The following is a 60948-nucleotide window of genomic DNA, read 5'->3' on the forward strand; positions in this document are numbered from 1 at the left end:
CCCCATCAACACGGATTTACGCCAGTGGAGATATACATAACACCAATTAAAATGCAAGCGAGCAGCGATTTCTTATACCATTTAACAATCAGACCTAAATAGGGATATTTTGAGAACTTTATAGAATACACGAAAATAATTGGTACCTGACAAATCAAAATTTCCGAGCGCGCGGCGCGAGCAGAATATATTAATATTCAGACCAGAAAACTGACATTTTGCAAAGCACTTTTTAAAAATTAATTTGTAAATCAAACATAATAATGAAAGTTCGATTTCTGAGCTGATATATGTTTTGTATACTGACTTCAAAACTCGATGTTTTAAGCTCCATATTGTGCAAGATATGTAAATCACCTAATAGGCAATGCGAGAACGAAGTGCGAGCGATCCCCCCCCCTGTTTCCCCCTCATCTTATTTCTTTCACTCGTCTTCCTCCCCTTATTTTTCCTCTTCTTTTTTCTCCTCTCTTTTCCTTTCTTTTCTTCAACTTTCTTTCCCCTTAAAAAAATCTCCGGCAATAAAGGGGGGGGGGGGTCCTGGATGCGCCTTTGCGGTGCCACTGACAGACCATAATAAAAAACAACATTGGAGCGTCTGTGCCGCTGAAAACTGCCTCCTTTTTATCATATTTTCCCCCCCTCTATTTTGTTTTGTTTTGTTTCTGTATTGCTTGTTGGTCTTTACTTGTTTGTTAAATTTACTCATGTATATTATATTTGTCTATATGTTTTTGATCAAGTCAAAATAATATTGAAACAGTTATATTAGTATTATGTTCCTCGAAAAATAATGATATTGTATTTTATGTTGAATGAATTCAGTAAAACAACTTAAAAAAAAATTCAAAATAATTCTATTGAATTCCATACGTAGCTAGTTTATTATGATTTTACATAATAATCATAAATATGTACATGCTATTAACACATGCATTATGCTTAATTATCTGTTCAGCAATTTCTATCCTTTCATTTTCGGAAAAGCGAACCTCATTTCATTTCGGACTAAAGAACCTTCGGAAAAACAAACCTTATTTCATTTCGGACTAACGAACCATCGGATTAATGAATGTAACCCGATCAAGTCTATGAAACTTAAAATCAATGTATAAGTTTGCAAAGAAGTATACATGTAAAAGTAAAGAAAACACCACTCGGCATGATACTAGTGAGTATGAGGGGGGGGGGGGGTAGCAACTATATCCAGCAGCATATACATGTAGAGACAATTTGATATGCGCCATTACAAGGATAGTATGTTGTTATCATTATTGCTGTGTTATAATAAATATTGATAAAATCAAAGGTCTTTTGGAATTCTCATAAGAATAGACTGTCTTATTCCGAAGGTTCATTATTCCGATGGTTCGTTATTCCGAAGGTTCATTATTCCAAAGGTTCGTTTGGCCGAAGGTTCGTTATTCCGAAAACGAAATAGGTTCGTGAGTGCGAAAACGAAATAAGGTTCATTAATCCGAAGGTTCGTTAGTCCAAAAATGAATTAAGGTTCTTATCGGAAAATGAAATAATTGAGGTTCGTATTTCCGAAAAGGAAAGGGTAGATATTACTGAACAGATAATTAAATCAAAGTTAATGCATGTCTTAATTGCATGTAAATATTCATTAAGCATTATGTAACATCATAATAAACTAGCTACGTATGTAAAACAAAAACATGTAGAATTAAAATATATTCGCCGTTTTTTCTAGATACGCCGCTGTCTCTCCGCATTTTCATCTTGGAAATTACTAACATTTCTCATTTTGACAAAGAATACTCTTAAATAGCATTTTTAGTCCAAAGTAAACTAGGATTCCATAATTATGATACAATTCTGATCTGGGAGACATTCCGTGGGCTATAAATGACTAAGACTTTCTTCGATGTGAACGGAGAGAAAATATAAAAATTTACCCAAAATTTTTATTTTAGCAAAATTATTTAATTCACCCACCTTTGCATCATGATCCGTTAGTTACAGATATATTAAATTTGATAACGTTTAATGCAGGGGCGGATCCAGCTTCCGCCAATAAGGGGGGGGGGGGGATTTTTTTCACCCATATTTTCCCAATCGGCCCCTCGACATGTCGTATCGTGTACAATTAATAAAAAGTTGTGAGTGAGCGAAGCAAGCGAGCAAAAGTTTTAACATATTTATACAAAAATCCAAGTTCGTGATAGATTTTTACATAATATTTGGAAAATAATATTATATCTCACCCTTATCTCTTTTCTTTTCTATTTATTTTCTTGGTCGTGAAAATATTTTTGGGGGAGGGGGGGGGGGGGCAAAACGCCCATGTCCTTAATAGTAATTTCTCAGCTTTATTCTTATAAACAGCATAAATTTGTAATAATCTCACAAGCCCTATTTGAATAGTGTGAGCGCAAAGTGCGAGCTAAAAACATGAAACCTTCGGAATAACGAATGTAACCCGATAAAATATATCGCCATCTTGTCAAGTCCATGAAACTTAAAATCAATGTATAATTTTGCAAAGAAGTATATATGTAAAAGTATATAAAACACAACTCGGCATGATACCAGTGATGAGAATGAGGGGGTGGCTGCCCGGGGTTGCTGTATGAAAATTAGGGCGTATCCATATCCAGCTATCTGCAGCATATACAGTCATGTAGAGACAATTTTATATGCGCCATTACAAGGATAGAATGTTGTTATCTTTATTGCTGTGTTATAATAAATATTGATAAAATCAAAGGTCTTTTGGAATGCTAATAAGAATAGATATTATTTGTACACGATGATAATGATCAGTTTACCACTATCTTTAAGAGAACCCAGGCCATTAATATTCAGTGCACATTAAACGATATCACCTTTAAAGGGATAGTCCAGGCTAAAAATATTTATCTCTTAATACATAGAGTAAAATTCACTGAGCAAAATGCTGAAAATTTCATCAAAATCGGATAACAAAAAATAAAGTTATTGAAGTTATTTAGCAATATTTTGTGAAAACAGTCGTCATTAATATTCATTTGGTTGGCTGATGATGTCACATCCCCACTTTCCGTTTTTTATGTTATTACATAAAATCATGTTTTTTCATTATTTCATACTTGTGTGAATAATATGTCTCCCTAATAATGAAATAAGTTGCAGCAATAAATATCTAATGCACTAAATCCGTTGTCAATCCAATTTTCTAGTTCTTAGAGAATTTTTTTAAAGTAAACCTAATTTCATATGATAAAATACCAAAGAAAAAGTGGGATGTGACATCATCAGCCTAACGAATGGATATTCATGACAACTGTTTTCACAAACTATTGCTAAACTTTAAAATTCAATAACTTTGTTATTTGTTATCCAATTTTGGATAAAATGCCGAAATTTTGTTCAATGAAGTCTACTCTGTTTATTAAGCTATAAATACTTTCAGCCCGGACCATCCGTTTAATATATCTGCAACTGACGGATCATCATGCAAAGGTGACTGAATTCATAACTTTGCTCAAATCAAAAACTTGTGCAAATTTTTATTCACATCGATGAAAGTCTTAGCCATTTAGCCTACGGAATGTCTCCCGAAGTCACAGTGAGGCGCAATTCCAAAGATGGAAAAAGTATTACATAATTATGTATGAAATAAAAAAAAATGATCAGTAATTTATAGAAGGATTGGCTTGCAATACCCAGCGAAAATAAGTTGATTTGTGAAAACTATAGAAACATTTAGATGAATAATTGAGAATAATAAAAATTATCTTATTAAAGAAACATTGATATACAGAATATGATTATTCGAATTCCGTACTTTTATGGTGAGCTCAATAAAGTGATGTTAAGCTTCATATTCAAGCGATGCATATAGTTTAAATGTGGTAGCTTTATATAAATTTATCAAATTTTGATAACATTTTCACTTTTCTGCTTACTTTATATTCACAGCAAAATTTCAGTGATTAGAAAGTGAAAATTAATTTACATGTAAGAACGTATATTCCGGAAAGATGAAAAGATAACAAATCACAAAGGAAGTACGTTGTGCCTTTCTTTTAAAGAAAATGTTAAACTTAATATACATGCATATATACATTTTTACTCTTTTTCTACTTATCATTAACATTATTGTCATTATCATTTCTTAGAATAAACATCACTGGAGCTTTATTTCAGATGGGTATATGCCTGTTCAATCAAGGCTAAAGAATGAATAAATCTAGGAATAAAGGACGTATCGTTCTTTTGTTCCTTTCAAAATCGTGTGTGTGTGTTTAATGGAGGGGTGGCAGTTAATTCCTCCTACTTCATAGAGGCAGAGGCCGCGGAAGGGTTTTGAAAGGGGGAGGGGGCTAACCATGCCAAATATCATAATCAGATGGTCATTTTTACGTGTTTGTACACAGTTTTGAGGTAAAGTACGGTAGCTGAACCCCCCTGCTGCCCCACCCCCGTTTCCGCGGCCTCTGAGAGGTACGCTCCAGAGACGAAAGAAGGTCATTGTTTTTCCTTCTCATGAATTCGTTTTTTTTTTATTCTGTAGAGTTCAATCATGGCTGTGGAATTAAAAGACACGATCGCTCAGAGTCTGGAGTGTCCCGTTTGTCTGACTACCTTTACTGATCCAAAGATCCTGTCTTGTTCCCACACCTACTGCAAGGTCTGTCTGGAAAAGCTCTTGGAATGCCATGGTGATGATCAGATGATCCGATGTCCTGTCTGCAAAGCTGATACCCAGGTCCCAGACCAGGATGTTGACAAACTACCGGCAAGCCTAGCTTTGAGGAAGCTCATAGACGACGTGAAAAATCAACATCAAATTTGCACAAATTGTGACTCCGAGGATAAGCCCAAAGCTGTTGTCTACTGCCAAGATTGTGGCAACTATCTATGTCTTACTTGCCACAATATGCACTCTAAGTGGAAAAACTTTGTCGATCATGAGATCATAGCCATGAGTGAGATCTCATCAGGAAAGGTGTCAATACGTAGATACCGGAAATGCAGGAAACATCCGAAAGAAGATGAAGAATGTTTCTGTTCTAATTGTAAGAGATTCACATGCTTCAGGTGTGTTGTTATGGAACATAAGGATCAAGGACACCAGGTCATCGAGTCAGCTGCTTATGAAAGTCATCACACGAAGACTATCGAAGAGCTTAAATCCAAGGTGGAGAAGAAACAATCTAGCTTTCAGAATTACATTGATCTCATCGATAAAGAGAAGAAGTGTGTGGATGATGCTATGAAGCATTGCGCACATGACATCGTCAAAGCATATGATGAAGCAGTTCAGCAGTTGACAGAGAAGAGAGAAATCCTACTTGGTGAAGTCAAGGGAAAGACTGAAAGAGCAGAGGAAGCCCTAGGAGAAATGAAGAAATCAGCTCAGCAGCGCATCAATCAGTTGACGACCATTGCTGAGATGGTAACCAATAGGAGAAATGCACCAGTAGACATGGATACTTTGGCTGTGTATGACACTTTATGCGAAGACCTTCAAGAGGCCTTAAATCAGGAAAATCCTGATAACCAGCAGCCGAATAAAGCTAGCGGGGAGGCGAAAAGATCCAGTTTTGAGAGAAATATCGGAAAGGACGAGTTAGATCTTGGTAAAATTGTGACCGTAGCTATAAAGAGCATTGCTTTGCCTACTAAAGATAGCATGAATGTAATGATAAACACACCAGATGGTAGGATGGCAGTAGGATGTGGGAAAGCACGTGGCGTGAACATCTTCTCTGCTGATGGCCGTCTCCAGCAGACAGTCCTCAAGGATGTTAAGATTCATGCATTAGGTTTCCTCTCTGATGGTCGATGTGTTGTAAATGATAATTCAAACACTGTAGCACTGTACACACCAGAGTTCATGAAGTTGGATGTGATGTTTGAGACTCTGAATTACGATGAAGGTGGGTTTTCTCAACTCACTGTTGATAGTGATGATCTGATCTATGTTAGCTACAGGAAACCTGAGAAGATCCTGGTGTTCTCATCAGCAGGTGGGAAGGCAATCAAGGAGATACCATGCCACGGATATGTGCCTTGGCAAATTACTTCCTACAATGATTCCCTAATTATTACCTCAGGTAATACTGTACGATTGATAGACAAAGAAGGTGATGTTAAACATACATTAACCAGTACAAGTAATACTTGCCCATACGCTGCAGTGTCTCAAAGCAATACAATCCTGATAGCCATGGTGAAGTACGATGAAGGTTTGGTGAGCATTGAGGAGTACACTAACGAGCTGAAGTACGTTCGGAACTTCGTTAAAGAGTACAAGATTGAGAAGCCTACGAGAAATTGGTATTATCTCCAGCAGTACCGATCGGGAGAGATCGCCTTCTGCACTTCTGATAACCTCTATTATTATGATCACATAAAAATCGTGGATGAAACCGCAAGAAATACGTCGTATAATAACATTGTATACAGCGTTAAAAATTGACTTTCTAGATGACATAAATTTCTTCATATAGTTCTTCAACTTTCCTAGAAAAAAATCCAAAATTATCAGTAACCGGCACTTTCGCTGTGTCTTTATTTTACGATGCTGTCTTAAGCTGATCAGAAGTGAATAGAATGTGGATATAAACTTTGACATAATAGTTAAAAGTAGTCCAAGACATTTCAAAATTATTCAATTTTCAGATGTCTCGGTATTTTCTTATCCAATCCCGATCAAATTGAATTTATCCAACTGATTTGTGGAAAATGTTATAAATAAAATGAATCAAGAGATTGTATCATGTATTCATTTACTTGTAGCAGTTATAATCATATAAAAAACACAAATATTTGATCTTGCATTTGCCTGCATATAGTTACATAAGTGGACTATGCATTCTCCACACCTAAAATAGTATGTACATTATCATGATTATGCAAGACAATAGAATTTTATCAAAACCAGAAATGAAATAACGAAGTTATGGCTTTTCAAATTTTTCATGTTTTTATCACTTTCTGGAAATTAATCTGTAAAGAAAATTGTCTTTTAAAAAATGAAAGTTAGTCCATACTCTTATAAGCAATGAAATAATGAACAATTCATATTAAAAAAAAAGAAAGGGAGAACATCAGCTTACTTGCTGTATCATGACTTGGCATGCATAAATGATGAAAGTAAAATTTCAAATTCTATCAACCATGTTAACTTTTTTATTTTTCATGAGGTTTTGAAGTAAATGTTTAGTGACTTGCTTGCTCAATTGAGGCCATTAAATTCATGTTATCATCAGCCTGAGCCTTAATATAGTTGAAAGATAAAGGATTCATTGAACTTTGATTTATTATAGGTACATATGTTTACCTGTATCCTTTGATATACATGAAAATTGTAGAATCTTGACTTGTTGGAAAGACTAAATTAATTCATCATCTTTTGTAGATAACTCTCTTATGTCTCTAATTTCATTTATATGGCTGTTTTTGCCAAATCACATTACTTGAATATATATACATCAACAATAAAACTTATACTAACATGAAAAGAGAATGCAAGATATAAATGTATGTATATATATATATATATATATATATATATATATATATATATATATATATATATATATATATATATATATATATACACATTTTCATTTTGTTTACGATGCTACATTTATTTAGTGAATAACAATACTGCAGAGGTGAAATAGAATAGAAGTCAAAATGAGTGTTTAATAGTACTGCATTTATATTTAAAATATTTGTATCACTTTCTAGTAATCAATAAGTTAAGTTTATTGTCTTATTTAAAAAATGAAAATTAAAGTAGCTCATGCACCTGAAAATTTGATTACTCAAAATAAATTTAAGTATGCATTTTTGTCATTTACTGAACATCCCTACAAGTATTCCTACTAGTTTTCTTTCCCCTGCCCCTCCCTCTCTCTCTCTATTTTACTCTCTCCCTTTCTCTCTTCCATCTTTCAATAAGATCTAGATATAACTTGCACACTACATGATTATGTTACTTGTGTAGTCAGAAACATAGGTCTAATTCTTTATGATGATACAAAATAAAGGTCATGATAATTAATGTACGAGAATTATTGAGCTTTCGTCTTTTGTGAGTTCAAGAGTTAAATCACTAATAAGGGTGACGGAGAGAGAAAGAAAGAAAGAAAGAAGGGGGGTATATCGAGAGCAAGAGGGTGGGACATGATATATAGAGAGAGAGAGGGAGGGGGATAGAGAGAAAAGTTGGATTGAAAAACACGAGTTGAGAAGGGGGGGGGGGGGTTAAAAAAGGATTCCTCTTTGGAAAGAAATCAACTACAAAGAACTCTTAGGTATTGATAAAACAGTTTTAGATATTTCACTATCAAATAGAATTAGTAGCTAGAAGTTTTCAATCAGTGAAAATGATATAAACTTTAAATCAAAATACAACAGAATTCTCATTAGAAACATACTTTTTATCAAATATAATTCATTTGTTCCCCTCCCCCAAGAACTGCAGCTTGAAATAAACCCAATGGACCAGATTGTACATTTGAAAAGTCTTGAATATTACTATCAAGTTGTAGTGGAGTCGGACAACTTTCCAATTCTATCAGCATTTGAGATTACTAAGATGAAAATACTGTCCAAAGACACAATGTCAGTGGGTGATGATGTGAGTGAATGTAAAATTAATATTCAATCATTAAGATACTCTTCATCGACATCGACTAACCAATTTTATTGCACTTTTTGAATATCAATAACTCCGAAACCTTCAAGGTGTTTACTCGCTTTAATAAACTTTACAACATCGATAGGCAACAGACTTTCAAATTATTTACTCTTCCATTACGAATCACTATTGACACCAGACTTCGAATCACACAATATAACATTTTAAATAACTTAATACCTACAAATGTACGGTGCACAAAAATAGGAAAGAAAACCAATGCATTATGTTCCTTTTTGCAATGCGACACCCGAGACATTGGATAATTTGCTTTTTGCATGCCCTAAAATAGCATCCTTTCGGAATGCGTTGCGTATGAGAGTGACTGATTTTAATCCTAATTATTTCCTTTCACGAGATAATATTTTATTTGGATTACAAGAACAATTAAGTCAATCCACCTTACCATTTAATTTTCTAATTTTACTTGGGAAACAATTTATTTTGCGATTTAAATACCAGGAGACTCTCCCTTGTTTCTTATAAAGTTACTGAGAAAATTATTGCAAAACTCAATAAACACAATGTAAAATGGCAAAACATAAACAATTATTTTCCATTGCATAAACTGTAACCACTGTAGATTAGTATTTTATGTTAATCGTCTTTTTGTGAGTTTGTTTTATCTTCTGTTCATGATGTAGTGGTGTTTCTTATGTCATACTTTCGGTCATGTTAATACATTAAAATGTCATATTTGATGGGGTTGCGCTATATACCCCGGCGATGCCGCCAGGACGACGGTGGACCGACGCATTGGCGGCGGAAGCCAAAAATTTTAGGAGGGGACAACCCAAGAAAAAAATTTGACAAGCAAAAAAAAAAAAAAAAAAAGTTCATCAACTTCAAATTTAGGGGGGATCGTCCCCCCCCTCCTCAAATTTAGGGGGGGGGACACGTCCCCCCCCCCGCTTCCGCCGCCTATGGACCGACGGGTATTACCATACCCCTTTCCTTTGTCGGTTAATGGATTGTCCTGTCGGCAGGACTATGGCACAAGTTGCTATTCTGAGTACACAATTTATTTACGATATGTTGTACGTACTTATACATAGTTTGTATCAATGTTCTGATTGAACTGCAACGATATGTTTTGTATACTTTGCATGTTTTTGTGACGAATAAAAAATGCAAATATATAAAAAAGATACTCTTCATGATATATTGATTGGTACCTCTGGAGAGAAATCATGAAAGAAAAATTGTTTAAACTGTATACACAATCATAACACTAAATAATCTGGGAGTCTTTTATCACTATATTATTCCTCTCAATATTATTCCATGACAGCTGTGATAATATTTATTCCTTCCTAATATACCTGTCGATCATCATTCTGAATATATCAAATTAACTGCCAAGTCCCAAATAACTTCTCACCTGCAAAACCCAGTCCCTCTTGCCTTCGCCGAAAACAACTCTCTCTTGAAGAGAGCTTTTTTGAAGGACATCTGCCCTATAGGCCCGAATTCACAAAGGTGGTTTCGTTTGAAACCATGGTTTCTGCAGAAATCACCTTTGTGACTTCGGGCCATAGAGTCTGTGAGAATACTAGACCCTGGCTTTGTGAATGGGAGGAAGATCAGGAATCACCAAATGGTCTGCCATCTCCTATCCTGTACCAGAACTACACACTGCAAGTGATCTTAAAGGTTTTCATCACCAAAGATGAATCACTGGACACAAAGAGCAAGTTGAGAGGCATATGGTGGCTCACTGGTAAAGCGACAGACTGATGCAGGATCGTGCAATCGAGTCTGGCCTAAGATGTAAATATAACCTTCGGCTAATGTCAGGCAATCATTTTACGAGTTATGCTAGAATCAAGGATTATTATCATTATTATTATTATTATCATCATATTCATAAATGGATGAAAATCCCTCCAGTTCAAAGATGAGTTATCCTCTGGGAGAGGTGTTGTATGATCTTTTAAATAGATCATACAACACCTCTCCCAGAGGATAACTCATCTTTAAACTGGAGGGATTTTCATCCATTTATGAATATAATGATGATGATAATAATAATGCTAATATTAAGAGACACCTTTATAAAGCTGTCTCTCGTTATCTTCCTATGCAAAATATATAAACAAAAATTTAGTTTTGAAAACTATCGGAGTGCTTCCATCTGGTTGGAGGGGAGGGGGGGGGGGGGCATTTTATCGTATGATCCTCCTCAGCGCTGCAGAAAGACCTACGTGGGAAGCTATCTGCTAGTGCTACATTGCTATATCCTATACCCCAAACAGACTGAACCAGAGCTCTTATCTTGCAGAATCTTGACAACTTAGTAACAATTAAAAGACATAGCTGATATCTGCAGAGATTCATCTGATTGGTAGAATTCAATTCGAACAAATTTTCCTCTTTTCACAATCAATTAGGTATTTTTTACCTGTGAGCCTTAGCCTACTCGTTTCAGTCATCGAATTGTTAACTAATTGTGTATTGTATTTCTGTGGTTTCAGTCACTGATGATGACTGATCTCTCCCCTACCTGGATGGGAACAATAACGCTGATTGGCCTATTCCGTGTTGAAGCACCGGAAGTTGGTACCTCCGCACGCCGAGTTCCCCCCAAAAGCCAAAATCGGAGTAGAGTCTGGTACACGGCAATAGTGTCAATTCTTAATTATACTTACCAAATCAACTCTTATAACAGCACTTTTCAATGTGAATTTATACCTGATACAAAGTTTAAGATGTCGTCCTGTGCCACGTATAATTGCACTTATTGTGGCGACCTTGGAAAGAGAGAAAATGGGATTACTTTTCACAGATAAGACAAGCTGGTGAACTGCAAAGTTGTAGACTTTATGTAGTCCCATGTGCTCAAATACATGTGTGGTAATTCTAAATTACCAGAGCAAGTTTCCAAAACTTTAAAACTCCGGGGGGGGGGGGGGGGGGGTTATCGATTGTTGTGATTTCTCTGGAAGCGTGATGAATTCAAACCATGATTCAAATGAATATTCAGTTTATTAATATTCACAAATGTCACCAAGTTTTATGAGTTTATCAATCATGTTTGGACAGAAGAATATCACGACTGAGACACGAAAATACTGACCGTGTATAGCATGTATTGTGAAACTTAAGTTAAGACTGAAAATCTGCCGTTTCGGAGGAGTTAAAAAAATGTTTTTGCAAGCATAGATCCTGACCAAAATAGACTGATTTTTGGGACAAGGACTGGATCTACAAGGTATTCTGAAAATTATTTATCTTTTATTTGTGAAAGGACAATAAAATTTACAAGCTATAGGTACATGTACGGTATAGGACTAGGACTTTAGGGGGCTTATGTAACTTGTGGCATGTGAATTTGTGATATTTCTCTGTCAACAATAGATCGAATTATTTTTTCCAAGAACTCTTTTTTTTTAAGTACGTAAAAAAGACATTAAGCTACAGAGACGGATTTACAGACTTCAGAAATTTCACAGAACTTATTTTGAGATGCCGAATGTCTTCAAAGAAAAAATGTCTCGGTGGAGCAAAAAAAAGGGGGGGTTATCAACCAGAAATTTAGGGGGTGACGCAATAAAAATAATCTGACAAGCAAAAAAAGGTTATCAACCCAAAATTTAGGAAGGCGGATGCAAAACAAAAGAAATAATCTGACAAGCATCACTGAAAAGGGTTATCAACCAGAATTTCAGGGCGGACCACAACGATTTTAGGGGGGTCCACCTGAATTTAGGGATGATGCAGGAAAAAATTGACTAGCAAAAATAACAAAAAAAAAGTTTTCAACATAAATTTTGGGGAGGTTCCGCTGCCTACAGTGTATATGAACAAACTGGGTAGAGGATAATTGAAGAGGGTCGATCGATGTGACAGAAGGAAAGAGAGAGAGAGAAGGTCAAGTCCACCTCAGAAAAATGTTGATTTGAATCAATAGAGAAAAATCAGACAAGCACAATGCTGAAAATTTTATTAAAATCTGATGTAAAATAAAAAGCTATGACATTTCAAAGTTTCGCTTATTAAAAAAAAAAATGATATGAACGAGCCAGTTACATCCGAGAGTCAATGATTTTACTCACTATTTCTTTTGTGTTTTATAGTTTGAATTATACAATATTTCAATTTTTACGAATTTGACGTTTAGGACCTCCTTGCCGTAAGCACAAAGTGTTAAAATAATGAAATACCAACCGAGATGTGCATATAACTGTTTTGTGAAATGAAGCGAAACTTTAAACTGCCATAACTTTCATATTACATCCGATTTTGATGAAATTTTCAGGGTTATGCTTGTTGATTTTTTTTCTTTTTATTCAAATCAAGTTTTTATTGGGTGAACTTGTTCTTTAAAGAGCGAGTCCACCTCATGAAAATGATTATTTGAATAGAGAGAAAACACACAATAATGCTCAAAATTTAATCAAAATCAGAAATAAAATATGAAAGTTATATTTTCAACGTTTGAAAACGATGAATTTTTCGGTGTTACACTTGTTTGATTTTTTTTTTGGGGGGTGGGGTACACTTAAATTAAAGGGGGGTTCAAGCCCAGTGTTATAAGCCTTCATAACCTAGAAAGTCCTCGCCATATCGATCCTAAGATGGTTATTTGGAAAACCTCCAAAATACCCCTAGGCAAGTCAAGGATTTCGTCCATTCTTCCGTAGGTGAGAAAAACACCAACCCCTTCAAAATTATGTTTCCGAATTGTATACTGGGAAAGTACCATGGTTTCAAGAAAATTGCGAATTCTGACACCATAAATATATGAAGTTTTGTTTAAAAATCAATGAGTGCTTCAGTGTGCAGACAGCTAGCGTATCGCTCACAATGCACATGCTAATGGAGCGATCGCGTTCCTTTGGGGAAACTGGTATGGCGGACAATAGAACTCGCGGGCTTCAAACAAAGGACCCTCCCCGCATATCCAGTTAGGGGAGAGATCAGTGCTTTCAGTAGGCTTATTCACACTAACGCTGACTCGACGTAGATGGGGCAGTATCGGTTGCGCCAGAGTTATCAATAGACAATGTCTATTGATAACTCTGGGTTGCGCGAAAGTCCCATGAGGGGCACACACCATAGACTCATGTTTTAATGAGATTTGAAAAAATCGCCCAAAATAAGTCTTAATAATGAAAACATTCATCCAAGCCTTTATCATTTGGTAGTTCATCTAATCTCCTTCCAATGCTAAAAATATGAAAAGGGATTTTTTTAGCATTTTCTCGCGCTATAGAGGGGCTCAAAAGCAGACTACGTGCAAAATTGGTTGCAGTCACAGTGCTAACAGTGTTTCTTGGGCAACTAATTAAGGTCCCATAAAATCCAGCATTGACAAATTACTGCTCTCCAATGGGACTGAACAGATCCAGTAGTAATCCCTCTCTATGGCCATATGAAAATATTGTTCAGATATGTACCATTGATTTTATATGAATATTTTTCTAACCATTACGTCATTTCGGGTCTAAAGGGGATTCCCGAAATTGCCGGATCCCATTAGTGGTGTCCGTCCTGAGAATGATGTGCCTGGTTCTCCTGGATGTGAATGGCCCCTGCAATCCATCTTGTGTATTTATTGTCATCTCTGGCTGCGATCTTGCATTGGCGGTGGAAGCCAAAAAATTAAGGGAAGGGGGTCCACCTGAAATTTCGGGATGGACACATGTAAAAAACTGGACAAGCAAAAAAAAAAGGTCATCAACAAAACTTTTAGGGGGGTGACCACAAAAATGTTAGGGGGTCCATCTGAATTTAGAGGACGACGCAGGAAATAAAATCGACAAGCAAACAAAAAAGGCTATCAACAGAAATCTGAGGTGGGGGCAGGCCCCCTTCGTCCCCCGCTTCCGCCGTCTATGGTATGCTCTTATTCCAATAAGTGGTTCCTTTGGGCTACATGGTCACTGGTATCAGCCGACTTAGAAAAGGTTGACTCAGCCTCCTTCTCTCTTAAACTTACAAGCCCACTACACAGTTGTGATGTATCTCTTTCTGCAACAAACACTTTATAAAAACACTGGTTTCAGAAAGCAAAGGTGTCTGATCCTATTGAAGAGAAGTGACAGATCACGATGCCTTCAAAGATCTTTTCCAGCATTTCAGACTAGTTCATCACTCATGAACAGTAATGTAGTCTTGTCTGGAAGATGTTGGAATGTTTTTACAATCTCTTGGATTTACCAAGAAATTGACACCAAGTCTTCTTCAATCATTGATGCATTTCAAAGGTCTAATTCAACAATCCAGGCTAGTTCATCAATCATGAAAGGTGATAAAGTCATTCAGGAAGATGATAGAATGTCCTAACAGTCCCGTGCATTAACAAATCAAGCAATGTCAAGACTTCATTAACATTCTGATGGTGTTCTATATTATTGAATCCTGAGTGCATTGCAGCAATATTTACTTGTGATAGTCTTACATTCGAACAGTTCATTAGAAATCGTTTCGCTCCCATTGGAAGAAAATGTTTCTGAAATAACTATGGATGTAAATACAACTTTATGGTTTTAGCATTGATACTTTCTGGTTTTAATAGAAACGTGACTTCATATAACAACGTGATGATAACAATGAAGAGATGTGCTAAATGCCAAAAAGAAATAGAGCGAACTTAGAAGAATGTCTAAATCATTAATCACACACAGGCCTCTGAGTCAAAAAGTGATATTATTACTACTTGCCAGTGATTTCTCGAACGATTATGTTGATTAATAAGGACAGTCTTGTCACATATACACGCGCAACGTTCTTGAAAAATGAAATTATACGATGATTGGGCTCTCACTCGCGTCATTCGCGCATATAAATTTCTATAAATAAATGTCTATGAAAGGATATTGCTTGATAAATTTGACCGATGTTTTTAGTCAATAAAAGCGTAATTCAGAATTTAATTGATCTGGGGCCCGTTGCAGAAAGAGCTACAATCAATCGCAACTCTAAAAATCAGGCGCAACTTGATTTTCAACCAATCAACTGTGCGCATTTGGGACTTGCGATTGATTTTTTGACTTGCGTTTAAACGCAACTCTTTCTGCAACGGGCCCCAGACTTGAAAACGCAGTGGCGTATAAAATAAAAGTAATAAAAAGTTGCGAGCGAGCAATGATTTCGACATTTTTATTAGAAAAATCCAAGTTTGTGATAGATTTTGACATAATATTAAAAAAATAATATCACATTTCACCTTTATCTCTTTCCTTATCCCTTTTTGTCTTAGGTCGTGAAAAATGGGGGGGGGGGGGGGGTTAAGAGCCCTGCATCTGTACGCCAGTGCGAAAACCTGCATTAATACTGAAGCATTCGATCGCTCGCATTGAAAGTACTAAGTCATGATTAGCTTTCAGACATTATTAAATTCATTCACAGTAAATTCCAACTATAAGGTTTACTTCCCAAGAAATTTGTATTAAAATGCTTTAAAATTGTGACTTTATACTCCATTTTAGTCCCTACCTTTGCTGAGGATCTCACACTGTCACTTAATTGTGCCCCTTCGAGATTTGCCCCCCCCCCCCTAAAAATAAAGAGACCGTTCATCCATCCTTGTTTTGTTTTCTAATTCTATTTGGCTTATTACATCACCACTGCCCCTCCCTTGCGCATGTTTAATCCTGGATCCATCCCAGGGGAACGTTTCATACCGATGTTTTTATCCTACAATATTACCCTATCAGTGCTTTTTATTGTCAGCCAATCAAAATCGTGGAAAGTTGTTAGATCTGACAAGTTGTCAGATGTGACAGCTTGTCAGACATGATGGTGATGAAATGCTAGCATACGATCAGGGCCGTAGCCAGAAGCATTTTGTTGGGGGGGGGGGGTGTACCAGCTAAATTTGTCAACTAAATTTGGTGTGACAGCGCCAACGTGAGCACAGGGGGAGTCTGATGGGGGATGTGCCCCCCTTACAATAATCACATGTAAAAAGATTTTGAATTATTAGAATTGAATTAGTGGCATTTGGTGAATACTTTAAGGTAAATTATACAAAGATATAAAAAGATATTTGCACTGTAAAAATAAACATTTTGGATCAAAATAGAAAGGCTAGTGTGCCGTAGTTGCTAACTTGCAGTATAATGATTTACCCTGATGTGGCATACCGTGGGTCACGGAATGGGGGGGGGGGCACTGGTAATTTTTTTGAGTCACTCGGTGAGCGCGCAAAGCATGCTCAATTGCCACGTATAGGCTTATTGACCTTATAGAGACATTTTAATGAAACGGATATGTAATGTACCTCACTGAGCAAATGATGCGAGCGCGAAGCGCGAGCTGAAAATTTTTGATAATCAGACCTAAAAAGGGACATAATAGCAATTCTTAAAAAATAAAAATACTTATCTGTCTCGCTAAACAAACAATGCGAGCGTGAAGTGCGAGATGAAATTTTTGTATTTATTGACCCCAAACAAAGAAAGTTTACGGACTATTTTTAGGAACCAAAAAAAAGAATACTCATCTCATCTCATCTTGCTGATTTTGTTAGAAAACATAAAACAATTTTTGTAGTCATTGTAATCATGAATAAAATACGTATCTCACTAACCAAATATTGCGAGCGCGAAGTGCGAGCTGAAAATTTAGGAAATTCAGACCTGAAGAGAAGCATTTTAAAGACTATTTTTTTTTAGAATCCATTGAGAGTATACATATATCACCATAGTCATCTAATGAATGCGAGTGCTAAGCGATTGCTGATTTTGTTAGAATCACATCCAAACACATGAAGAGTTTTTGTAGTCATAGTCATAGTATACAAATAGTATCCAAGTCCTTTGGAAGTGCATATAGAGACATTATTCATAATTGTGATATGCGCTATACAAGTACTGTTTACTAATCATGATTATCATACGCATCTCACTAGCGCAAAGTGCGAGCTGAAGATATAAGAAATTCAGATCTAAAAAGGGGCATTCTTAGGCTGGTTTGCAGAATCTACTAAGACTATACGTATTTCACTTTTAAAGAGCTGAAAATTTTGATATTTAGATTAGAAAAAGAGACATTTTAAGGACTGATTTTAGGAATTCATGAAGTTATAGGGTTAGGGTCAAATTTATGAAAAAATAATGTAATATAATATTTTAATGTACAATAATTTCTTCTTTCCCACTACGTTTCTTTCTTCTCCCTCTTCCCCCCTTTTTTTTTGGGGGGGGGGCAGCCGATGGAGGAGAGGAGTAGACAAGTCTACAAGTTGTAGACTTGTCTTCATGAATTTGCCAACTGCAGAGTTACCAGTTTTTTAAGTCTTGTGTTCGGCTCTTTTCAGATCTGAAACGGGGCAGTATTTGTACATCACTTTGCTACCTGATAGATTGCAAAGTGTTCTGTCACTTTAATAGGCCCCTTTATAATTTGCCAACTATACTTTGGCTTTGATTATTCAAATGAAACCTTGGAAATTCATCCCACCCAATATTTCTCTACAGGTCTAGTCTTGCCTCTAACTTTACAAAACTAATGTGTTCGTTAATTCGTCAATAATTGTGGTATAATTTGCAAACTTACAAGCTTGTTTATATTGGGCGAGGACCGGGGGCTTACTTTGTGTGTTATTATAGCTCAATCTGATTTGTCCTTTGTATTTTGATGACTAGTAGGGCTCTAAGCCTGGCTACATGGACTTGGATTTGCCAACTGGTTGTCTTTACTCTATAAGTCGTAACCTTCTTCGAAGTTACCCCTATTTTTCTTTCGTCTTTCTTTCTTTCCTTTCTTTCTTTCTTTCTTTCTTTCCTTTCTTTCTTTCCTTTATTTATTTATTTCTTTCTTTCTCTCTCTCCCCCTCTCTCCTTCTTTTTGTTTTCTCTCCTTTCTTTCCCTCTTTCTTTTTCTCCCCTATCCTCCTTTTTGCCGACTGGTACATTATTTTACTGACTGCCATACCCCCATACCCCCCTCTAGCTACGGCCCTGATACGATAAAGATTTGGCTTTTTTAAATTATATTTCTCGTGTTCATTTTGTCAAATCTCCTTTTCTACACATTAAGTCATTAGCCGATATGAAAAAAAAACAATAAGGTCTAGAGGCATGTGATCATAAGTATTATAGGACAGAACACCACCATCTTCACGTTCATTATTTTAATTTGATATGTCAGAGAACTATTTGATATAGCAAAGGTCGGTGGAAATTCCCCGTCACTTGAACGGAGTGCATGGTAAAATTTAAAATTCGTTCACGATCATAGATCATAATTTTGATATGCATAACTGTGTGTGGACATGATGGAGGACTGAGACCAATAATCTTGCCTTTTTACAGACCGAAATCAACTTCTGGAATTAACGGATATAGACAAAGGTGAGTAAATTGAACTATTCTTGTATTTTTTGTAAGTGAAGGCATATTTTACGCACATTGAAATGGTAAGATTAAGGTGGGGCATAATGGAATACTCAATTTCAAACTTGCATTATGACGTCATCAACGACAAAAAAAATAAGACAATGACACTGGCAATTTCCGATAGATTTCGTTTGTACTTTTTTTATGTCATCGACAATTTATGCATTACCAGGTGTAAATTCCAGAGAAATTCGAATTTATTTTACCAAAAGAAAAATCCCTTTTGCCCCACTACTGGTGCAAAAATGAATCTTCCCCTTTTATGGCACTCTTCATTGGGTCTTCATCCCATGTCTGTCTGGTAGTTTTCCGCTTGTAGTTCCTGATCATCTTTACGACGACTTGCAAACAATACACCCACTGGCGGATCCAGCCGGGGGGGGGGGCACAGCCGGCCCATGCCCCCCCCCTTTTTAGAAGCAGAACTAAAATTTGTAATGTAAAAATGCCATTACAACAGAAGTGTGCCTCCCCTTTTGAAAGTGAAGCTCTCTCTTTTTTTTTGCTTGTTCGGGGACGAAATATCAGTCATTTTTGGCTTAAACCCTTTTTCCGGGGGGGGGGTCTTGTCAAATTTTTTAGGGGACGAAATATCATTCATTTTTGGTTAAAGGTTTCTTTTTTTTGCTTGTCTTAATTTTCCTCGGAAAAACGTGCCCCCCTTGGAAAATCCTTGATCCGCCACTGAATACACCTGGAAAATATTGAGGTTATCCAACTACCGCAAACAATCAAATTGATCTTAAAGCTCGTGATACAAAATGGTTTTCACCTGGGGCAAAATAGAACATACTTATAGCAAAATGGTTCCATTTTGCCCCTTACTTTTAATAATCAATTTTGCCCTAATGGTGTATTTTCTTATCAAAGGTTTACATGCTAAATCCCTGAAGCAAAGAAGGCATGTAAAAACATGTGTATAATGTTGATATCTTTTAAGTTGATTAATCTATATAGTTGCATGTATCAATTTTATCAAAATTGATACATGCAACTAGAAAATTTACAGTTCTATAATCACCACTTATCTTAGATCACGAGGGTGCATTTTTTAAAGAGACGTTACTCGGATGTGTACAGGGGGCGTTTCATCAATATTTTCGTCCGACAAGTTGTCAGATCTGACAACTTTCCTGAATTCTGATTGGTTGAGAAGCACTGTTACTATAGTAACTGTCGGATAAAACAGGACTTGTCGGATAAAACGTCCGACAAGTCCTTTCATGAAACGCTCCCAAGATGTAGCTGGATGAAAGTTTATGGTTGATGTTATGCCGCCATCCCGTCTGCTTCAAAGAATTTGTAAAGAGGGCGTACTTTATTTCCTTATGCACATTTATTTACTTATGTGTGGGTGTACGTGTGTAGATGGATGTGTGAGTTCTGTGACGGGGAAGGGGGGGGGGAGCTGTGGGTGGTGGTGAGTTGAAGTGAGCTTGTGTGAGTGTCTGGGGAAAGAGATGAGGGGGAGGGGGTATGGGGGTTAGGTGAGTGTGTAGGGATGTTTTATGATAATAATCTTCCTCTAATTAACCTTTGAAATAATCTTTTATTCCTTTTAAATTCTATTTCTTGTACAATTATTATGTGCAACAGAGATTATTTCTATTCTATTCAGGGAAAAAAGTCATCCTTTACAAAGTTTTTTGTTGTTGTTATTTTGTCGATTGATATGGGGTTTTTTCTCTGCTTTCACATTCTTATAGAAGAGAAATTTGGCAGTTTAATTTCATTTGTAATCATTAAAAAAAAAATATTTGTAATCTCATTGATATGGATATATTTATTTGTTTGATTGTTTATTGATTGTATACGTGCAAAGAATCTTTATTTATATGAATTGTGATTGTAAACTTATTGATTTGAAAGAGGAAGAAAATAAAATATTAAACAATTCCGTTTTGCTCCTAGTGTCGGTTATGCCCCCATATTCCCCAGTGAAAATATTGAAGAAGGAATTCTGCTAGCTTTTGTCAACCCGGAAGTAAGATAAAAAATAAAATGGAATGTAACCCGAAGTGGACTTTTTGAATATCAGTATAATGTTCGTTTATCCTATATAGGCCTATATAAAAGTTGTGACATTAATCTCATAAGCCTTATTCAATAGTGCGAGCGAGAAGCGTGAGCTATTTTTTTTACAATTTCAATTTTCATGTATTTTGTGATAAAATTCTGGGCAGTGTTTGTGATCTTGAACAAATGTGTATGCAGCTAAATAATTACTGCGAGCGCAAAGCGCGAGCAGAAATTTTTTATATAGGCCTCCTGTTTAATCTGATTAAAGTGACCTGTTAAGGACCTGCTTGCAGTTAGAGGCAACGTTACACATTTCAACAATCAAATAATCCGAACGCAAACGCGAGCTAAAATTGTTTGACGTTCCTACCAAAAATATAGAAATTCCAAGCACGTTTTGTAATCGTGAAACGGATAAAACTAAAACGTATAAAACTAAACAAATTGATGCGAGCGCGAAGCGCGAGTGGAAAAATTCAAGATTTAGACTTTACAATAATAAAAAACGGGACACTCTGTTTATGTTTTTTAAATCATGAAAAGAATATTTAATTGGGGATTTTCCTAAATTGATAAAGCGAGCGCGAAGCGCTCATAATTATAAATAATTACAATCTCATAAGCCATATTTAAATAGTGTGAGCGCAAAGCGTGAGCTATTTTTTTTAAATTACATGTATTTTGTCATCATTCTGGGAAATGTTTGTGATCCTGAATAGATGTATATGCAACTAAATAATTACTGCGAGCGCGAAGCGCAAGCAGAAATCTTTTATCTACGTTTTGATCTGATTAAAGTGACCTGTTAGGGACGTGCATGTAGTTAGACATGAAGACGTTACATATTCAGCAAATCAAATAACTCGAGCGCAAAGCGCGAGCTGAATAGTTTTGACATTTCTACCAAAATAATGGAAATTGCAAGCACTTTTTGTAATCGTGAACCGGATATGTATATAACTAAATAATTGGTGCGAGCGCGAAGCGTGTACGGAAAATTTGAGATTTAGACCTAAAAAAACCAGGGACATCACTATCCATGTTTTGTAAATCATAGAAAGGATAAGTAATTGGGGAGCTACCTACATTAATAAAAAAATGTGACATTTCTTCTAAAAGAATAAAATTCCAATCACTTTTTGTAATTGTGAACAGGATACACTCTAAAACAAATTAGTCAAATTGACAAGACCAGTAGTTAGCTGTGTAACTGATATGACAATCACTGAGAGTCACACTTCTGACATATATTCTAGTCGGAAATAACTCTGTTGTAGCAAAATACGACTAGAAAATAGTCACATATGACTAGAATAACAGTTGCACCCAGCTGACCCTATCAACCAATCATTTTTGACTGATTTTGTATTTATAATTTAGGTATATGACTAATTCACGCGGGCGCGAAGCGCGAGCAGAAAAATAGATTAATGGGGCTTTGCAAGGAACTTGCGATGAATGGCAAGTCTATTTTCGTTCCCGGCATCAAGCATATGTCGTGCAATTAATTGCAAATTTGCGATTGATTGCTAATCTGCTCCATGAAAAAAAGGAGTGTAATCTGATTTGCTGTAGTTAAAAGTGATCAATCAATTGTAAAATTGCTACAGAATATTTGCGATTGACCTACAAACGGAACACATATTCATGTTTTGTAAATCAAGAAAAGGATGAGTAATTGGGGATCTTCCTACATTAATAATGCGAGCGCAAAGCACGAGCAAAAAATCTTTTCTGATCTGAAACTGGATAATGATTTAATAAATAGAGAACAAGTTACTTATCAAATGAAGATAGCCAAGGTAATTCTTTTATTAAAAAAAGGTGATAAGTTGGATGTCGGTAATTACCGACCTATCTCTCTTTTGTCCACATTTTCTAAGATCCTTGAAAGAATAGTATACGTTTTTCAATGTATAACATTTATTCTGATGTTCAATTTGGGTTTCGCGAAAAGCACAACACCACTCAAGCCCTGATGAATTTTGTCAACAAAGTGGTCAATGCTCTAGACAAATCTAGTCACCTTGTGGGTATTTTCCTGGACTACTCCAAGGCCTTCGATACCATTAATCATGAAATCATACTTTAAAAAAATGTCTCACTATGGTGTGCGAGGGAAGGCATTGGAGTGGTTAAGGAGCTACTTATTCAACAGACAACAATACGTGTTTGTTTAAGATCACAACTCCAATTTGAAATATGTTAACTGTGAAGTCCCCCAGTGTAGCTTATTGGGCCCACTTCTTTTCACAATTTTTATAAATGATTTCTGTAGATCATCCAAAATATTGTCCCTTATCTTGTTTGCAGATGATCCGACCTTATTTTTTTCTCATCAGAATCCACAAACTTTAGTTGTGATGTTTTCAATTCTGAACTTATTAATGATACTGAATGGATAAGAGCCAATCGATTATCTTTGAACTTTAAAAAAATAAAATACGTCTTATTTAGTAATTCCGTAGACAAGTTACCGATGAACATTATGTTTGATAATACCCCATTAGAAATGGTACCATACACCAAATTTCTTGGAATAACAGTTGACAGTTATATAACTTTCTTTGAAAAGTCATATTGAAAATATATCCAAAATAATTTCACGAAATATAGGTATTATTAATAGGCTAAAATTTTGCATTCCTCCACATCATTAATCATTCTCTACTCATCCTTAATCTTGCCTTATTTAAACTACAAGATTCTTATTTGGGGCGATACCCATCAATATTTATTAGATGAATTGTTGCTTTTGCAAAAGAAAGCACTTCGTATTATTTAAAGTACATGTTTCCGTTCTCATACGGACCCACTTTTTTCTCGAAAGTAAACTGTTGAAAGTAAAAGACCTGTATTTACTACAGTTAGGGTACTTCATGTATAGTTATAATGATAATGCACTTCCCCATATTTTTGATGCCATGTTCCCTAAAAATCAATTTTATCATAACTACCCCAAGAGACACTCTGACGAACTTCACATTCCACTTTACAGAACTTTACTGGCCAAAAATACATTCCTATTCAACGGTCCTAAATTCTGGAACTCACTAGCTAATAATGTTAAAGACAGTGTCTCCTTAAATTCATTCAAACGTAACTTCAAACTTATCCTGCTTGAAATTTGAACTAGACAAATCAGCACTCCGAAGTGCAGTCACTATACACGCTCTTTAAGAGCTAAATTAGCACTTCACTTTTTTAGAGTGTGGACATTCTGAATGCATTTTATTATGAAAATAAATAAAGCGAGCGCGAAGCGCGAGCTTAAAATATATTTGATATTACGATCTGAAAAAGGGTCACTTTAAGCTCTATATTTCAAGCACTTTGTAGGCAAATTATGAGGTGGATATGGATTTATTTTTTGGAAAAAAAGAGCTGATACTTTTAACTATAATTGCTTTGAGTTTTGACATAGGGCCGGGACATTCTAAGGACAGTTTGTCATCATATGAAAATTAAGAATATCTTCCTCTTCCTAAGTACAAGATGAAACTTGTCGATATTCCATTCTGAAAAAAGGATGATTTAATTATTGAATTCATATCTTATTGATTGATTTGATAAGCCTATGAGAGCGCCAATTCTGTTAATATTATGGCCTGAAAACTGGACATTTTATTTTTAAGCACTTTTTAAAACTATTGATAGGATGTATGATTTGATATAAATTTTTAACAATTAATGCTAACGCAAATCTCGAGCCGAATTTTTTTTATAAATGTCATGAAATGGGTATTTTGATTTATCAAATAATATTGAGATATACACTGGCTAAATCCCGGGGGATGGGGGGATATATCCCACCCCACTTTTCGAGGAGGGGGGATGGCCTGTACAAACATCCTCCCACTTTTTACGAAAGAAATGAAAAAAAATCACAAGAGATAATTGTTTTATTGGTGAAATTTTTTCCTGAAATACCGCTTAACAAATAAAAACAATATTAGTGAATCATAAAATGCAAATTAAGAGCCAGTTCACCATTCCATACGAGATACTTTTGTCCTTATTATAACATTGAAGGGAAACCCCCCGTTTCTTCCAATTTTATCAATGTTGGGGTCTTTGGGAAGGGATTAAGATGGAATGTCAAAATTAAAAAAGCGGGGAAAAGGAGAAAAGAGGGGGGAAAGGAAGAGAAACGTAATGGGAAAGAAGAAAATATTATTCATTCTAATGTTATATTATATTATAATTATGGTATGTGTCAGATCTTGGGACTGAAATTCCCAGTCTGGTAATAGATTTGGTTCTGTTTGAAATGAAAGTAGTTACCACTTGCAATAATCACACAATCATTCAATATCTATATGTAACATAAATTTAATTCAGAGCGACCAGCTCTATAAATGTACATATAATTAAAGAAATTGAATAATCAGAATTAAATCATGAATCACATGCATATCAACATAACATCAAACTGTATTCAGCAGTTAACATCAGCATGAATTAACCTATACTGAATATGTTGCAATATGTATCTAATGAGAGTGATTTATTTATATTTAATCAAGGCCTAATAATTTGGCATCCAAACGTGACAATATTTTTGGTTATTAATTCCACCAATTAAGTTTCATCAAAAGAGGGTTTATACTTGGATGAATACATACACTGGACCGTAGTATATCTAATCTGGTTATAATTTATATTGTTCAGAATAAGGACCCCTTCGACATCGTCAATGACTATCGTTGGTCCGATGAATATAGTCGTCTAAGAGCGATCAGCGAGCTGCGGTGGCTTCGACGACGACGCGAAGTAAAGCGAGCGAACTCTCGACGAAAAGCCAGTCCAGAACACTGATCTCTCCCCTAACTGGATATGCGGGGAGGGTCCTTTGTGTGAAGCCCGCGAGTTCTATTGTCCGCCATACCAGTTCCCCCAAAAGGAACGCGATCGCTCCATTAGCATGTGCATTGTGAGCGATACGCTATAGCTGTCTGCCCCTGTCTGCACACTGAAGCACTCATTGCTTTTATAAAAAACTTCATATATTTAAGGTGCCAGAATTCGCAATTTTCTTGAAACCATGGTACTTTCCCAGTATACAATTCGGAAACATAATTTTGAAGGGATGGTGTTTTTCTCACCTACGGAAGAATGGATGAAATCCTTGACTTGTCTAGGGGTATTTTGGAGGTTTTCCAAATAACCATCTTAGGATCGATATGGCGAGGACTTTCTAGGTTATGAAGGCTTATAACACTGGGCTTGACCCCCCCTTAATTTAAGTCTACCCCACCCCCAAAAAAGAAAAAAAATCAAACAAGTGTAACACCGAAAAATTCATCCCTAAGTGAAACTTTAAAAATATAACTTTCATATTTTATTTCTGATTTTGATTAAATTTTGAGCATTATTGTGTGTTTTTCTCTCTATTCAAATAATCATTTTCATGAGGTGGACTCGCCCTTTAAAGAATAAGTCCACCCAACAAAAACTTGATTTGAATAAAAAGAAAAAAATTCAACAAGCATAACCCTGAAAATTTCATCAAAATTGGATGTAATATGAAAGTTATGGCATTTTAAAGTTTCGCTTCATTTCACAAAACAGTTATATGCACATCTCGGTTGCTATTCCATTATTTTAACATTTTGTGCTTCCGGCATGGAGGTCCTAAACGTAAAATTCGTAAAAATTGAAATATTGTATAATTCAAACTATAATTAAAACACAAAAGAAATAGTGAGTAAAATCATTGACTCTCTCATTTGGATGTAACTGGCTCGTTTATATCATTATTTTTTTTAAATAAGCGAAACTTTGAAATGTCATAACTTTTTATTTTACATCCGATTTTAATGAAATGTTCAGCATTGTGCTTGTCTGATTTTTTCTATTCACTCAAATCAACATTTTTCTGAGGTGGACTTGACCTTCTCTCTCTCTTTCCTTCTGTCACAAAGATCGACCCTCTTCAATTATCCTCTACCCAGTTTGTTCATATACACTGTAGGCAGCGGAAGCGGGGGGGGGGGGGTCCTGTACCCCTAAATTTTAGGTGGGGGACAGACCCCCCAAAATTTATGTTGACAACTTTTTTTTGGTTCTTTTTGCTTGTCAATTTTTTTCCTGCATCCCCCCTAAATTCAGGTGGAACCCCCTAAAATCGTTGTGGTCCGACCTGAAATTCTGGTTGATAACCCTGTTCATGCTTGTCAGATTATTTCTTTTGTTTTGCTTCCCTTCCTAAATTTTGGGTTGATAACCTTTTTTTGCTTGTCAGATTATTTTTATTGCGTCAACCCCTAAATTTCTGGTTGATAACCCCCCCCCCCCTTTTTTTTTGCTCCACCGAGACATTTTTTCTTTGAAGACATTCGGCATCTCAAAATAAGTTCTGTGAAATTTCTGAAGTCTGTAAATCCGTCTCTGTAGCTTAATGTCTTTTTTACGTACTTAAAAAAAAAAGAGTTCTCGGAAAAAATAATTTGATCTATTTTTGACAGAGAATTATCACAAATTTACATGCCACAAGTTATATAAGCCCCCTAAAGTCCTAGTCCTATACCGGGGGTCCTATACCGTACATGTACCTATAGCTTGTAAATTTTATTGTGCTTTCACAAATAAAAGATAAATAATTTTCAAAATAAATTGTAGATCCAGTCCTTGTCCCAAAAATCAGTCTATTTCGGTCAGGATCTATGCTTTGCAAAAAATAATTTTTTTAACTCCTCCGAAACGGCAGATTTTCATTCTTTACTTAAGTTTCACAATACATGCTATACACGAGTATTTTCGTGTCTCAGTCGTGATATTCTTCTGTCCAAACATGATTGATAAACTCATAAAACATGGTGACATTTGTGAATATTAATAAACTGAATATTTATTTGAATCATGGTTTGAATTCATCACGCTTCCAGAGAAATCACAACAATCGATAACCCCCCCCCCCCGGAGTTTTAAAGTTTTGGAAACTTGCTCTGGTAATTTAGAATTACCACACATGTATTTGAGCACATGGGACTACATAAAGTCTACACCTATGCAGTTCACCAGCTTGTCTTATCTGTAAAAAGTAATCCCGTTTTCTCTGTTTCTACGGTCGTCACAATAAGTGCAATTATACGTGGCACAGGACGACATCTTAAACTTTGTATCAGGCATAAATTCACATTGAAAAGTGCTGTTATAAGAGTTGATTTGGTAAGTATAATTAAGAATTGACACTATTGCCGTGTACCAGACTCTACTCCAATTTTGGCTTTTTTGGGGGAACTCGGCGTGCGGAGGTACCAACTTCCGGTGCTTCAACACGGAATAGGCCAATCAGCGTTATTGTTCCCATCCAGGTAGCGCGTTTCCGTTTTACACCCTGGCGAAGGCATTTTCCGGAAAAGTAGCCAAAAAGCGACTAGTGAAGAGTCTACGTCTACATTTGTCTACATTATCAGCTGGGCGCGCGATCTAAAGTCCGCCGCAGAACAGTATACCGTACTTGCTAATGCAGCTGAGATTATACTTTCCAGGTTCAATACGAATGTTTGCCTTGATCATTTGCCTTGCCGAGTTGCAGATGTCTGTCTTTCTCTCTATCTGTCTATATATCTATCTCTTAAATTCTATCTCTATCTATGTAACTGCAGTATCTATCTAATAATCTTCTCTGTCTCTCTCATTCTTTATCTAACATCTATCTATCTCAAATTCTCTATCTCTATCTATCCATCCATCTGTCTGTCTTTCTCTATTTCTCTCTCTCTACCTACCTATGTAACTACATGTTAATTTGTCGCTCTTCTCTCTGATTCTTGATCTATCTGATATCTATCTATCTCTCTATCCATCTATCTATCCATCTGTCTGTCTTTCTCTATTTCTCTCTATCTATTTATCTATTTTTAACTAGAGTATCTATCTTTCTGTTAATTTGTTAATATTCTTTGTCTCTCTCCCTCTTTATCTATCTAACATCTATCTATCTCTTAGTCATCTATCTATCTCTATCTATCCATCTGTCTGTCTTTCTCTATTTCTCTCTATCTATATATCTATCTATCTATGTATCTATCTATCTGTTAATTTGTCTATCTTCTGTCTCTCTCATTCTTTATCTTTCTATCTATCTAACATCTATCTATCTGTCTCTCAAATTCTCTATCTCTCTCCTTCTCTAGCATCTGTCTGTCTTTTTTCTCTCTTTCTCTTTGTCCGTCCATATTTCTATCTACAACATATATATATATCTATCTGTCTATATATCTATCCTTCTCTCTCTCTTTTCTCTCTCTCCCCCTCTCCCTCTATATATCGACCTCTCTATCTCTCCCCCTCTCTCTATTTATCTATCCATCCATCTCTCCCTCTTTCTTTCTCTTTCTATCTATCTATCCACCTCTCTCTCTCTCTCTCTTTCTATCTATCTATCTATCTATCTGTCTATCTTGTCTTTATCTATTTATCAGTCTTCTATATCTATCTTTCGGCAGCTTCTAAGTGTATCAATCCATCAAACTTCAGTTTGTCTTTCCATTATAAGTATCTGTTTATTTTGATTTTGTCCGTCATTCTATTCATTTAGTTAACAATTTATTTTTAGAAAAAAAAACTATCATAAACATTGCAACGCGACTGCAAAAGCATGTTCGGATTTCACTCCTGACTGCCACTCTCTCTGTACATGAAGTGCCGTGGAACTCTGTGCTCTGATCAGTAAATTGCATGCGGTGGTGATTTTTTTTATAGAGATCAGTGTACATGTGGTGGATTCGCCTGTGTCGCACGCTGCATGCAACCAGCGACGAGTGTAGACTCTTCACTAGTCGCTTTTTGGCTACTTTTCCGGAAAATGCCTTCGCCAGGGTGTAAAACGGAAACGCGCATCCAGGTAGGGGAGAGATCAGTGGTCCAGAATCGCGGACGAAATGATGAGGGCTGAGAGCCACAGTACGAAGATTGCTACGATGAATCACTAGTCACGAACTCTGAGTTCAAGGATGAAGTACGAGCCCAGCTCGTCCCTAAAGAGAGTAAATAAATAACCATCTCCTAATAGACAAGGTCCAGTAATAACACTGTAAATGTTCACAAGTCAGTTAAGATATACCGTACTAGCTTGAATTCACTGAGCTACTTACGGAAAATAATGTAAAAACAAACTACGGTATCTTTTATCCCTAAATAGCAAAAGGAAATCTCTCTTCTCATAGAAGTATATCTTCTCAGTTTAATGAATATTTACATCAACTATATCATATACAACATCAATACACTGATCCTGGCTATTACTCTTGTTCAGTTCACAAGCCATATATCACATAACTATCAGTTTAAAATATATGGGAATCGTCATTGTCATTGAGCGTATAAACCAACAATTCTTCCATAATAAAATGTCTACTTTAATAACATTTAATTACTTCATCTTTATATCATTACTTCATGTTTAGTTGGTTTCTCCTTGGTTTGATTTCACAAAGTTTTCATTTATGAAATATGATTTACTATACAATACAACAAAGCATTTAATATTCTTTGCACTTTAGTGTTCACTACTCCAACATTAATCATAAGCAAAATAATTACTGAATTTCTGTTTTCTTTGAAAACACTAAGTTTTGCTTTTAATTACAATAATTAATTATACCAATAAAATAGTGAACTTACAGTTCTTTGGAACAGTCGTGCCTGGTGAGATGAGGGCAGATGTGGTGGCTTTACCTGGCCTGTGCTGCCTGGATCCAGCCTGCCAACGATGGGGATTAAGACTCCGCTGTGCCTGCACTACACAGCCTGCAACATACACCCAAAGTAATGGCCTACGAGAACCACACCCTCACACTCCGAGTTAAGACCAAATGTGGAAGGGTCTTCCTCTCCCGAGAATCAAACGATTTCTGATTTGCTTTTACTCAAACACCACTCCATCTTGACTCTCACAAAGACAAAGTCATTAACATTCTCAATATTCCTCTGCTTTACTCTTCCACGCTGAACATATCCAATTAAAACTACTTAACTATCCAAGCTTTAATTTCACCTATTCAAAACTCCCATCTCAAACATTCTCAACAATCTTTTCCTCTCATACATAAAAACAAACATCTATAGAATTTTAGAGACCCATTGAACTTAACAAAATATATCAAGTTAAATGACCCAATGCTCATGACCTAAGATTGTCAAGAAGTCAAAGTAAAATTCTAATCCTTACACCCCAGCGGGTTTGATCACTTACTTAAAGATACAGTTGATTGACTCTGGGACTTTGACAAGAGTCAACCACCCAAATTCCTTTTATTATATACAAGCTGAATGGTTACTAGGGGTTAACACTAAATAGACTTACAGTCACATTGTGACAGTATGTTACATTGCATAAGAAACATTTTTATCATGCATGTAACTTTATGAAACATAATTTGCCCAGGCCTACGTCCTCATTGTTCCTGGTGCTCGCATTGTTTGTTTAACGAGACATATAATCCTGTTGTACTAAAACATCCAGTTTTCAAGTCAATATAAACCAAATATATTTCCTATCACTTGAATTATCATTGTTTTATGTAGTGACTTATGTTTCTTTTTCATGACTGAAAAAGTGATTACCCCATGTTACGGTCTTCGTATATATGAAAGATTTCCTGTCCGTGATTACGTTCGCATTAGTGGATTGGTGAAATGTCTGCTCTTCATGAATACCTAAAAACAGTCCTTAAAATGTCCCTTCATCTGATCTGAATATAAAAATTTTTAAGCTCGCTCTTCGCGCTCGCATCATTTGGTTAATGAAATACATATGGTCCTAGTTAATTCCTACACAGAAACCCCACTTCAGGTCTGAATTGTCTGAATTTTCAGCTCGCGCTTCGCGCTCGCGATATATGATTAGTGAGACGCGTATGATAATCATGATTGTAATGACTACAAAAAGTGTTTCATGTGTTCAGATGTAATTCTAATAAAATCAGCAAGCGCTTGGCACTCGCATCAGATGTCTATGGTTAGATATGCATACTCTTAATGGATTCCTGAAATACATTCCTTAAAATCTCGCTGTTTGGGGTCAAAATATAAGAAAACTTCAACTCGCGCTTCGCGCTCGCATTGTTTAGCGAGACAGGTACCTATCATGATTACACAAATTTGATTATAATGTCCCTTTTTAGGTGTGAATATAAAAAAAAAATTCAGCTCTCGCTTTGCGCTCGGATTATTTGATTAGTGAGATACATATCTATTTAATGACATTGTCCTTTAATAAAATGTCTCTATTGGGTCAGTATAACTGGCAACTGAGCGCGCTCACTCAGTGATTCAAAAATTTTGCCGGTGCCCCCCTCCAATACCGTGACCCACGGTACGCCACTGTTGACATATCAATGACAATTCCTATGCATATCTAAAAAGATGATTGAAAAAAAAGCCAAAATATTTCAGTCATCCCCCCATCAACACGGATTTACGCCAGTGGAGATATACATAACACCAATTAAAATGCAAGCGTGCAGCGATTTCTTATACCATTTAACAATCAGACCCAGGGTGACCAGACGTCCCGTATTTCCCGGGATTGTCCCGTATTTTGCTTCTTTGTCCCGGCGTCCCGACAAACCCTTCCCGGGACGCCTATTTGTCCCGTATTTCAGAATATTGAACAAAATGTATTTAAACTGACGAATTTTTATCAAAATAACCAACACTGCAACAGATGACGAAGCAGAGACAATAAAATCTATAGATCTAAATAAACTTTTGCAAGTTCTGCTGTTATTTTCTTGCTATTGCTAAATTTGTATGACTATATTATGGGTTCTCAGATTACTGATTTGGAGATGTAATCTCGGAGGAACAAGTTATTGAGTTTTCATAACTAGATCTAGTTGTTTCAGCTTTCGTTTTGAGTCTTGTTAAAATGATGCAGCTATGTTTCATCCAATTTTAAGTAAAAAAATCACTTTGAAATTTTATTCATTTCTAAAACATTTTTTTATTCTAACAATATATTTGAAAAACACCAAATATCATGATTTTTGTTAGATGATTGGATTTTTTGCTTGATGTTTGAACTTTTTTCCTCACCTTTCTTTCTTTTCTATCCTTTCTTTTCTATCCTTCTTTCTTCGTCCTTCCTGCTTGCCCGTTTTTGTTCCATCTATCTTTATTTCATATTTGTCTTTCCTGATCCTTTCTCTCTCTCTCTCTCTCTGTTCATTTTTCTTTGTATCCTCCTTTTTCTTACCCGACTTCTTTAACAAATATCCCTTTTTTTCTCCCCATCCCTTCCTCTCCTTTTTCTTTTAATTCTTTCTCTTCTTCCATTATGTTTTCATTCCCTCCTCACCTCAATTCTTCCTCCCTCTCTTTCCTCCTTTCTTTCATTCTTCATTTTACTATTCTAATTTTTTCCCTTATTCTTTCTCTCCCTCCCTCCCTTAATTCCTTCTTTCCTTTCCTCTTCCCTTACTGCTTTCCTTCTTTCTTTCAAAGAATGAAGGAAACATTTTTCTTTCCTTCATTCTTTTATTCTTCCTCCTTTTTCTTACTCTTTTTCTTCCTCTCCTTTATGTTATCTTTCACATATTGTATTCTTCTTCCATTCCTTTGTTTTTCTTTCCTTCTGTATTCAATTCAAAGAATGCGGAAACATTTTTCTCTCTTTTATTCTTTCTTTCATCCTTTTATTCTCACTTTCTTTTTTCCCCTTCATTTTCCCTTACTTTTGTCTTTCTTTCTTCTCAATTCATCTCTTTTCTTTCGCCTTCATTCTTTCGTTCACCCTACCTTCCAGTTCTTCATAATTTTTCACAGGTGTAACACGTGTAGCCCTATTTCATCTTTTTGTCGATTGTCCCTTATTTCATTTTGTGAAATATGGTCACCCTGATCAGACCTGAATAGGGATATTTTGAGAACTTTATAGAATACACGAAAATAATTGGTACCTGACAAATCAAAATTTCCGAGCGCGCAGCGCGAGCAGAATATATTAATATTCAGACCAGAAAACTGACATTTTACAAAGCACTTTTTAAAAATCAATTTGTAAATCAAACATAATAATGAAAGTTCGATTTCTGAGCTGATTTATGTTTTGTATATTGACTTCAAAACTCGATGTTTTAAGCTCCATATTGTGCAAGATATGTAAATCACCTAAAGGCAATGCGAGAACGAAGTGCGAGCGATTCCCCCCCAAGTTTCCCCCTCATCTTATTTCTTTCACTCGTCTTCCTCCCCTTATTTTTCCTCTTCTTTTTTCTCCTCTCTTTTCCTTTCTTTTCTTCAACTTTCTTTCTTTCCCCTAAAAAAAATCTCCGGCAATAAAGGGGGGGGGGGGTCCTGGATGCGCCTTTGCGGTGCCACTGACGACCATAATAAAAAACAACATTGGAGCGTGTTGCCGATTTAACTCATTTATTTGACCATAGGCGGATCCAGCTTTTGGCGAAAGGGGGTGCGCACTGCCGGGCGAAAGGGGGTGCGCACTGCCGGGCGGCGCACATATTTTGCACTTCACCGGCGCCATAAAAGAAAATGTTGAAAAAGGGATAAAGTCCGACCCTGTCAAATATTTTTTTAAAAAAGAACAAGATTATATCCAACAAAAAGATTATTGCAAATCGAAGCGGGAATTCTTTTTGAGGTTCAGAACTGAAAACGGGACATTCTATTCACCTATTTAATCATGAAAAGTATGGAGTTTTGCTACAGAAATTATGCGAGCGCGAAGCGCGAGCTGAAAATTTTTATATTCCAATCTGAAAAGTGGACAATTTGAGCACGATTTTAAATAAAGAACGAGTTGTGTAGCTCAATCTCGCTTGCTGATTTCTGCGTAACATTACCATCTTATTGTATTTTTGCACATGCGGAATTATTGGGGAAGGGCAAAACGATATGTTTGCCCCCAATATTTTCATTGGTGGGGCGATCGCCCCCCCCCCCGGATCGGCGCCTCTGCTTATACAATGATACTACATCATGAATCATTTGGAATACATCACCAATCCAGGTTTATATATCATCATTCAAATTTCATGTACATGATGTATAGGCCTATCTACAGAATTTGGTATTTATATATATATTGTGATGCTTTTCACTAAATCTAATGCAATTTGTAATGGGTAATTATTTGATGAAACTGGATATAATGATTATGACCTGAATTCAGAAGGAGATCCTTCAAGACAGACCTTTGGAAATAGTTCTCCAGTTTTACAGGTATCGTTATCTTTGTTTTAAACTTCTTCCAGAGTGATCAGATAAAAAACTTTTAACTTCATGGAAGATGAAAATAAATCAAAATTTATGGCGTAAATATTTAAACGTTAAAACAAAGGTATTGACAAACTGTATACAATGAAAATCATATTTAGTGGTTAAAGGTCTAACGAATATACGTCTGGTTGCGTAATTATACACTCCCGGTATAAGCAACGGGTTTTAGCTGTTTTGGACTAAAATATCGAATCATCTTTATAAAACATAGTAGCTGTCTTACACTAAAGGCCAAAGAGGTTAGGTGACTGACTTTTTCTTACTAAAGCATTGCAAAATAATATCAAAATTAAAGGATTTGCTCTACACTTTTGAATGATTCTGGGATTTTTTGAATAACAAATTAAAGATTTCATGACATCTGTGGGCAACTGTAACGAACAAGTCCACTCTGCAAGGGCATGCGATACGCTTTGTTATTCGTTATGACCATTCAACAATAAAATGTATAACTAGGTGCCGCTGATCATTCTTGACCGGCGTCGATCTAGATTTGGTTGGCAATAGGCCCTTCTTCGTTATTCTACCGGCGCCTATTTATTGGAATCAGGGCCGCTGATCATTCTTGACCGGCGCCGATTTAAATTTAGGTGGCGCCGGTTAAGACAAAGCGGAAGCGCCGATTTGTCTTGACCGGCGCCGATTTAAACAAGTAGTGCTGATTATTTTTACCAACGTCACGTAAGATTCAGGCAGCGGCAATTCATTATCGACTGGCGCCGATTTAGAAACAGGAGGCGCCGATTATTCTTGACTGGCGCCGATTTTTAATCAGGTGGTGCTGATTATTCTTGACCAGCCCCAATTTAGATATAGGTGGCGCTGATTATCCTTAATCGGCGCCGGTTAAGAACTTAGGCAGCGCCGATTTATAACCAGATGGCGCCGATTATTCTTCTCCAGCGTCGATTTAGATTTAGGTGGCGCTAATTATCCTTGATCGGCCGCCGGTTAAGACTCTGGCAGTGCCGATTGTTCTTGACTGGCGCCGATTTATAACCAAATAGCGCTGATTATTCTTGTCCGGCGCCGATTTAGATTAAGGTGGCGCTGATTATTCTTGATTGGCTCCAGTTATATGTAGGCAGGGCACTGCTACCGGCAAAGTTGTTGGGAAAAAGGTAGTTAAAAGAAAAGATAAGGAAGATGATATGATTGCGCTTTGCTGGATAGTCTTTCCTTTTCTGTTGCTAATGTTATATCAGTGTATAATTTTTTTTAAGCGGCGCCTTTTCTTTTCTTTCCTTTATTTTTTTCAAGCGGCGCCTTTTCTTTCTTTTACTTTTTATTTTATTTTGAGCGGCGCCTTTGGCGCCGCTCAAATATTAGGGGGGGGGGCGCGCGCACCCTGCGCACCCCCCCTGGATCCGCCGATGTTGACCGTCTGTGCCGCTGAAAACTGCCTCCTTTTTATCATATTTTCCCCCTCTATTTTGTTTTGTTATGTTTCTGTATTGCTTGTTAGTCTTAACTTGTTTGTTAAATTTACTCATGTATAGTATTGGTTACACTTCGTAATTCCGAAGCTTCGTAATTCCGAAGGTTCGTAATTCCGAAACACGTAAATTGCCTATACCTCGATGTTCGTTAATCCGAAAACGAAAAAGGGTTCGTTAATCCGAACATTTGTGGCGTTATTCCGACGGTTCGTTATTCCGAAGGTTCGATAATCCGAAAACGAAATAAGGTTCGTTGTTCCGAAGGTTCGATAATCCGAAAACGAAATAAGGTTCGTTGTTCCGAAGGTTTGTTAATCCGAAAACGAAATAAGGTTCGTTGTTCCGAAGGTTCGTTAATCCGAAAACGAAATAAGGTTCGTTGTTCCGAAGGTTCGTTAATCCGAAAACGAAATAAGGTTCGTTTTTCCGAAGGTTCGATAATCCGAAAACGAAATAAGGTTCGTTGTTCCGAAGGTTCGTTAATCCGAAAACGAAATAAGGTTCGTTGTTCCGAAGGTTCGTTAATCCGAAAACGAAATAAGGTTCGTTGTTCCGAAGGTTCGTTAATCCGAAAACGAAATAAGGTTCGTTTTTCCGAAGGTTCGTTAATCCGAAAACGAAATAAGGTTCGTTAATCCGAAAAATGAAAACCGGGAAAGCAGAGGCAGAGTCAAGGGGGAGGGGGGGGGGGGGGCGGGGGACACTGTTGCCGTTCAATTGTTATGAGGATGGAAAGGCAAGGGCGGCCGAACGAATTTTCGTTGGGGGGTAAAGCCAAAAAATGAAACTCATACGTCAAAATGGACACTTTGGTGATATTTCCCCTTAAAATTATCATCTGTTTGGAGTCATTGTGTTTGATAGTGATTAAGTAGAGAAAAACCTTTTTTGAAGTGATTTCTTATTATGGCAAAACGTATATTTAGGCTTTATTTTTCGGGAGAGAGTGTAATGAGCGAGCGGCTTGGTAAAACAAATTCAAAGGTGAAGTTGTAAAACGTTTTTTGGGGTCAATTATTCTTAAAATGGCATAATTTCGAGGTGTTGCGAGCGTGAATCACAAGCTAAAACTTTAGGGTATTTCAATAAAAAATGAAAATAAGTTTTTAAAAATCCCAGCAGATTTCTGCTGTCATTAAAAAGATGTGCATCTAACTAAAAAATTAACACGAGCACAAAACGCAGCTTAAACATACTGACCAGAAAAGGAACCTGTTAAAGAAAGAATTTAGTGACCTCTTTAGGATGCATATTTCACCAATCGAATGAGAGTGCGAAGCGCAAGCTGAAAATTTGCAATATTCCAGCCTGAAAACTTAACTTGTATACTTTAAAAAGAGTATTTTATTTCGAAAAAAAAACACGAAAAACGGCATATTTATTTTTGAAAAAGGAACTTTCCCATTTCGGAAAATATTAATTTCCCTGTTTTTTATTTCATTTTTGGGGTGCAAGTGCCCCATGCCTCCCTCCCGGCGGATCAAACTTTCGTCAAATGGGGGGGGGGATATTTTTTTCAGCCACATTTTCCTCGATCGGCAGCTTGAAGTTGATTCTTGTTTGTTTCTTTGAAAGGGTAGTCCTAACAGTCAATAATTAGCTTTATGCTTATAAAATAAAGTAAATATGTTATAACATGATAAACCCTTTTTAAATAATGCGAGCGCGAGCTATATATTTTTTTTAATACGATGGGCAATATGTTTGTGATCTTCAAAACGAGATGCCTATGTAACTAAATTTAGATAATAACTGCGAGCAAGATCGCAAACAGAAATTTTAAATATATAAGCTCTGACCTGATCTAAAGGGGACATTTAAAGAACTTCTTGCAGTTAGCCATGAAGATGATGCGTGTTTCAACCAGAGAATTGTTTATTGAGGAACTCATTCTATTCCTGGTTACAAAAAAAAAATAAAATGTCCAGTTTTCAATTGCTCAGATAAAATCGAAATTAGCCTATGCTTGATCAGGGCGCCTATTCTTAATGAAATACATGCTTTGGGCCTCAACACATGCATGTATCATCGATCGTCACTGCATAATATCGTGTAATCTTGTAATGACAACACCGTTTTTGTTACAAAAATGAATAATTTTTCATTTTCGGAAATACGAACCTTATTCAATTTTCGGATTAACGAACCTTATTTCGTTTTCGGATTAACGAACCTTATTTCGTTTTCGGATTAACGAACCTTATTTCGTTTTCGGATTAACGAACCTTCGGAATTACGAACCTTATTTCGTTTTCGGATTAACGAACCTTCGGAATTACGAACCTTCGGAAATACGAACCTTCGGAATAACCGAACCTTCGGAATTACGAAGCTTCGGAATTACGAATGTATGCGATTATATTCGTCTATATGTTTTTGATCAAGTCAAAATGATATTGAAACAGTTATATTCGTATTATGTTACTCGAAAAATAATGATATTGTATTTTATGTTGAATGAATTCTATAAAACAATTTAAAATAAAACAAAATTCCAATTAATTCTATTGAATTCCATACGTAGCTAGTTTATTATGATTTCACATAATAATCAATAAAATTTACATGCAATTAACACATGCATTGTGCTTAACTTTGATTTAATTATCTGATTTAATTATCTGTTCAGCAATTTCTATCCTTTCATTTTCAGAAAAGCGAACCTCATTTCATTTCGGACTAAAGAACCTTCGGAAAAACGAACCTTATTTCATTTTCGGACTCGAACCATCGGATTAATGAATGTAACCCGATCAAGTCTATGAAACTTAAAATCAATGTATAAGTTTGCAAAGAAGTATACATGTTAAAGTAAAGAAAACACCACTCGGCATGATACTAGTGAGTATGAGGGGGGGGGGGGTAGCATCTATATCCGGTGCCAGGTAAAAATGGCAGAGGTAATAATGGCAGAGGTAAAAATGGCAAAGGTAAAAATGGCAGAGGTAAAAATGGCAGAGGTAAAAATGGCAGAGGTAAAAATGGCAGAGGTAAAAATGGCAGAGGTAATAATGGCAGAGGTAAAAATGGCAGATGTAAAAATGGCAGAGGTAAAAATGGCAGAGGTAAAATGGCAGAGGTAAAAATGGCAGAGGTAATAATGGCAGAGGTAATAATGAGGTAAAGATGATAAAGATAGGTTACATCATAATAATATCATCCATGACCGGACTTTTGTCGACGAAATGGGTTATAAAAACTGATGAAATATTATGTTTATTTTTTGTCATTAAAAGATCTATACTCTGTCATTTATATGACTAAACTCAAGCATTTTCTTTCCAAAATGATTTCAGTTAGTGACTGTATGATGGAAGGATCTTAAGCTCGTAAGCAGAACAACGCTTTACATACAAACCCAACGATTTTTTAAATGTAAACACCAATGTGTGCAGCCACTAACCCTCTGAAACGAACAAGTTCGGGTCTACTTCGAACTACTTTCATAATTTAACCTGGATAAAAAAAAATAACTGAACATTCTTTAATAAAAGTATTTTTTTTTATTTCCACATCATGATGGATCATGATGAATAGATATTGATGTAACTGGCGGATCCATGGGGCACTGCTGGCCCGTGCCCCCCTTGAGACGTACAATTAGAATCTTAGCAAATATGCTAACTCATGTGTGCCCCCTTTTTAAAGCGAGACCCTTTTCTGCTTGCTAATTATCTTTGTGGACGAGTTAGTAGGCGAAAAACTTTTTTGCGTGTCATTTTTCAAGAAAATGTGCCCCCCTTGGAAAATCCTGGATCTGCCCCTGATTAATGTGATATGTTAAATGTAAATGATACAATTATTGTTCAGTTTTTAGAGCAATACCTCTATGCAGCTAGTCCAAGTGGATGCAGGTTCCCAAAGGGTTTGACGTCATATATGGGAAGCTGCCCCATGACATTTTATGCACTATAAAATGGTTCATAATTGTTTTAAAAAATATTTCAGGAGCGTCAGTGAAATTATTTGTCTCTTGATATATACTGAAGATAAAAAAAACATTTGGGTTTTTTTCTAGAAAATTAAATTTCATTTATATATTCTATACACCAAATATGGGAAAGCTGCTCGCAAATGACGTCATCATTAAAATATAAAAGTATAGCTTTTTAAATCTTCGATTGATTTCCTAAAACCCTCACCAATATCATTTTTTTGTTTGTTGCTATTCTACAACGACTTTTAACTGAGGTTAAACTTCCCCTGTAATGAATTAAGTACAATTGCGATCAAGAGTGTGCTTCAAATTTGAATATTAATACAGCGACTTGAGATGAGAAGGCCGTCCATGAGAGTCCAGAAAAAATAAGATATTTCAGCCAAAAGATTATCAATTTGGTGTAGACGATCTATCTATGATTTAAAAAATGTCACCCTTTCCATTATTTTTATTTTCTTAGAACCTTTCTTAGTTAATCTATGTAGGGCTTACATGCGGGGACTTTTTGATTTTTTTTTACCTTTTTACCCTTTTTACCTATACCATTATGACCTCTGCCATTATTACCTCTGCCATTTTTACCTTTGCCATTTTTACCTCTGCCATTTTTACCTTTGCCATTTTTACCTCTGCCATTTTTACCTCTGCCATTTTTACCTCTGCCATTATTTCCTCTGCCATTATTACCTCTGCCATTTTTTACCTCTGCCATTATTACCTCTGCCATTTTTACCTCTGTCATTTTTACCTCTGCCATTATTACCTCTGCCATTTTTACCTCTGCCATTTTTACCTCTGCCATTATTACCTCTGCCATTTTTACACCGAGCCCTATATCCAGCTATCTGCAGCATATACATGTAGAGACAATTTGATATGCGCCATTACAAGGATAGTATGTTGTTGTCATTATTGCTGTGTTGAAATAAATATTGATAAAATCAAAGGTCTTTTGGAATTCTCACAAGAATTGACTGTCTTATTCCGAAGGTTCATTATTCCGATGGTTCGTTATTCCGAAGGTTCATTATTCCAAAGGTTCGTAGTTCCGAAGGTTCGTTATTCCGAAGGTTCGTTAGTCCAAAAATGAAATAAGGTTCTTAGTCTGAAAATGAAATAACTGAGGTTCGTATTTCCGAAAATGAAAGGATAGATATCACTGAACAGATAATTCAATCAAAGTTAATGCATGTCTTAATTGCATGTAAATATTTACTAAGTATTATGTAAAATCATAATAAACTAGCTACGTATGTAAAAAAAAAAAACATGTAGAATTAAAATATATTCGCCGTTTTTTCTAGATACGCCGCTGTCTCTCCGCATTTTCATCTTGGAAATTACTAACATTTCTCATTTTGATAAAGAATACTCTTAAATAGCATTTTTAGTCCAAAGTGAACTAGGATTCCATAATTATGATACATTTCTGATCTGGGAGACATTCCGTAGGCTATAAATGACTAAGACTTTCATCGATGTGAACGGAGATAAAATATAAAAATTTACCCAAAATTTTTATTTGAGCAAAATTATTTAATTCAAACACCTTTGCATCATGATCCGTCAGTTACAGATATATTAAAATTGATAACGTTTAACGCAGGGGCGGATTCAGCTTCCGCCAATAAGGGGGGGGGGGGATTTTTTTCACCCATATTTTCCCGATCGGCCCCTCGACATGTCGTATCGTGTACAATTAATAAAAAAGTTGTGAGCGAGCGAAGCAAGCGAGCAAAAGTTTTTACAAAAATCCAAGTTCGTGATAGATTTTTACATAATATTTGGAAAATGATATATCTCACCCTTATCTCTTTTCTTTTATACTTATTTTCTTGGTCGTGAAATATTTTGGGGGGAGGGGGGGGGGGGCAAAACGCCCATGTCCTTAAAAGTCATTTCTCAGCTTTATTCTGATAAACAGCATAAATTTGTAATAATCTCACAAGCCCTATTTGAATAGTGTGAGCGCAAAGTGCGAGCTAAAAAAAATGAAACCTTTGGAATAACGAATGTAACCCGACAAAATATGTCGCCATCATGTCAAGTCCATTAAATTTAAAATCAATGTATAAGTTTGCAAAGAAGTATACATGTAAAAGTAAATAAAACACAACTCGGCATGATACCAGTGCCGAGAATGAGGGGATGGCTGCCCGGGGTAGCTGTATGAAAATTAGGGCGTATCCATATCCAGCTATATGCAGCATATACAGTCATGTAGAGACAATTATATATGCGCCATTACAAGGATAGAATGTTGTTATCATTATTGCTGTGTTATAATAAATATTGATAAAATCAAAGGTCTTTTGGAATGCTAATAAGAATAGATATTATTTGTACACGATGATAATGATCAGTTTACCACTATCCTTAAGAGAACCCAGGCCATTAATATTCAGTGCACATTAAACGATATCAACTTTAAAGGGATAGTCCAGGCTAAAAATATTTATATCTTAATAAATAGAGTAAAATTCACTGAGCAAAATGCTGAAAATTTCATCAAAATCGGATAACAAAAAAAAGTTATTGAAGTTATTTAGCAATATTTTGTGAAAACAGTGATCATCAATATTCATTAGGTTGGCTGATGATGTCACATCCCCACTTTCCGTTTTTTATGTTATTACATAAAGTCATGTTTTTTCATTATTTCATACTTGTGTGAATAATATGTCTCCCTTATTTTTTTCTTTCAATCTTTATTGATCAAAAAAATAAATCACAGTACAAATCAAACAAATCAACAAGCTATTTACATGATTAAAGAGAGCAGCACTTACATACATGTAGGTATATACTTGTCAAGACAGATACATAAATCAAATTAGATATCAAATCTACACTTTTTAAAATGTACAGGTAATTTACCATTCTTCTTCGCCAAAACATATTCAATATCCTTAATACCTTTGATACGACCTTTGAATTCCACAATATTTGGGGTTTTGTTATTAAATTTACAAAAGTGAACATAGTATTTGAAAGCAAGGAAAATGAATGTTAGAAAATTATCACCTTGAATACCAAAAATCTTTACAAAGGGGGAAAGAATAATATTCGAATGTTGTTTTTTGTTTTTTATCGATAAAAGATTGTCCCATACAATGTTAACCACCGGACAATCACAAAATATATGTACAATTGTTTCAAGGTCTGTTTTACAGAATGAACAATTTGGGGAATCTTTTCTCTTGATTTTAAATAAAAATGCATTTAGGGCGATTGTCTTATGAAACACCTTGAAATAAAATGATCTGAGGCGGCTATCAATAGTACTCTTAAAATTCAGCAAATGTATTTTCTCCCAGTCTACTTTGTCGTTAGGAGGGCATGACTCTTCCCAAAAGGAAATACAATTATCTGGGAGACATTGATCGAAAAATATCGAGTATGCATAACTCCTAACTTTCCTTTTCTCTAATAATTTATCTACAACTTCGGAATGGATATCTAAATCTGGATTATTATGCCAATCTAGCCATGGACCAGGAATATTTTGTAATAAAAAAATTATATTTTCTTCTATCTTTTGCTGAAATTTCAAAGTCGAGAACTAATTCCTTAAATAACTCGTAACCTGGATGGGGTGGATTAAAGAGATCACTTATAAAAACTATGCCCTTATTAAACCAATTTTCATAAATGAAAAATTGTTTTGATTTGGATCTGACGTTTCTATTAAACCAAATACAATGTGAATAACCCAAGTACAAACAATCATAACCGAACTCTTTTCTGGAAGCTTTATCTCTAAACAAGTACCAGGTCCGGATTGAGTCTGCAAGTAGGGAACAATTTAAATTATTCAAAATTTGTTCAGGTGCATGGGCCTTCCACAAGATGTATCTCATTGCATTAAATTTGTCTAAAAAGGAAACTTCAATTAATTTCCATCCACTATTGTAATTATCATTTAACAAAAATTTTACCCAAATCATTTTCTGAGCCAATGAAAATGTATAGGGATCAACCATCTTGAGCCCACAGGCAGAAAAGTCATTACAAAAATATATTTCCTCTTTACTCTGTCCTTACCTCCACTCCAAATAAATCTGTTAAATAAAGTATTTAGAACTTTAAAAAATTTGCTTTAAGTTTTAATAACACAGATTTTTCCAACAAAAGACAAATTTCATGAGCGCCAACAATTCAATATATTCTCTATCTGCCTCAGTTTAGGAACATAGTTAAGACTATACAGTGAATTAAAATTCAACGAGAATTGAATACCCAATGTTTTGAAAGAATTACCTCTTCATGTTAGACCTCTTTCAGCAAATGGGAAATCTAGACAACCCTTTTTCCTTCCTATCAAGATAGCTTCTGACTTAGAAAAGTTAAGCCTACACCCTGAACTACTAGCAAATTTATCAAGCACTTGAAATAAAATATTAAAAGATTCCAAGAAACCGTCCAAAAAACAAGTTGAATCATCCGCCATTAATGAAATTTTCACTTCTTCATTTTGGATTGGAATACCTTAGATAGTGTCATTTTGTCTCACAGCTAAAGCCATTGTTTCAATTACAAGTAAAAAAAGATAGGGGGAAATTGGGCACTCTTGGAATATGCCTCTTTCCATACTAATTACCTTAGTTAAAAATCCATTATTCATAACATAACTTTTCCTCTCGCAATAAATGGTTTTTACCCACTTAATAAATTTTGTTCCCTTACTAAAGGGATTCAAAACTTCTAGTAAAAAATCGTGGTTTACACTGTCAAATGCTTTCTGTATATCAAGGAGTAAAATAGCTCCAGGAATATTATTTGCCTCAGTATATTCAATCAAATCTAAAATCAACCTAATATTAAAACCAATATTTCTTCCTTTTAGAAAACCAGACTGATCTTGGTGAATTAAGGGGTTTAAACATATTTTCAAGCGGTTCGCAAGAGTCTTGGTAAAAATTTTGTAGTCAACAGTTAAAAGCGAAATTGGTCTATAGTTTTTCAAATAATTAACATCTTTATCCTTCTTTGGAATCAACGTTATTACCCCATTTCTTTGAGAATTCGACATCATGCCACTCTCCATTGAATAATTAAATGAATTTAAAAGTAAGTCACAAATATCAGGCCAAAATGTCATATAAAATTCTATTGGCAATCCATCAAAACCAGGAGATTTGTTACGTTTCATTGACTTTATGGTTTCATAAACTTCCCCATTAGAAATTGGTTGTTAATATGTCTCCCTTATAATGAAATAAGTTGCAGCAATAAATATCTAATGCACTAAATCAGTTGTCAATCCAATTTTTCTAGTTTTTAAAAGATTTTTTTTAAGTAAACCTAATTTCATATGATAAAATACCAAAGAAAAAGTGGGATCTGACATCATCAGCCTACCTGATGGATATTCATGACAACTGTTTTCACAAACTATTGCTAAACTTTAAAATTCAATAACTTTGTTATCCAATTTTGGATAAAATGACGAAATTTTCGGCATTTTGCTCAATGAAGTCTACTCTATTTATTAAGCTATAAATACTTTCAGCCCGAACCATCCGTTTAATATACATGTATCTGCAACTGACGGATCATAATGCAAAGGTGACTGAATTCAATAATTTTTCTCAAATCAAAAACCTGTGCAAATTTTTATTCACATCGATGTCTTAGCCATTTAGCCTACGGAATGTCTCCCGAAGTCACAGTGAGGCGCAATTCCAAAGATGGAAAAAGTATTGCAAAATTATGTATGAAATAAAAAAAATGATTAGTAATTTACAGAAGGATTGGCTTGTTATACCCAGCGAAAATAAGTTGATTTGTGAAAATTATACAAACAATTAAATGAATAATTGGGAATAATAAAAATTATCTTATTAAAGAAACATTGATATACAGATTATGATCATTCGAATTCCGTACTTTTATGGTGAGCTCAATAAAGTGATGTTAAGCTTAATATTCAAGCAATGCATATAGTTTAAATGTGGTAGCTTTATAAAAATTTATCAAATTTTGATAACATTTTCACTTTTCTGCTTACTTTATAGGCCTAATCACAGCAAAATTTCAGTTATTAGAAAGTGAAAATTAATTTACATGTAAGAACGTATATTCCGAAAAGACGAAAAGATAACAAATCACAAAGGAAGTACGTTGTGCCTTTCTTTTAAAGAAAATGTTAAACTATATATACATGCATAATAATATACATTTTTACTGTTTTTCTACTTATCATTAACATTATTATAATTTCTTAGAATAAACATCACTGGAGCTTTATTTCAGATGGGTATATACCTGTTCAATTAAGGCTAAAGAATGAATAAATCTAGAAATAAACGACGTACCGTTCGTTTGTTCCTTTCAAAATCGTGTGTGTGTGTTTAATGGAGGGGTGGCAGTTACTTCCTCCTACTTCATAGAGGCAGAGGCCGCGGAAGGGTTTTGAAAGGGGAGGGGGCTAACCATGCCAAAAATCATAATCAAATTAATGGTCATTTTTACGTTTTTTTGTACACAGTTTTGAGGTAAAGTACGGTAGCTGAACCCCCTGCTTTCCCCCCTCCCCCCCGTTTCTGCGGCCTCTGAGAGGTGCGCTCCAGAGACGAAAGAATTGTTTTTCCTTCTCATGATTTTTTTTTATTCTTTAGAATTCAGTCATGACTGAGGAATTAAAAGACACGATCGTTCAGAGTCTGGAGTGTCCCGTTTGTCTGACTACCTTTACTGATCCAAAGATCCTGTCTTGTTCCCACACCTACTGCAAGGTCTGTCTGGAAAAGCTCTTGGAGTGCCATGGTGACGATCAGATAATCCGATGCCCTGTCTGCAGAGCCGATACCCAGGTCCCAAATCAGGATGTCAGCCAACTACCAGCAAGCCTAGCTTTGAGGAATCTTACAGATGACGTGAAAAATCAACATCAGATTTGCACGAATTGTGATTCCGAGGATAAGCCCAAAGCTGTTGTCTACTGCCGAGACTGTGGCAACTATCTATGTACTACTTGCCACAATATGCACTCTCAGTGGAAAAACTTTGTCGATCATGAGACCATAGCCATGAGTGAGATCTCATCAGGAAAGGTGTCAATACGTAGATACCGGAAATGCAGGAAACATCCAAAAGAAGACGAAGAATGTTTCTGTTCTAATTGTAAGAGATTCACATGCTTCAGGTGTGTTGTTATGGAACATAAAGATCAAGGACACCAGGTCATCGAGTCAGCTGTTTATGAAAGTCATCACACGAAGACCATCGACGAGCTTAAATCAAAGGTGGAGAAGAAACAATCTAGCTTTCAGAATTACATCGATCTCATCGATAAAGAGCAGAAGTGTGTGGATGATGCTATGAAGCATTGTACAGATGACATGAACAAAGCATATGATGAAGCGGTTCGGCAGTTGACAGAAAAAAGAGAAATCCTACTTGGGGAAATCAAGGGAACGACTGAAAGAGTAGAGGAAGCCCTAGGAGAAATGAAGAAATCAGCTAAGCAGCGCATCAATCAGTTGACGACCATTGCTGAGATGGTAACCAATAGGGGAAATGCACCAGTGGACATGGATACTTTGGCTGTGTATGACACTTTATGTGAAGACCTACAAGAGGCCTTAAATCAGGAAAATCCTGATTATGAGCAACCGAATAAAACATGCGGGAAGGCGAAAAGATCAATTTTTGAGAGAAATGTTGGAAAGGACGAGCTAGGTCTTGGAAAGATTGTTAATGAGATTTTAAAGAGCATTGCTTTGCCTTCTAAAGATAGCATGAATGCCATGGTAAACACACCAGATGGTAGGATGGCAGTAGGATGTGGGATAGCACGTGGCGTGAACATCTTCTCTTTTGATGGTCATCTCCAGCAGACAGTCCTCAAGGATGTTAAGATTAGTGCATTGGGTTTCCTCTCTGATGGTCGATGTGTTGTAATTGATTCATCAAACACTTTAGCACTGTACACACCAGAGTTCATGAAGTTGGATGTGATGTTTGAGACTCTGAATCACGATGAAGGTGGAGTTTCTGACCTCACTGTTGATAGTGATGATCTGATCTATGTTAGCTACAGGAAACCCAAGAAGATCCTGGTGTTCTCATCAGCAGGTGGGAAGGCAATCAAGGAGATACCATGCCACGGATATGTACCTGGGCAAATCACTTCTTACAATGATTCACTAATCATTATTACAGGTAATACTGTACGATTGATTGACAAAGAAGGTGATGTAAAACATACATTATCCAAAGGAAGTAATACTTACCCATACGCTGCAGTGTCTCAAAGCAATACAATCCTGATAGCCCAGGTGAACCACGATGAAGGTTTGGTGAGCATCGATGAGTACAATGACGAGCTGAAGCACGTTCGGAACCTCGTTAATGAGTACAAGATTGAGAAGCCTACGAGAAAGTGGTATTATCTCCAGCAGTACCGATCAGGAGAGATCGCCTTCTGCACTCCTGATAACCTCTATATTATTATGATCACATAAAAATCGTGGATGAAACCGAAAAAAATACGTCGTATAATAATATTGTATACAGCGTTAAAAATTGACTTTCTAGATGACATAAATTTCTTCATATAGTTCTTCAACTTTCCTAGAAAAAAATCCAAAATTATAAGTAACCGGCACTTTCGCTGTGTCTTTATTTTACGATGCGGTCTTAAGGTGATCAGAAATGAATAGAATGTGGATATAAACTTTGACATAATAGTTAAAAGTATTCCAAGACATTGCAAAATTATTCAATTTTCAGATGTCTCGGTATTTTCTTATCCAATCCCGATCAAATTGAATTTATCCAACTGATTTGTGGAAAATGTTATAAATAAAATGAATCAAGAAATTGTATCATGTATTCATTTACTTGTAGCAGTTATACTCATATAAAAAACACAAATATTTGATCTTGCATTTGCCTGCATATAGTTACATAAGTGGACTATGCATTCTCCACACCTAAAATAGTATGTACATTATGTAAGACAATAGAATTTTATCAAAACCAGAAATGAAATAACGAAGTTATGGCTTTTCAAATTTTTCATGTTTTTATCACTTTCTGGAAATTAATCTGTAAAGAAAATTGTCTTTTAAAAAATGAAAGTTAGTCCATACTCTTATAAGCAATGAAACAATTAACAATTCATATTAAAAAAAAGAAAGTGAGAACATCAGCTTACTTGCTGTATCATGACTTGGCATGCATAAATGATGAAAGTAAAATTTCAAATTCTATCAACCATGTTAACTTTTTTATTTTTCATGAGGTTTTGAAGTAAATGTTCAGTGACTTGTTTGCTCAATTGAGGCCATTAAATTCATGTTATCATCAGCCTGAGCCTTAAAATAGTTGAAAGATAAAGGAATCATTGAACTTTGATTTATTATCGGTACATATGTTTACTTGTATCCTTTGATATACATGAAAATTGTAGAATCTTGACTTGTTAGAAAGACTAAATTAATTCATCATCTTTTGTAGATAACTCTCTCTTGTCTCTAATTTCATTTATATGGCTGCTTTTTGCCAAATCACATTACTTGATATAAATACATCAACAAGAAAACTTATACTAACATGAAAAGAGAATGGAAGATTATAAATGTATATATATATATATATAATTTTTTATTGAACTTTTAAAAATTGATAAAATGTGTGTCATGTTGTTTACGATGCTACATTTATTTAGTGAATAACAATACTGCAGAGGTGAATGGATTCTATTGCTGTTTTAAATAGAAATCAAAATGAGTGTTTTAGAGTACTGCATTTATCTTTAAAATATTTGTATCACTTTCTAGAAATTAATTAGTTAAGAATATTGTCTTGTTAAAAAAAAATGAAAATTAGAGTAACTCATGCACCTGAAAATTTGATTACTCAAAAGAAATTTAAGTATGCATTTGTGTCATTTACTGAACATTCCTAAGTATTCCTACTAGTTTTCTTTCCCCTGCCCCCCCCTCTCTCTCTATCACTTTGTCTCTTTCTCTCTTCCATCTTTCAATAAGATCTAGATATACCTTGCACACTACATAATTATGTAAATGCTATTTGCGTAGTCAGAAACATAAGTCTAATTCTTTGAGAAGATACATAATAAAGGTCATGATGATTATTATACGAGAATTTCGCTCTCGTCTTTTGTTAGTTCAAGAGTTAAATAACTAATAAGGGTGACGGAGAGAGAAAGAGAGAAAGAGAGAAAGAAAGAAAGAGAAAGAAAGAAAGAAAGAAAGAAAAGAAAGAAAGGAGAAATAAATAAATAAATAAAGAAGGGGGGTATATAGAAAGCAAGAGGGTGGGACATGATAGAGAGAGAGAGGGAGGGAGGGGATAGAGAGAAAAATTGGATTAAGAAACACGAGTTGAGAGGCGGGGGGGGGGGGTTAAAAAAGGGGTTCCTCTTTGGAAAGAAATCAACTAGAAAGAACTCTTAGGTATTGATCAAACAATGTTAGATATTTCACTATCAAACAGAATTAGTAGCTAAAAGTTTTCAATCAGTGAAAATGATATAAATTTTAAATAAAAATGCAACAGAATTCTCATTAAAATCATACTTTTTATCAAATATAATTCATTTGTCCCCCCCCCAGAATTGCAGTTTGGAATAAACACAAAGGACCAGATTGTACATTTGAAAAGTCTTGAATATTACTTTCAAGTTGTAGTGGAGTCGGACAACTTTCCAATTCAATCAAGATTTATAATTACTAAGATAAAAATACTGTCCAAAGACACCATGTCTTTGAGTGATGATGTGAGTAAATGTAAAATTAATATTCAATTATTAAGATACTCTTTATCGACATCGACTAAGCAATTTTATCGCACTTTTTGAATATAAATAAATCCCAAACCTCCAAGGTGTCTACTCGCTTTAATCAACTTTACAACATCGATAGGCAACAGACTTTCAAATTGTTTACTCTTCCATTGCGAATAACTATTGACACCAGACTTCGAATCACACACTATAACATTTTAAATAACTTAATACATACAAATGAATGGCGCACAGAAATAGGAAAGAAAACCAATGCATTATGCTCTTTTTGCAATGCGACACCCGAGACATTAGTTGCTTTTTGCATTCCTTTCATTTCGTTTTCGGATTAACGAACCTTCGGCATTACGAACCTCGCTTTGTTTTCGGACTAAAGAACCTTCGGAATTACGAACCTCATTTCGTTTTCGGATTAACGAACCTTCGGCATTACGAACCTCGCTTTGTTTTCGGGCTAACGAACCTTCGGAATTACGAACCTCATTTTGTTTTCAGACTTACGAACCTTCGGAATGACGAACCTTCGGAATATCCGAACCTTCGGAATAACGAACCTTAGGAATTACGAATGTATGCGACCTATTTCAAGCTGCCTCTCGTTATCTTCCTATGCCGAAAATACGAAAGTTTTAATTTTAAAAATCATTAGAGTGTTTGTTTCTGGTTGGAGGGGGGGGGGGGGCATTTTATCGTATGATCCTCAGTCTTCGGATCTGTATAAAGGCCTACGTGAGAAGCTATGATCTGCTACTGTATAGCTATCCGATCGTATACCGAATATCATCCCTTCTTCCATTAAAGAGGCATCTACATCCTCTGCATTCAAAAGTCACCTTAAAACTTATTTGTAATAAGCGATTCTATGATTGAGACAGTCTACAAATAGCTTTAATCCTCTCTCTGATATACGCTATACAAGCATCGTATTATTATTATTATTATTATTGAAGTGTTTCATAGGGTTTGAAGGACGTTTTATCCCACAAGTCCTATTTCTATTCAACAGCTACCTTAGAAATGATGTTTTTTCAGCCAAACAAAATCGTGGAAAGTTGTAAAGACAAAATGTTGATGAATTGCTATCATACGATGAAGGTTTAGTTTCTTTCATTATAACCATTTGCTCTTTTTTTAATTCCAAAGGGGTGTTGCAAGAAACTTGCGATCAATTGCAAGTCTATTTTCAGTCCCTAAATCGATCAAGTTTTTAGATTGAAAACAAATTTGCGATTGATGTCTAATCTGCTTCTTGAAACAAGCAGTGTAATCTGACTTGCTACAGTTAAGATTGATTTATCAAGTGTAAAATGACAACAGAATATTTACAATTGATTGCAAAAATTTTCTTGCAACACCCCCAAGTCTCATTTGAAACAAAGTCATGAGGTTATGTGAAAAATTTATATCTAAAGCCATGCGATCGTATAGAGGCACAGAATACCACCATCGTCATGGTTATTGGTATTATAATTATTTGATATTTCAATGTTTTGTATATGTGTAGTCTAACTTAGATACACACAGTACTCGATAAATAACTGAGCATGACTGAATTCGTTGGTGTTACAATCAAGACTGACTTTATTTCTACTAGTCCACTATATATATTATACACTGTACATAACATGATATTCTCTGTGGGGCAGGATGATATTGATAAGGAAGTATAAACCAGATGGAGAGAACAAGGAGTTGTTCATGATGTGGTTAATAGGGTATGGTCAATGTTTACATAACAAGTCTGGAGGATGGAGACAGGGATGAAGGTGATCCTGTGAACGGAGGTATAACAGCAGTTGAGATAATGAAGCATGAGGGTGTAGATGAATAACATGATAGAATGACAGAATGAGAGGATGACTTGATGAAGAATGAAATGTGTGTGTATGAACACAATATCCCTCCCTTGTTTGGAATGAAACTTGTATCATGGTTGTATCATCATAAGATCCTCACTATGCGATCACTGGATCTCAGTTCACAAAAGTATAAACTCATAATCATCATTATCATAAATGAATCTTTCTTTAACCTGTATATTTCATATATGAATTTCTGCTTGTTATCCTTGCAGCTATCAAATTTTCAAACATGCATAGCATTTGCCAATCTACTTGAATAAATCACATGAGAACTTTTGGTGTTTTTTTTTGTTCCGTATTGTACCTCTGGGGTTTCAGAAGTAATTTGTTAATACAACGATTTAGCTCAACAAATTTTACCTTTCTTTTTTCCTTTTTTTTTTACAAAGCGATATACATATCGAACATAAAACCTGGGGGTCAACTTTATGAAATAAAGCCTCTCATCCAGCGTATCATAGAAAACCATTAATATAATATAAACAAAACATCAAAAGATCTACTAATACACAAATTTCCAAGAAATATGCGGATAGATTAGAAAAAGTACATCAGGATGTAGAAGGATAGGAAAACAAACTGAATAACTGATCAAAATAACTTTTGTACAAATAGGTGGTATGAGCAGAAGCGGAAAGATAGAGAAAATCGAAAGAGGACTGAATCTGAAAGATAAAAGATTCGAAAATCACATGGAAAACAAATAGAAACTTATTTACATATAAACATTCATGGTAAACAAAACTGTAGTTTTTAAGTTAAATCGAGTTCTGAAAATATTGAGAGTCTGAGAGTTCGAGTTCAGTATTAGATATAAAGATCCAAATTTGTAATTGCAAATTGTTGAACTGTTCAATGCAATGTGCGAATGGAATTAGAGTTATCGAAGTTTTGTTTACTCACGATCGATAGCAGTTTGTATTTCAAACTAGGGGGTTCCCTCTGCCATAGTAATTAAGACGACTGGGTTCCCTTCGCTCTCTCGTTGACCGGCGGGGTGCGGTTGAAGAGCTGTTGTCGTTAAGATGCGATTGAGGAGGCACGTGATCATCCTCGATATCACTACCGACGTCGTTATCGCGTAGATGTTCGTCGTGTCCATGGTAGCGCTTCACTTTAGACAAGTGCCGCATCGTTGATTGATTATTCCGGGTGATTTCGACACAATTTCCTTTGATTTTGACAACTTTCCACGGTCGTGGATCATATCTTGGGGCCATTTTATTAGGTCTGGGCCTTAGTATAATCACCTGATCTCCTATGTTAATTGCTGATGTATTCCTCTTAGACTTAGCTTTATCAGCATCGCTCATTTTGTTTTTGTAGGCAGAATCAGCCTTTCTCGCTTTTCTGAACTCCTTGCTCATTTTCGATTTCGACACCGATGGCATCTTGGTGCGAAATTCGCGATTACACAGAAGGCGAGCTGGGGTCGCTTTTGTAGCGGCATGTGGGGTGGTTCGATATACGAGTAGAAATGACTGTAGGGCTTCGTTCAATTCTCTTCCTTCTTGTCGAGCTCGTCGGAGAGCACGAAGAACCGTCGCATTAAATCGCTCTACTGTCGCGTTCGCTTGCGGGTGGTACGGTGCCACGCGTCGATGGTCGATACCGTTGTCGCGCAAGTATTCTTTGAATTCCGCGGACACGAACTGCGGACCATTGTCACTAACGATGGTGTTGGGGACACCATGAGTAGCGAAAATGCGTCGTAGGCGGTTAATGATGGATTCGGTTGTCGTCGAAGTGATGATTTCTACCTCAGGCCATCTGGAGGCGTTGTCGACGACCACCAAGAGAGATTTTCCGTTCGGAAGTGGACCACATAAATCAATGTGTAAAGTATGCCATGGCTGTTTTGGCATTTCTGTAGGGCATATTGTCTCTTTTCTCGGCGGAGCTGATTCAACTTGACAAGCGGGGCAATGTCGGACCGCGTTTTCTGCATCATCATCGATGTGGGGCCACCACACCTTTGTTCGGAGTGCTTGTTTCAATCGCACTATGCCTTTGTGAGCCTCATGTGCGATATTCATTGTGCGTTGTCGAAGCGATCGCGGTATGACTACACGGTGGTCACGTAAAAGTACACCACGTTTCACTGAGAGCTCATGTCTCACTTTGTAGAAGGTCGACATCATGTCGTCTTTCGACCAAGAGTTCGAACGAATGCTTGCCATAACGCGTTGAAGTTCAGTATCATTGGATGTCGCGTTTGCGATTTCGCTACGAGTCATTGCCCGGGGTACTGCATATGACAAAATAGCGTCAATGTAATCCTCTGCGATGTCACGTTCACGATTAGGTGCATTGACCACGGGGAGTCGAGACAACGGGTCAGCAGGATTACCTTTTCCTGGTACATGCTTTATTCTGTATTTGTAGGGCTGCATACGAAGAACCCATCTTTCCACTCTGGCAGGCGGCTTGCCTGTCGGGGAGTACATAAACTGGAGCGGTTTGTGGTCGGTTAGGAGATCGAACTCGGTGCCGATGAGGTACATGTGAAATCGCTCACAACCCCATACAACTGCCAACGCTTCCTTTTCTGTCTGGCTGTATCTACGTTCTACGTCTGAGAGGGTGCGGCTGGCATAGGCTACTGGGCGTGTGATACCATTGACTGTCTGCGTCAAGATGGCACCCAGCCCCACTGGGCTGGCGTCGACACGTAGTTGGGTATCCGCTCCGGTGACAAAGTGTGCGATTACCTTGTCGCTAGTGAGAGCATTGCGAAGTTCGTCGAATGATCGCTGATGTCGTGTCTCCCACTTCCATTGTGTATCTCCACGAGTGAGCTCGCGAAGTGGTTCTGCGATAGAAGCGAGATTTTCAATCAAACGAGCACAATAGTTGACCAATCCTAAGAATGAACGAACTTCCTGCACATTCGATGGCGTCTTCGCTTGCCTAATCGCGTTCACTTTCGCATCTTCGGCTGAGACCCCGTCTCGTGAAATTTTGAACCCGAAGAATGTCAAACTTGGCGTGCGAAATACACACTTCTCAGCATTCAGTGTGAGATTCTTTTCTTGCAGACGCTTGATTACTGCATGAAGGCGGTGGTCATGCTCCTTGTCGTCCTTTCCAAAGACGATGATGTCGTCAGAAATATTCCTCACTCCCTCCAATCCACTGAGGGCTTGTTGAATGGCATACTGATATATCTCGGATGCTGAAGACAATCCAAATATCAGGCGTTTGTATCTCATCAATCCTTTATGTGTAACAAAGGTGGTGATATCTCGAGACTCGTCGTCGAGTTCGACCTGGTGATATCCCCACTTCAGGTCGAGCTTGCTGAAAACTGCTGCTCCATTGAGGGCTTCTAGAGTTTCTTCTAGAGTAGGAATGGGGTGCCTTTCTCGCACTACTGCTGTGTTTGCTCGTCGCATATCAACGCACACACGTACTTCTCCGTTGCTCTTGGGGACGACGACGAGCGGGCTCGCCCACGATGTCGGGCCTGAAATCGGTTCAATTATGTCCTTGTCAAGAAGCTCTTCGATCTTTCCTTCGACCTTTTTCCTGAGGTGAAAAGGAATGCGCCTTGGAGGCTGGGCTACTGGTTTCACTTCGTGGTCGACTTGGACATGGACCTGGTAATCGACTAGCTTACCAAATCCGTTGAATACTGCAGGATATTTAGTGATAATATCTTGCCTGTAAGTGTCCTGTGTTGGAGTCTGGCTCTTGATATTATTCAAATCAGGGTGTATTGTCAGGAGCCCGAGAGTGATTGATGTCTCTCGACTAAGTAGACAGCCACCGTTGCCGTCAACGATGACGATCTTTGCATGTGTCGATTTCTTTGTGTCCACCGATGTCATCTTGCTCGTGAACTCTCCGAGAACGGGGAGCTGTTGCTTGGAGCCATATCCGAAAATTTTCCTGTGACTGGGGGTAAACCGAAGTCGGCGATCTCGGCCTCTCATCCAGTCCCAAACCGTGCTGTCGACGATATTGACAGAAGCTCCAGAGTCAATGATCATGGGTATATTGTGTCCTCCAATATCTATATCCGTGCGAGTAAGAACAGTTTGCGCTGTGTGAACCTCAAAATTACATTCCTCGTCAGTAAGGCGATCATTTGGTCCCTCTGAATGACGATCCTCGTCGTTAACAGTATGAACAGGGGTGCTGCGAGTGCGAGGTTGACGAAACTTAGAACTTCGACATACCCGTCCAAAATGTCCTACTTTCCTGCACTTGTTACACGTTTGCCCTCTGGCTGGACAATCAGAGTCCCTTGATCTGTGTCCTGTTCTGCCACAGTTTCCACAGAGTTCACCTCCCGGCGACGTTCTCGGCGGTGGCGGTCCACGCGGTGGTCCACGTGGTCGACGCTCACCACGAGATCGTCCCGGATTTGCAGTCACTTTTGATGCGTATTCGTGGGCCAATTTCCCCTCCATCTCATCAGCTTGGCTGGCAGCTGCTTCGCTTGCTCGGGCGATGTCGAGAAGGGTTGTCAGTGTCAAATCTCGTTCTCTTAACAGTCGTCGTCGAAGACTTGACGACGCACACTTGTCCACAAATTGATCTCGGACATGCTCATCCCGGTTATCAAAACTACATGATGAGGCGAGGCCTTTGAGGCGGGTACAAAAATCATCTACCGATTCATCTTGTCCTTGGTTGGCCTGCCGAAACAGATGTCGTTCAAACGCAATGTTGGCTGCTGGAGCGAAGTAGCTGGTGAGGGCAGCGAGAGCAACATCGTATTCATTCTGCTCGTCAGTTGGGCTGCCGACTGTTAAAGTGTCAAAAAGTTCCTGGACGTCTGGTCCTGCGATATGCAGAAGAAGAGATTTCTTCTGTGCAGCCTGTGTGATGCCTGCTGCTCCTATGTAATAGGAAAAACTCCTCATCCATTTTGACCAAGCGGATGACGACCTCGATGATGACATCGAGAAAGGATGGGGCGGAGGGACATCGAGACGCTGAGCCATGTCTGCTGCTGGTTCGAAAAAGAAACTTCACCTCGTCGCCAATTTTGTATATGTGTAGTCTAACTTAGATACACACAGTACTCGATAAATAACTGAGCATGACTGAATTCGTTGGTGTTACAATCAAGACTGACTTTATTTCTACTAGTCCACTATATATATTATACACTGTACATAACATGATATTCTCTGTGGGGCAGGATGATATTGATAAGGAAGTATAAACCAGATGGAGAGAACAAGGAGTTGTTCATGATGTGGTTTAGGGTATGGTCAATGTTTACATAACAAGTCTGGAGGATGGAGACAGGGATGAAGGTGATCCTGTGAACGGAGGTATAACAGCAGTTGAGATAATGAAGCATGAGGGTGTAGATGAATAACATGATAGAATGACAGAATGAGAGGATGACTTGATGAAGAATGAAATGTGTGTGTATGAACACAATACAATGCTCGGTGGAATTTCCCCGTCACTTGAATAGACTGCATGGTAAATAATGTAAAATTCGTTCACGATGATTGAATCATATTGTAATAAGTGCACAACACTGTGGACACGGGGGAGGACTGAGACCAATAACATTGCCTTTAGAACGAAATTAACTTCTGGAATTAACGGATAAAGACAAAGGTCAGTGAATTGAACTATTCTTGTATAATTTGAAGTGTAGGTATATCTTACACACCTTAAGAATTGCTCGTACTTAGCAAGATGAAAAAAAAGTAGAGAGGAAATTCTGTTACGAAATATTATAATGTACATTAACTTTTTGTCAACCCGGAAGTAAGATGAAAAAATAAAGTGGAGTAGAATTTATTAATGTCTATCCCATGGGTACTTCCAAAAATGTGACACTTTAGTATCACTCAATACAAAATCATACTCTATATTTCTTGTTTCAGGTTTAACATTAATTGAGACCATGCATTTTACTGGAAATGTCGTGCCATTTAGACTTTAATGAAGACATGCAGTTATTGAGGAAACCCATGGAAATAGTGTATGTCACTAATAGACACGGTCTTAAGTCATATTATGGAAATTAAGTTCACCAAAGCCTGAAACAAAATGCACATAGTTAAGTCAGGTATGAATACCTCAGATATTTTATCAGGGTAAAGGTGACACCAATGATATTTCTAATTATAGGCCAATTTCCGTTGAATGTCATATTGCTAAATTAGTGGAAAAGGAAGTTCAACCCCAATTTTTATCTTATTTACAGACAAAAGATCTCATAAATATTGACCAATATGCCTTCTTGCCAAATCACTCAACTAATACTTGCTTACATAGAATTATTGATTGGTACGAATCTTTTAATGAAAAAGAGAAAGTTGGTGCATGTTTCCTTGATATTTTTATTGTATTGACCATGAATTGTTACTTTGTAAACTTAATAATTATGGCATTTCTGACACTGAACTCCTTTGGTTTCAAAGTTTTCTCTCAGACAGAAAACAAGCAGTTTTTTCTCAAGGTAAACAATCCAAAACAAAAAATATATCTATAGGAATTCCTCAAGGTAGTATTTTAGGTCCTTCCCTTTTTTCTAATTTTCATACGTGAGATTGTTTAAAGAATTGTACATGTAATATTTACGCTGATGATGTGGTAATATATGTGTCTATTAAAGATATTAATGCTATAACATCCAAGCTTAAAAAAGATTTGAATTGATTTGAATTTATTTCTGCACTCAGCATAAATATTCAACATATCATCTAGGTGATACAATTAAGTTTTACAAAACAAGTTAAGAAATAGTCATAACAAAGCAATGAAAAATTAATATCAAAAAGTAGCAATATTCAATGAAAATAAAATAACAGTTTAAACGAATGCAGGAGACCGCCATCGTGAGCGGTTAAGCTTGAAAATGATGGCGGCCTCGTAAAATGGTACATAAATTTCTTTCATTGATCAAGTGGGTGCAATGCAGGTGCAGGTGCGGGTGCAGTAAAGGGTAGTTGAATAATTAACTTGAAGAGGGGGATGCATATGATTCAATGGTTTTTCTTTTAATAGTGGCTTTAAATGAGTATAATGTTGAACATGACTTAACGTTGTTTGGAAAGTTGTTCCAAATATCGGGACCATAATGTCGAATTGATTTATGAGTTATTAATAACTTAGGGTTGGTGAGATGAAGGTTTCCTGATGTGCGGGTTGGGTAGGAATGAACAGACCTGTTAAACCTAAACATATTATTAAAGGACGGAGGAAGTTGATTATTAAAGTATTTGAACATAAAGATAGCTACTTGAATCGTATTTATATCAAAGATTTTTAAGGTTTTAAGTTTATGAAACAATGGGTCAGAATGAGCCAAGTAATGTGACCCTGTGCACATACGGATTGCTTTTTTTGTAGTTTAAAGATGGAGTTTAGTTTAAAAGAACCACAATTTGCCCAAACGATATTACAATATGTTATATAAGGGAGGACTAATGAATTGTATAATAAGAATAAAGTTTTGTCAGGAAGAGTGAATTTTAACTTAGAAATTATTCCGATACTTTTGGAAACGGACATCGTAACATGGTGAATGTGTTGATTCCAAGTCAAAAATTCATCCATAATTATACCTAAAAATTTAGATTGGTTTTTCTGTTCAAGGGGGGTGCCGTCAATGTTAATGTGAATCGGTGGGTTAATGTTATGGGAATGGTGTCTGAAATACATAAAATGTGTCTTTTT

At 36.3% G+C, this 60948-nt stretch overlaps 3 protein-coding genes across 3 annotated transcripts; 2 read left to right on the top strand and 1 right to left on the bottom strand.

Moving 5' to 3' along the window:
* Nucleotides 1-4528: 4528 nt before the first annotated feature.
* LOC121409536 (E3 ubiquitin-protein ligase TRIM33-like) lies at nt 4529-6719 on the top strand. Its single transcript, XM_041601452.1, has one exon. It carries the CDS (start codon nt 4529-4531, stop codon nt 6428-6430), a length of 1902 nt encoding a protein of 633 aa, XP_041457386.1. The 3' UTR covers nt 6431-6719.
* Nucleotides 6720-47277: 40558 nt separating this feature from the next.
* Nucleotides 47278-49586, top strand: LOC121409537 (tripartite motif-containing protein 2-like). Its single transcript, XM_041601453.1, has one exon. The coding sequence runs from the start codon at nt 47283-47285 to the stop codon at nt 49119-49121; it is 1839 nt and encodes a 612-aa protein (XP_041457387.1). The 5' UTR covers nt 47278-47282; the 3' UTR covers nt 49122-49586.
* Nucleotides 49587-54215: 4629 nt separating this feature from the next.
* Nucleotides 54216-58244, bottom strand: LOC121406888 (uncharacterized protein K02A2.6-like). Its single transcript, XM_041597760.1, has one exon. The coding sequence runs from the start codon at nt 58242-58244 to the stop codon at nt 54216-54218; it is 4029 nt and encodes a 1342-aa protein (XP_041453694.1).
* Nucleotides 58245-60948: the final 2704 nt, after the last annotated feature.

Source organism: Lytechinus variegatus, chromosome 2 (genome assembly GCF_018143015.1).
Source record: "Lytechinus variegatus isolate NC3 chromosome 2, Lvar_3.0, whole genome shotgun sequence".
Taxonomy (NCBI): domain Eukaryota; kingdom Metazoa; phylum Echinodermata; class Echinoidea; order Temnopleuroida; family Toxopneustidae; genus Lytechinus; species Lytechinus variegatus.

What these genes read in the sequence shown, in the direction of transcription:
- LOC121409536 (XM_041601452.1), top strand. Translation starts at nt 4,529, where the DNA reads ATGGCTGTGGAATTAAAAGACACGATCGCTCAGAGTCTGGAGTGTCCC.
- LOC121409537 (XM_041601453.1), top strand. Translation starts at nt 47,283, where the DNA reads ATGACTGAGGAATTAAAAGACACGATCGTTCAGAGTCTGGAGTGTCCC.
- LOC121406888 (XM_041597760.1), bottom strand. Translation starts at nt 58,244, where the DNA reads ATGGCTCAGCGTCTCGATGTCCCTCCGCCCCATCCTTTCTCGATGTCA.